This window comes from Aquarana catesbeiana, linkage group LG04 (assembly GCF_042186555.1).
Source record: "Aquarana catesbeiana isolate 2022-GZ linkage group LG04, ASM4218655v1, whole genome shotgun sequence".
Lineage (NCBI taxonomy): Eukaryota > Metazoa > Chordata > Amphibia > Anura > Ranidae > Aquarana > Aquarana catesbeiana.
In genome coordinates, this window is record NC_133327.1 from 112,674,306 (window position 1) to 112,746,394 (window position 72,089).

The window sequence follows — 72,089 nt, forward strand, 5'->3', positions numbered from 1 at the left end:
TTACATGCTCTATCCGGTGCCGCCTGCTTTCCCCGGTGCTCATGCAAATAAATGATTTTCAAAATTTTTTACAAATGTAGCGCTGGTAGATTTTTCAATCTACCGCTTATATGTAAATTTAATGGGTCATCTGTTCTGTACATAGTTCAGATTTAATCTATGGCTAAATTAGCTTCTGTTCCAACCTTGGTTGTGTTGCGTGCAGTTCCACTCCGTCGCCTGTAGATGTCGGTGTCACTACAGACCGGAGCTGGAAAGCAACAGACTGAGGTGTATTGAGTGCTTTTCTTTCTCAGAAGTAACTCGGCAGAGGTTGTCCCCTGCTGTGCATTCTGGGAGGGGGTATTTAAGGGACAGATGCCATATTTCTGGGTCTTTTCGTTCCACCTGCTGGCCCTCCTGGCCGACAGGTATGTGTTAGGAGTTCTACCTCGTGGTCCTCTGGCCCGGAGGACTGCGATGCTGCAGCGTGTGGGTGGGCCCAGAAGTCTGTTTGGGGCCTACTACAACTGTTGCGGAGATGGTCCTGTGCTGTCTGTCCTGCTGGAAGAAGCTAGACAATTGAGAAGAATCCAGGGAAGGACCCGTCATGGAAGGATCATGCGGAGCGCTGGTCTGGAGAGGGGCCTGGTGACTCAATTGGAGGACGCATCTTAAGTTAACCTACCACATAGTACTGCCGGGTCGGCTTAAAGGTTCTGGTACTGTGTTGCTGTTCACTGAAAACTACTACATCCTGTGGCAGAGGATCGTACAGTTTTGTTCTACTCAAGTCTGTGGCAGAGACTTTCTGTTCGTGCTGCGCATTGGCTGCTAGGTTAGGTGAGAGAGACCTATCCGGGCGGGCAAAGATTTAATCCTGAACCGAAGATACATTCATCCCTGAGATTTCAATTCCTTAGTGCTACACCAAGAAAAGGTATTTGAACTTCCCTGCAACTCTTCTTCTACCTCTTTCCTGCTACTTCTTCCAGTTATCTCCCATTAAAGCATTGGAAAAGTACTAAAGTGACTGGTGCCTACATTGTTAGATGGTAAGTTCAACATGGACTCTAAATCTGGTATTGGTGAAACTACAGGTAAAAAGGTGACGGAAACAGCCCGCTTTAAATCAGCAGCTCCACCGTGAGTTAGTGCTACACAAATAAATATGTGAAAAGTGTAGCGTGCATTTGTATTCAGCCCTCCTGAGTAGGGATGAGCCGAACACCCCCCGGTTCGGTTCGCACCAGAACCTGCGAACGGACCGAAAGTTCGCACGAACGTTAGAACCCCATTGACGTCTATGGGACTCGAACGTTCGAAATCAAAAGTGCTCATTTTAAAGGCTAATTTGCATGGTATTGTCCTAAAAAGGGTTTGGGGACCCGGGTCCTACCCCAGGGGACATGTATCAATGCAAAAAAAACTTTTAAAAACGGCCGTTTTTTCGGGAGCAGTGATTTTAATGATGCTTAAAGTAAAAAAAAAAAGTGAAATATTCCTTTAAATATCGTACCTGAGGGGTGTCTATAGTATGCCTGTAAAGTGATGCGTGTTTCCCGTGTTTAGAACAGTCCCTGCACCAAATGTCATTTTTAAAGGAAAAAATCTCATTTAAAACTGCTTGCGGGTTTAATGTAATGTCGGGTCCTGGCAATATGGATGAAAATCAGTGAGACAAACGGCATGGGTACCCCCCAGTCCATTACCAGGCCCTTTGGGTCTTGTATGGATATTAAGGGGAACCCCGCACCCAAATTAAAATAAGGAAAGGTGTGGGGCCACCAGGGCCTATATACTCTGAACAGCAGTATACAGGCTGTAGGTTTGTTGTTAAGTAGAATCTCTTTGTAATTTTGAACGGGTACATTTTTAACGTGTTTAGCTCCAGCCAAAAAATCTTTTCTAAGCTTTTTGGAAAACATAGGGAAGGGTTATCACCCCTGTGACATTTGTTTTGCTGTCGTTCCTCCTCTTCAGAAGATTTCACCTCACTTTTTGTCCCAATGGATTGGAAAGCATCAGTGGAAAGGAGAAATGTTTTTCCCATATTAACTCTTACAGGAGAGAATTTCCCTTCCTAGGGGTAGATTTATTCTCACTTCCTGTTGTCTCCTTCCGTTTGCAAGTAGGAGTCGTTTGTAAGTTAGTTGTTTGAAAGTAGGGTCCTGCCCTATATACTCAGCAGAAATTTGGGCCTTAGGTGTTGCTGTGGCCACAACACTGTAAGCCCTCACAGGGCTCTGCTGTGAAATATTAGATCAAGAATTGTAATTACATGCCCCTGTTGAACAGGAGCTGAAAAATTAGGCCTTAGGCACTGGTGCTGGTGCCACAACACTGCAACCCCTCACAGACACTCTAGTTGGAATGCAGGAACGAGCCCTGCTGCAAAGTATTGCATCAAAAATTGTAATTACACTCCCCTGTTAAACAAGGGCTGAAAAATTGGGCCTTAGGCACTGGTGCTGGTGCCACAACACTGCAACCCCTCACAGACACTCTAGTTGGAATGCAGGAACGAGCCCTGCTGCAAAGTATTACATCAAAAATCGTAATTACACGCCCCTGTTAGGGGCTGAAAAATTGTGCCTTAGGCACTGGTGGTGGCACCCAGAACCAAAAATGTTCTTACAAGCTATCAGCGTGATGATTGAGGAGGAAGAGGATAATTACTCAGGGATAGTCACTCAGCATCAGCATAGGCAGTCTTTGAAGGGATCTGAGATTTCAAAAAAAATTATTCGGTTACATCAGCATCAGGTGCTTGGTAGCTGGTGGTGATCCAAGACTCATTCATTTTTATGAAGGTCAGTCGATCGACCGAGTCAGTGGACAGACGCACCCTGTGATCGGTTACCACGCCTCCAGCAGCACTGAATGTGCGTTCCGAAAGAACGCTGGATGCAGGACAGGCCAGTAGCTCAATTGCATACTGTGCAAGCTCTGGCCAGTGATCCATCCTCAAGACCCAGTAACCCAGAGGATTTTCGGTGGGAAAGGTGTCCAAGTCTGATCTTGCCCCTAGGTATTCCTGCACCATGTAAAACAGACGCTGGCGATGGTTGCTGGAACCGATCATACCTTGGGGCTGCGGACCAAAAAATTGTCTGAACGCATCGGTCAGACGGCCAGCTTCTCCACCGCTCCTTCTTTGACTGACCGAAGCCTCAGCAACACGTTGTCCAGAAACAGGAGTTTGTAACCTCCCAGTCTCTGGGAACGCGTTGCACAGACCTTTCTGCAAGGCCTCCCGAAGATGTTTCATCCTCTGCTCCCTCTGCGATGGCAAGATAAGGTCCGCAACCTTACCCTTGTAACGTGGATCAAGGAGGGTTGCCAGCCAGTATTGGTCCTTCTCCTTGATACCACGAATACGAGGATCCTTACGCAGGCTTTGCAGGATCAGGGAGGCCATGCAGCATAGGTTTGCTGAGGCATTCGGTCCGGAGTCCTCTGGGTCACTAAGGACGACATGGTCCGCAGCCACCTCCTCCCAGCCACGTACAAGTCCATGTGTTTCTTGGGTCTGATCCCTTAAAGACTGCTGCTGATGCTGAGTGCCAGGCTCCACCTCCATACTGACACAATCTTCCTCCTCCTCCTCCTCCTCTTCCTCCTCGTCCTCTTCCTGTGTGATCGGCGGGCACGCAGGAACACTATCTGGATAAAGGGGGCCTTGAGAGCTAAGGAAGTCCTCCTCTTCTTGCCTCTGTTCTGCCTCAAGTGCCCTGTCCATTATTCCACGCAGCGTGTGCTCCAACAGGTGGACAAGGGGGACAGTGTCACTGATGCATGCACTGTCACTGCTCACCATCCTCGCGGCCTCCTCAAATGGTGACAGGACAGTGCATGCATCCCTGATCAAAAAAACCAAGCTCCCCTGACCCTGTCCTGGTGCCATAGTCGCACAGGTAATCATTGATGGCCCTCTGCTGCGTGTGCAGCCGCTGCAGCATGGCCAACGTTGAGTTCCACCTGGTGGGCATGTCACAGATTAGGCGGTTCTTGGGCAGGTTAAACTCCTTTTGGAGGTCCGTCAGCCGAGCACTGGCATTATATGACCGGCGGAAATGCACACAGACTTTCCTGGCCTGCCTCAGGACATCCTGTAAGCCTGGGTACCTGCCCAAGAACCGCTGCACCACCAAGTTAAGGACGTGAGCCAAACAGGGCACATGGGTCATTTGTCCCTGTCGGAGGGCAGAGAGGAGGTTGGTGTCATTGTCGCAAACCACCATTCCTGCCTTAAGTTGGCGTGGCGTCAACCACCTCTGAACCTGCCCCTGCAGAGCTGACAGAACCTCTGCCCCAGTGTGGCTCCTGTCCCCCAAGCACACCAGCTCAAGCACCGCATGGCATCTTTTGGCCTGCGTACTTGCGTAGCCCCTTGAACGACTACGGAGCACCGCTGGTTCCGAGAAAGAGGCCATGGAGGAAGAAGAAGAGGAGGGGGTGGAGGAGAGAGGTGTGTCACAATCATTAGCATTTTGGAGGCGTGGTGGCGGAACAACCTCCAACACTACTGCACCTTGTCCTGCATCCTTCCCAGCTGCCAGCAGAGTCACCCAATGCGCCGTGAAACTTAGGTAACGTCCCTGTCCATGCCTGCTGGACCATGAGTCAGCGGTAATATGCACCTTACCGCTGACCGCCCTGTCCAGCGAGGCATGGACATTGCCTTCCACATGCTGGTAGAGAGCCGGAATCGCCTTCCGTGAGAAAAAGTGGCGTTTGGGTACCTGCCACTGAGGAACCGCACATTCCACAAACTCACGGAAAGGGGGCAGAGTCTACCAACTGAAAAGGCAGCAGTTGAAGTGCTAGCAATTTTGCCAAGCTAGCATTCAACCGTTGGGCATGTGGATGGCTGGGAGCAAACTTCTTTCGGCGGTGCAGCAGCTGGGGCAGGGAAATTTGCCTGGTACAATCTGACGTCGGTGTACCAAAATCAGATTGCCCACAAGTACGTGGCTGTGACACACCTAATTCTACACCTTCATTCCTCTCAGTGCAGGTCTCAGAGAGGACTGAAGGTCTAGTGGGGTTGGAAATCTCAGCTGATGAGGAGCAAGCAGAGGTCCTCTTTGTTCTTTGGTGTGGGTCTTTTAGATACGCTTGCCAACGAACTGCATGGCAGGTCAACATATGTCTGGTCAAGCATGTGGTACCCAAGCGGGAGATGTTTTGGCCACGCGAGATACGCTTGAGACATATGTTGCAAATAGCAGCGGTGCGATCTGATGCACTCGTCTCAAAAAAGGCCCACACCAAAGAACTTTTTGAATAACGCGCAGAGACTGCAGCGCCCTGCACATGTGGAGCTTTGGGGTGTGATGCAGTCAATGTGCTGTCCTTAGGCTGGCCCCTGGAGGGCATCCTGCCTCGTTGGTGATGTGCCGCCTCCTCCTCCTCCTCCTCCTCCTCCTCTCTCCTATCAGGCACCCACGTTGAGTCAGTGACCTCATCATCCCCTCCCTCCTCATCACTGGAGCAAACCTGGCAGTATGCTGCAGCAGGGGGAGCATGACTGCCAGATTGCTGTCCTTCTTGGGCACCCCCTCTGTCCGTGCTCGTGTTACTGCCTTCATCGAGCTCAGTATCATCATCAGAGCCTTCCAAACGCTGGGCATCCTCCTGGAGCATGTACCCAACACTGTGGTCAAACAGTTCGAGGGACTCCTCAGGAGGACATGGTGGGGCTAGGGAAGGAGTCACTGATGACATTGAGCCGAGGGAAGAGGCCGCTGCTTTGCCAGACAAAGTACCCTGGGCATGGGTGAGAGAGGATGAGGAGGATGAGGACGACTTGGTCATCCACTCGACCAAGTCTTCCGCATGTTGCGGCTCAACATGGCCAGCTGCCGAAAAAAAGGCCAAGCGTGTCCCATGGCCACGTGCTGATGAGGATGCACCGTCTCCACGACCAGCACTAGACACAGAGCCTGCTTGCCCTCTCTTATTGGCTTGTGACTGTCTGCCTCTCCTTCTTGGCCTTCCAGACATACTAATGGCCTGTAGCTGCACTAAGCTGGGATATATATATATATATATATATATATATATATATATATATATATATATATGTACTGATACTGCAGCTAGCAAAATCAACTGCCTGCCTGTAGTATGAGAACACCACCAACCTTCTACAGGTAGCTTTAGCTGAACACTGTGAGGTGGACGCACCCCACTAACTTGTAGGTTTAGCAGAACACTGTGAGCAGGACGCACTGCACTAACTGTAAATAGTCTAGCTGCCTGACTGTGGTACTAATAGGATCAAAAGAACACCAGCAATTTTCTTCAGGTAGCTGTATTTACTGTAACAAGACAAGCCTGCCTGTCAGTAAGAAGATAACAGAAACGGATCTAGCTGAACACTGTGAGCAGGACGCACCCCACTAGCTTGTAGGTTTAGCTGAACACTGTGAGGTGGATGCACCCCACTAACTTGTAGGTTTAGCTGAACACTGTGAGCAGGACGCACTGCACTAACTGTAAATAGTCTAGCTGCCTGACTGTGGTACTAATAGGATCAAAAGAACACCAGTAATTTTCTTCAAAATACTGTAACAAGACAAGCCTGTCTGTCAGTAGGAATATAACAGGAACGGATCTAGCTGAACACTGTGAGCAGGACGCACTGCACTAAATGTAAATAGTCTAGAAGATAACAGGAACGGATCTAGCTAAACTGAATACAGTGTATATATATATATATATATATGCAACACCTGGGATGCATATATATACACAATACACTTTAAGTGCAGCTAACTGACTGACTGTCCTGCCTAATCTAGCTAACTCAAATGAAATGACACTGTCTCTCTCTCTCTCTAAGCACACCGGAACACACTGCACAGGGCCGCCGTGCAGGCGGCCTTATATAGTGTGGGGCGTGTACTAAATCCCCTGAGCCATAATTGGCCAAAGCCTCCTTGGCTTTGGCCAATTATGGCTCTCTGTTAAGGCGGCGCTGTGATTGGCCAAGCATGCGGGTCATAGTGCATGCTTGGCCAACCATCAGCAAGCAATGCACTGCGATGCCGCAGTGAATTATGGGCCGTGACGCGCCACACGAATTTGGCGCGAACGGCCCATATCGTTCGCAATTCGGCGAACGATCGAACAGCCGATGTTCGAGTCGAACATGGGTTCGACTCGAACACGAAGCTCATCCCTACTCCTGAGTCAAAACTTTGTAGAACCACCTTTCGCTGCAATTACAGTTGCAAGTCTTTTTGGATATGTCTCCACCAGATTTGCACATCTAGGGAGTGACATTTTTGCCCAAGTCTTGCCACAGATTCTCAATTGGATTTAGGTCTGGACTTTGACTAGGCCATTCTAACACATGAATATGCTTTGATCTAAACCATTTCATTGTAGCTCTGGCTGTATGTTTAGGGTCGTTGTCCTGCTGGAAGGTGAACCTCCGCTCCAGTCTCAAGTCTTTTGCAGACTCCAACAGGTTTTCTTCTAACATTGCCCTGTATTTCACTCCGTCCATCTTCCCGTTAACTCTGACCAACTTTCTTGTCCCTGCTAAGAAAAGCATACCCACAACATAATGCTGCTACCACCATGTTTTAATGGTGGGGATGCTGTGTTCACTTTCAATAGCCAATGATGTTTGGGCTGTTAAAAAAAATGGATTTTAACTAACACATAACTGGTTGATTGAAGTGAACACCCTTTCATCTTATTCACTAAGAACATTCACCTTGCAAAACTTGAGTAATTTGTATTTTGGTTGAAAAAATGAATTTAAATGAAATCCATTAACAGCCTTTTAGAACAACCTGAAAGACATGCATTAGTCAATCATTAACTTTCCCAGCTACATAATACAAAGAAGAGAAATCTATCTTCTACCTAAAAATGGAGTTAATGTATTCCGGCAAATAATCCATTCAGCTGCCGTAGTTTTGATGATTGACCTATATGTCATCAAGTAGGCGTAGATGACGTACAGGGAAAACACGTGGTGCATCAGCCCCACAAGGACCTTTTGTAGTATTCCATCTTTTCATCAGCAATTTTGATTTATCAAAGAAAGTTATGATCTAAAAAGGGAAGACCCAGGTTATGTTGTGTCGTATGTCTGTGCAAGTCTTATGGCTGCTTTTTATAATCTGCTAACCGCAATGGAACAAAACAAACCAAGTGCTTCCACGATCAGCACATAACGTACGTATTATACATCACCTTCACAAACCACTGTCACACAGTTAGAGTAAATAGTAAATTACTGATAAACTTCATTAACTCTTTATGTGCACAGAACAGGATGGGACTTATTCTATATATACAGTATCCCACAAAAGTGAGTACACCCCTCACATTTTTGTAAACATTTTATTATATATTTTCATGTGACAACACTGAAGAAATTACAATTTGCAACAATGTAAAGTAGTGAGTGTACAGCTTGTATAACAGTGTAAATTTGCTGTCCCCTCAAAATAATTCAGCACACAGCCATTAATGTCTAAACTGCTGGCAACAAAAGTGAGTACACCCCTAAGTGAAAATATCCAAATTGTGCCCAAAGTGTCAATATTTTGTGTGGCCACCATTATTTTCCAGCAGTGCCTTAACCCTCTTGGTCGACCATGGCGGGGCACCACTTTTTTTTTTTTTTTTTAGATTCTCAGAGTTCTTTGCCATGAGGTGCCATGTTAAACTTCCAGTGACCAGTATGAGAGAGTGAGAGCGATAAAACCAAATTTAACACACCTGCTCCCCATTCACACCTGAGACCTTGTAACACTAATGAGTCACATGACACCGGGGAGGGAAAATGGATAATTGGTCCCAATTTGGACATTTTCACTTAGGGGTGTACTCACTTTTGTTGCCAGCAGTTTAGACATTAATGGCTGTGTGTTATTTTGAGGGGACAGCAAATTTACACTGTTATACAAGCTGTACATTATTTTACATTGTAGCAAAGTGCAATTTCTTCAGTGTTGTCACATGAAAAGATAATAAAATATTTACAAAAATGTGAGGGGTGTACTCACTTTTGTGAGAGACTGTATGTCCCGCAATAAAACAAAGTTCACTGACTGCTTTATATCTCAGAGTGCCTGAGAGTGAATGCAGGGCTGGGCAGGGTGACAGACAAACCACAATTTTCAGCAGCCCCTGCGGGGGTAATGCTACATTTGGGTGCGTCGTCCGGGATTGTGTGTTCACTAAGGATGAGCTCCAGCGTGTTCACACAGCCCATGTACAGAGCCCGCAAGGAAGTCGGCACTGCGCTGCGCTAAGACAATGAGACATTTCCCGATCTCTGCAGCCGCGCATCGGGACAATGTCTCACTGCTTGTGATTAGTGCAGCGCAGTGCCGACTTCTTGGCGGGCTCTACACGTGGGCTGTGTGAAAACGCAGGAGCTCATCCTTGCTGTTCGCGTATCACCTGTCAGACATTGCCCCTTACAACTGAAGTTGATCGACCCGGGAAACTGCTTTGTTCCACCACTATTGAGGAATTACACTTGGGGAAGAACTTATGTGCTCTGCCTACTATTTAGTACCACAGTATCAAGTGTCATTGTCCGTAGCAACCACCGGGAGCTGCCTTCGAGTTCAACACTTATCGATTCCCGCTGACCCAGTTGCCCCAACCGCAGCTGAGACGGACACTTGCGCTAATTCTGCAATTCAGTAACTTTGTACTATGTGCTGTTACCCGTAGCAACCACGGACGAACGATCACACCCATGTGTCCAGCATTCTGCTACTGCTGGACATTCTGACCTTTTGCTCCAAATTCCTACTTGTTACAGTAACGTGTGCCTGGAACTGTCTACTGCTGCCCGGGGTGATCAGGGTAAGCCTGCGGACGGGACTGTGCTAAGAATGTTCCTCTCAGTGACATATGGGCCACAAACTTTATTTCCACAAACTTTAAACTCCTATTTCCCCTGCTATCTCAGTCCAGAAGGAGCCAGTGCTGGAGGGGGGTGCGCCCTCAGGTGAGCTGGATGGGGAGTGCGAGGGCAAGGCCATAGATCGAGGTTCTCCCAGACTGATTGCTAACTTCTCTAGGGACCCGAATTCAGCTGAGTGGTCATCTCCAAGTAGCTGCTTGGAAGAGGAATGGGAGACAAGAGGTTCCCAGGTCCTGGAGGCCCCGTCCGAGGGAGGGAAAGAGCCAGACTCTGCTAGGAGGCCTGAAGATGCTGCAGGAACCTCCATCAGTTACAGACAGATCTTCTTGAACAGACCATCCACCACCCAGACCAGAGCAGCTGAATACCGGCAGTGGGTGCAGAGGTCCCCTGATGCCCGTGTCCTGCCCGGGAAAGGAAAACCTAGGGAGCTGCCCAGATTTTTCCGGTTCCAGTGGGAAGTTCAGCATAGAGTTGCTCTGGAGTGGGGTCTGGACTATCCCTATGTCCCTCCCGCAACCATGGACATCGAGAGCTCATGGGGAAAGTGGGAGGATGACCTGGTCTGGGAATATCTACGCATCCCCAAGCCATTGCGGGTGCCAGAATGTGAGGAGAACTGGGCCTGCTTTGAGGACATTCGTAAGGAATGGCGACTGGGGAGGTTCATCTACAAGGACAGAGTAATGGTCGCCAGAGTGGGACGGCCTACAAAGAGTCACTCTGTCTCCATCAGGGAGGAAGGAAGTGACAGGAAGAGATTGCCCGACCCACACTTTTATGCTTGAAAGGACTGTTGGAGGTACAGTTATCATAATAGGGGTCACATGGACTGCTGGAGAGTTGCAGTGTGAATGTGCTCCTTCTTCCCTGACTTTGCAGGATCAGACCGGCCTGCCACCCTGTTGTGCTCAATGGATGAACCCTTTTCCTGTTGCAAGGACACTTAGGGTGAGGTCTGTTCCTTGAACTAACTCTTTAAGGAGCCTGTTTGTTTGGGGTCACCCATCAGGAACTCCAAAGAGAACTGTTGCTTCTTGTGCTGTTTTTTTCTCTTTAAAATTTCTGCCAGCAGGCTATAACCCCTCCTGACAGAATTATAGGTGAAAGTGCATTTTGAAGTAACCTGTGTGCTATTGACGTTGTTGATATTTCTGTCAGCAGGTTTATAACCCTCTCCTGACAGAAATTTTATAAAGTGTAGAGGTAGCTGGTAGGATAGGATACTGTTTGTTGTTTTACAGGACTCCTTCGGATAGGGCGGCTGTCTATCTATCTCCGACTGGAGTTATGGATCCTGCAGACAGAGGGTTTCCCTTGAGGGGGAGATGGTCTGGTCTATTGTATGTAAATAATTGCATAGTGGTAAGGACCTGTAGTTAGGAATGCAGTGTATATGCTGTAAATACTGAACCAAATAATCTTATATATTTTTGATATGTATTTATTTGTATATATTCCCCATCCAAGTTTATTCCCTTTTCCTATCCAAATTATGGGATGCCCTTGCTCCTGGGCCCAGGAGCTATATTTCAATTTCCCAGCTGAGGGACCGGCTGGATTTTGGTGGGGGTGAGTGTAGCACCCTCTAGTAGTGTGCTAGAGAGGATAGGTAAATGTAGGCAGGCCTGGCTGGTCGCTAGGCCTGTTTGTTTTCATTCTGGGTTGGGAGTGGCTCAGAGTAAGTGCTGGGTGACTCAAAGGTGGCATCACTAGGACTTCCTACTTCTTTATAGGATCTTCTAGTGCTTTTTGGAAAGAGGCTGGAGGAGAGGTGGAGCTTCCTGGGGTGTTCTGGGGAGCCCTGACAATCCCCAATTTGGATTGGCAGGGGGCAGGCCTCCTCAAATACCCAGGGTCAGCCCAGCTGGGGAGGAGTTGTTGGGTGGAAGAGCTGGAGTGAGAGAGTGCTGAGGCTGTTGGGGCCTTCAGGGGAGCTCCACAGTCTGGGGGGGTGACCTTGGGCCTGGGCTCGGATGCAGTCGGGACCACCTTCAGGAACACATGAAAAGTTCCTGGACCGGAGGCACAAGAGAGAGCAAGGAGAGGACTGCTAAGAAACTTAAGGGAGGACAACTGGTCGCAGCCAGGAGGGCTGGTGAGTGAGGCACAGTCAGGAGGACTGGGGAGGCATGCCTGAGAGGACTGGGAGCTTGCAGTCTAAGATGGGTGCAGAACCAGAAGTGTGGACTGTGGTGGAAAGGGCAGAGGAAAGAGGCAGCTGCAGCCAGGAGGGCTGGCAAGGCCTAAAGAGGGCTAACTGGGATTAGTAGCCATAGTTAGGGCAGCTAGCAGAAGGACTTTTCTGCTACACCATTGGGGACCACCATCCCAGCCTGCAAAGGGCATTTGCTGAGGCCTGGCTGAGTTAGTGTCAGGCCTAACCAACAAATAGTGCTAGCTGTTTCTGGGGAACCAAGTAATGAGCTGGAGGTGAAGTAACAGTATGCAGCAAGTTATGTGCTGGTGGAGTGAGGAGAGATGAGCTTCAAGCAAGTTTGTGCAGGAGGAAGCTGAAGGACGTGTGGCATCCCATATTCCCCATCCAAGTTATATCCCTCAATAAAACAAAAACAAAAAAAAGTTTACTTGACTGCTTTATGTCTCAGAGTGCCTGAGAGTGAACGCAGGGCTGGGCAGGGTGACAGACAAACCACAATTCTCAGCAGCCCCTGCTGGGGTGCCAACTCTTTTGTTGGTAATGACAGCTTCAAGACACCTCCTGTATGGAGAAACTAGTCGCATGCATTGCTCAGGTGTGATTTTGGCCCATTCTTCCACAGAGTCTTGAAGACTGCGTGGAAGAATGGGCCAATCTCTTCTATGAACTTTGATCTTTAGTTCTTTCCATAAATTTTCTTTTGGATTCAAGGCAGGTGATTAGCTGGGCTATTCTAGCAGTTTTATTTTCTTTCTTTGAAACCAATTGAGATTTTCCATGGCTTTGTGTTTAGGATCATTGTCTTGCTGAAATGTCCACCCTCGTTTCATCTTCATTATCCTGGTAGAGATGGCAGCAGATTTTTATTAAGAATGTTTTGGTACATTTTTCCATTCATCCTTCCTTCAGCGATATGAAGTTTGCCAGTACCTTTATGCTGACAAACAGCCCCACACCATGATGTTCTCACCTCCAAACTTCACTGTTGGTATGGTGTTTTGGGGTGATGTGCAGTCCCATTTGTCCTCCAAACATGGTATGTATTATGGCATACAAAAAGTTCAAATTTGGCCTCATCTGACCAAACTATATACTCCCGGTATTTCACAGGCTTGTCTTAGTGTTGTGCAGAAAACTTTAAACAAGCTTCAACATGCTTTTTCTTCAGCAATTGAGTCTTGCATAGTGAGCGTGCATACAGGCCATGGCAGTTGAGTGCATTACTTACTGTTTTACCTTGAAACAATTTTACCTCCTAATTCCAGGTCTTTTTGAAGCTCTCCACAAGTGGTCCTTGGCTCTTAGACAACTCTTCTGATAATTCTTTTCACTCCTGTGTCAGAAATCTTGCGAGGAGCACCTGGTCATAGCCACTTTATGGTGAAATTATGTTCATTCCACTTCTGGATTATGGCCCCAACTGTGCTCACTGGAACATTCAGAAGTTTAGATATCTTTCTGTAACCAATGTCAGCAGTATGTTCTGCAACAATAAGGTTACGAAGGTCTTAAGAGAGAGCCCTTTGCTTTTACCCATCATGAGATGTTTCTTGCGTGACAATTTGGTAATGGGACACCTATTTATAGGCCATCAGTTGAGACTGATCCAGCTGATATTAATTTGCACTGACAAGGGGCAGGATTGCTTTTTAATTACTGATAAATTTCAGATGGTGTCTTGGCTTTCCATACCTTTTTGCACCTATGTGTTCAATACTTTTTCCCTGTTTCATTCCATTTTATTACACATAACTTAATTTCTGAACTTATTTGTTTTGGTTTCTTTGTACGTGTGGAATGCATGGGTTGTCACCGACATGTGGTGAAAATGTCAGGTCAATAGCACGTTTAGAAATATATTTACCTAGAAAAATGGTGACGCGTTCAATACTTTTTACCCACTATATATATTTATTTTGTGGCATGGGAGATTGTTCAGCTCAGTGGTAGATGGGTTTTCATGTAGTGAGTCCACATCAGACAGGCGTTTATAGTCAAGGACCTGGTAGCCCACGTTTATTAAATGATAAAAGCTAAACAAAAGTTCACTCAGGAATCCCATGCAGGTTTAAACGTCATTCAGACACAATTGAAAATACAAGCCCACCTGGCTACTCTTCAAAAGCACTGCTGCTACAGGTACTGGTCCCTCAAACCACCAGCTCTTCCAGCAATCAAACAACAATAAACTTCTGCTCTACCAAGCCTTACTGCTTCCATAGACTGATCAGTCCTTGGTCTTGTAGTAAGCGTCCTTACAAACGCAAATCCTTTATATCCAACATCAGGGACGAGCAGCCATGCTCCTAGATGTCTCCTCACATGGAGACACACTCTCTCTCCCTAAGAGCTAGGACCAGCTGCCTTATTCAAGACTTGAAGAGAAAACCTTAAACTGGGGTCCACGGACTTGGAAGTCTGTCCCACGCGGATCTCTATCAGACTCCCGATAATACCAGCCCCGGAATAGACTTTACCAATACAGGCTAAAGAACTATCCTTCTTTACCCTAAAGTCTTTGCTGGAATTATCTTAGATTGCAAATCTAAGAATCCGTGGAGGAACATATATCCCCATCAATCACAATATGTAATTTTAACCTGTTTTACAGGCACCCCGCTGCAATATATATATATATATATATATATATATTCATTACATACACAGTCTGGGACCCCCAAGATAAATTGTTATGCAGAAAGTACCTAACACTACAGTATGTAGCAGTTTCTGTAATACATTGTTAAAGCTATGCACATTACAAGAGGTTGAATGTGACAAGTAGCAGAAAGTATTGGGAATAATTCACTGAGTAGGCTGGGTGAGTTAGACAAGCACAAGACGATATAGGGAAATGTATAGTGTTTAGATGTTCTGGAGGAGACAGCGGACATGAATTTGGTGAAATAGGACAAGACAGAATGGGAAAGGTCATTAGATGGGAGGTCATTGTCTGACCAATCCTGTATGTACTGAAAAGAAAAAAACACATTGACCTGTACTGTAAAGGATGAAAGACGTTGTTTGAGATATTGTTCTTTCTGCAAAGTGTCTCACTCCTAGAATTCACTGCGTGAAGGACATAAAGGCCCTAATTACAAAAGAACAAAAGTGAACTATTACCAGGAAATTACAAAGCACTTTCACAAAGATTCTAACAGGTTAAGGAGCAGTGACTATCCCCTATGCAACCTGGAATAACACATGCAAAACTACAATTGTCAGCCATACTGGATAGCTATAAAAGCCCATATATTGCCTAATGATCTTTAAATTGGTTTGTTTAACCTACTGAATACTAGCATGTGTACCCCCCTTCATTGCCAGGCTATTTGTCCGTTTCCAGTGCTGTGATAGTTTGACTCAATGGGGGTGATGTCATCGCGGCTCGGCCATTCATACCGCCAAAGCCTGCAAACAAGGAAGGAAGACTGGGTGAAGGTGGAAATGCCTACATCGGTAACAGTGCGCCGCTGGAGGACTTCATTTTCAGGTAAGTCTGTCATAATGTGCTAGCATGTGGTGCATTATGACTTAACCACTTGGTCTCCGGAAGATTTCCCCCCTTCATGACCAGGCCATTTTTTGCGATAGGGCACTGAGTTACTTTAACTGACAATTGCGCGGTTGTGCGACACTGTACCCAAATAAAATGTATGTCCTTTTCCCCCAAAAATAGAGCTTTCTTTTGGTGGTATTTGATCACCTCTGCGTTTTTTTATTTTTTGTGCTGTAAACAAAAAACAACCCACAAGTTTGAAGACAAAATCCATTTACTTTCTGCTATAAAACATATCCAATAAAAAATTTAAAAACCCAATCTAATTTCTTCATAAATTTGAGTCAATATGTATTCTGCTACATATTTCTGGTAAAAAAAAAAGTATATTGATTAGTTTGCGCAAAAGTTATAGCGTCTACAAACTATGGGATATATTTTTTTTATTTCTTTTCTTTTTTTACTAGTAATGGCAGCGATCAGTGACTTATAGCCGGACTGCAATATTGGGACAGACATTCTGACAATAATTAATACTGACACTTTTTGGGGACGACACTAATACAGTGATCAGTGCTAAAAATATGCACTGTCACTTTGATCATCAGGGGTGATCAAAGGGTTAACTGTGTGCCTAGCCAGTGTTTTACTATACTGTGTGAGGATGCTTTTACTAGGGGAAGAGATTGAATTTATTTCCGGTTTTGTAGGGAAACTAATTCCATCCTTTTCTCTCCTGTCAGAATGGTGATCTACCTTTTTTACATAGGCAGATTGCCATTCTGGCTTTTTGCCTAATGATCGGCTGGTGCCAGAGGACATCGGGTACCGTGCACCCGCTAATCAGCTTCCGCTGTGTGTAATCACAGTGGAAGTGAGCTGCCGGCAGCACGCATGTGCCTCCCTTTCCCAGAACGTATATATATGTGATCCGGCACACAGTAAAACTGCTATAGGGTGGACCTAAAGTGGTTAATAGGAGCTCTGTCATTTGTAAGGTTGTAAGGTTGCCAGTAAAAAATGTGCTCTGTTAGTAAATCTACATGTTTTGTCAGTAAAAAATGCTGTGGGAGTTTGGTAACCCTGTTGGTCACCAGTCCCTGTCCCAGCGTGGTGCCACCCTCCCTGCTAGAGTGACACTCACGCAAAGGCATACAAATTTATATCCATCTGGAGCCAATACTGGTTACCTCTCTGGGAGCAAGCAGTGAAAGATGTGAGCATCCCTACTTGAATAGCACACTGCTTGGAGCTGTGTTGTGTTTCTTTCCCACGCTCTACAGAAGGCAAACCAGTTAGTTACTAGCTCCTCATAGTAGTTCCAGCATGTACCAAATACTCTGCTTATTCAAAAGGGGGCTTCTGACATCTACCAGCGACCATTATCACTCTGATGTCAGCAACCATAGCAAGAGGTGTCCAAGTTTTGCATTCTTTGTTTTGTTTTTTTTGCTGTGTTGCCACCTTAAAGCTGTTCTCAGATGTGAGATAATCATGACATAATCTTGTTGATTTTGGCAGGGTTGGATGATGATGATGTTATGTCTATAGTAGTGGAAGACATGCCCTGGGTGACCATTCTCTAACTGCACATCATTGTATACTTTCTCCAGTTCTGCCCTCTATGATGTACCACCTCTGATTGCTGGTTGCTCTCTCCTCCCATCTTCTCTCTGTATTCATTTAAACTCAGGTGAGCCAAGTGCATGTATAGTGGATAACTAACTGATAAACATGACCAGTGGCTGCTGGATTGTGTATACATGACCAGTCACCTTGACCCTATTCATCTGAGCAATTGAAGCAGAGAACAGCAAGATTGCCAAGACAGCAAGATTCCCATCATATTTAATAGTGCCAACGCCTGAGCAGCGTGTCACTTAAAGCCTGCTGCTCAGAATACAAAGGTAGCACCTGAGCTTCTTTGGAACAGAGATGGCTGTTTTTAGCCCTATAGACTTAAATAGGAGCACCTGAAAACACGCACAATGCTAATTTTTTTCACGTGATTTCTTGCCTTACCTCCTAGTAACTGTTTTTGCATTAGCCATTGGAAAACGAATCCAGCCTGAACAAGCTTGAAAATTGCAGTGCCTAGAAAAAGTATTCAAACCCCTTGAAATTTTACACATTTTGTCATGTTACAACCAAAAACCTAAATGTATTTTATTGGGATTTTATGTGATAGACCAACACAAAGTGGTAATTGCGTGTGAAAGGTGGTTCTATAAAGTATTGACTCGGGGGGCTGAATACAAATGCACGCCACACTTTTCACATATTTATTTGTAAAAAATTTTGAAAACCATTTATCATTTTCCTTCCCCTTCACAATTATGTGCCACTTTGTGTTGGGCTATCACATAAAATCCCAATAAAATACATTTACAATTTTGGCTGTAACAAGGTGTATGAATACTTTTTCAAAGCACTGTCGGTACAAACAAACAGCAAAATTCCTTCAAAATCAGCTAAAAATGCTCACGGTCAAGTGTGTGTAAGTGAATGTAGCGCAATCATTTTTAGTCCCAAGATATTGGTGCTCTTACATTTTACTGTGTGACTGATTGAAAGTTCTGGTAAGTATCCACTTTTGCACCAGCAATGTACCCATACGTCACTGGACTTCGGGTGGTTACTGGGATATTGTCTGCAGCTGCAGGCATCACCCTGGTACAGTTCTTTAGAGCCGGTGGACAGCTCTTGTTAAAGCAATCCCAGCAGCTAACTAGCCACTGGATTGCTTTTACAAGCAGTGGGAGGGGATCTTGCTGTTTTGAATACTTTTAAGGGCAGAGGAGGGACCTGGGGTCTTATAGCCCCCAGATCTCTCCATAAAGAGTACCTGTCACATGTCTATAACTGTAACAAGGATGTTTACATTACTTGTGACAGCAATAAAAGTGATTAAAAGAAAATGTAAGCAACAATGTAAAAATAAATTTTAAAAAATGAAACATTTAAAAAAAATGTAAGTGCCCCTGTCCCCTTGTGCTTGCGAACACACGCATTGTTCCCGAGCACACGCAAATAAAGATCATCCCACACTTGTGACGTATCAGATCATGGGCAGCAATTCTAGCACTAGACCTCCTCTGTACATTTAAACTGGTAACCTGCAAAGGCTTTTAAATCATCGCCTATGGATAGTAGCATTTACGTTATTTGTCACCATTGCATAAGGCAAGCACAATTTTAAAGCATGGCATGTCTGGTCTATTTACTCAGTGTAACATCATCTTTTATATTGGTTTATGTATTGTGTGTGTCTGCATTAAAATGTGGTTCCCAAAAAATTGTGTTTGAAAAAACTCTTCGCAAATAGCATGTGACATAAAAAAAATTCCAAGGACCGCTATTTTATTCTCTAGGGCAGGGATCTCCAAACTACGGCCCTCCAGCTGTTGCGGAACTACACGTCCCATGAAGCATTGTAAAACGCTGACATTCACAGACATGATGGGAATTGTAGTTCCTGAACATCTGGAGGGCCATAGTTTGGAGACCTCTGCTCTAGGGCCTTTGCTTTAAGACCCCTTTCACACTGAAGGTGTTTTTCAGGCACTAAAGGGCTAAAAAAATAGCGCCTGTAAAGCGCCTGAAAAACGCCTCCTCTGCAGCCCCAGTGTGAGAGCCTGAGTGCTTTCACACTGGAACGGTGCGATTGCAGGAAAAAAAAGTCCTAGAAGCAGCATCTTTGGAGAAGTTTAGGAGCGGTGTATACACTGCTCCTCTACCGCCCCTGCTGATTGAAGTGAATGGGCACCGCTGGCGAAGTGCCTGTAAAGTGCTTCGGGCAGCGGAGCTTTTAAAAACACCCCGCTTTAAAAGGTTTAAAAGTGCCCCGCTAGCGGCTGAAAAGTGCCCCTAAAACGATAGTAAAGCCCTATTAAAACTAGTGACGCTTTGCCGCCCGCTGGCAGTGGGAAGGGGCTCTAAAAAATATTTGTAATGTTTGGGGGTTATAAGTAATTTTCCAGCAAAAAATGCTGATTCTTACAAGTAAACAAAAAGTGCCAGAAAAGGCCTGGTCTGGAGGTGGGTATACTTGTATAGGGGTAAATGGTTAGGTTCAGTTAGTGTTATACCCTGTACACAAGGTTGGATTTTCCGACGGAAAATGTGTGATAGGACCTTGTTGTCGGAAATTCCGACCGTGTGTGGGCTCCATCACACATTTTCCATCGGAATTTCCGACACACAAAGTTTGAGAGCTTGCTATGAAATTTTCCGACAACAAAATCTGTTGTCAGAAATTCTGATCGTGTGTACACAAATCCGACGCACAAAGTGCTTCGCATGCTCTGAATAAATTAAGCGACGAAAGCTATTGGCTACTGCCCCATTTATAGTCCCAACGTACGTGTTTTACGTCACCGCGTTCAGAACGATCGGATTTTCCAACAACTTTCTGTGACCGTGTGTATGCAAGACAAGTTTGAGCCAACATCCGTTGGAAAAAATCCATGGATTTTGTTGTCGGAATGTCCGACCGTGTGTACAGGGCATTAGTGTTAAATATGGCTGAGCTCAAGCGTGTTCGCAACCCGCACGTGCAGAGCCCGCCAGGAAGTCGGCACTGCACAGCGCTAATCGCAGGCAGTGAGACATTTTTCAATCTCTACAGCCGTGGAACGGGAAAATGTCTCCCTGCCTGCGAACATGCCTGAGCTCATCCTTAGTGTTAAAGCGTTAAACTCCAGCCATTTTTTTTTTTTAAGGTCTTGAGTGGTCTGGAATCAAAATTTCAATCTGTGACCACCATTATGGAGATTTCCAAGGATGCAAGAAATGGGGGTTGCAATTATCACAGGGACAGGAAGGCACAGACAGCAATAAAAACATTGTCAAACATTCCAACCCATCCTCGGTCTAATAAAATGTTTTTTTGCCTGGGGCAGAACAGAGAAAATCGAATTCCTCTACCTGTGCTATACAACATGGATGGACAAATCTCCCACTGTGGCTATTGTATTTTGACAGGCAGCCAGCTGGAAATCAGAATAAACGGACAGCGACTGCACGCGATTTTATGAAGCCAAGTTCAGCAGACAATTTTGTGTCTGGCTCCTTAGATATTTTTAATCAAAGGATGTCTGGTGGGAAGGTGCCCACACAGCCAAGATCTGATCAGGAACTGGCCAAAATATGTACAGTGTATGGCCAGGTTTAGGGTGAGGGACGCTTATTGAAGACTTGATTATGGCACCTAAAGCCCTGCTCAGAGAACCGCTGTGCCACCAAAACCTCCTGCTTTCACTCTGTCCTAAGAGTCACAAAAGCTGCTCACCTTACCTTGCTAAAGATATCACAAAATGACTGGAATATTTTTCCAGATTCTTTTGCTCCCACTTACAAAGCATTATTCTTCGTGCTCGTCTGTCAGTAAAAAGTATTTGTGTCTGACGTTTGTTTGTCAAGTTTCTCCTTTCACAAATTTTGTACGAAATTGGCACTTGCTGCGGCAAATTGTGCTTGACATATGTTAAATACAAAGGAAGAGGTGCAAGGCTTGCCCATGTGTTTGCTGTTTGTCTTGCTAAAGGTCAGCGCTCCGTGTACAATTAAACCTGACAGCAAACTGTGGCATTTGTTAATCCTGCTGATCTCTGTGCTGAAACTGTGCATGGGAAAAGTCTACACCCTTCAAAGAAGCTTTTGGTGGATGAAATTACTGGAGATCACAAAAAAAACGGATAAAGCGTTAGGTTGGACTAAAACATTTTATTAAATTATACGAAAATTATTAACAATATTTATACAGACTTTCTTCCCAACATAAGGAACCTTATTACTGGCTAAATCTTAATAAAACAAGCTGGACGATTGAACTCAGTTTCCCATATAATGGTTCTGTGGAATTGGATATTTTGTTGCTGAATTTACTTTAGCTAGATACACCTTTTGATTAAATTAACTTATAATTAAAGTAATTTTAATTTAATTAAATAAGCTGTAAAGCTGGCTATATATGATACATTCAAATCGTGTGATGGATCGATCAATCAGCTTGGGCACAACCAGCCTGCTGGATTTTACATGCGATTATTGCTAGCGGTTGTTCTCCTGCTGGGAGAACACAATGGCTTTGCGGAAAAGATTCACCTGTCAACGCTGTCTTTGTTGATGGGGAATCGAGCTAATTTTTTTCCTGCAAACATGGGAAATTTGCTCTATGGCCAGCCTAATTGTTCTAGCATTCTGATTGGCTACTTATCATCTAGACCAGGGCACTCCAAACTATGGCCCTCCAGTTGTTCAGGAACTACAATTACCATGATGCTTAGTCATGTCTGTGAATGACAGAGTTTTACAATGCCTCATGGGTTGTGTAGTTCAGCAACAGCTGGAAGGCCGTAGTTTGGAGATCCCTGATCTAAACCAACTGTTAACCACTTAAGGACTGCCTCATGTACATATACTGTGGCAGGGCAGCCCTTAAGTGCAAAATCATGTACCTGTACATGATTTCTTGCATCGGCTCTGGGACACAACGGGAGCCAATCAGCGCGTCCGGCAGCTGCGATGGCCACTGTCCACCCGCGATCGTTCGCTGGAGAGACAGATTGGCATTCTGTCAGACAGGAAGAGAGAGATCTGTGATTCCTGCTAATCAGGAACACAGATGTGTCTGTTCCTCGAGTCAGTCCATCCCCCACACATTAAGAAAGCACACCCAGGAAACACAGGTAACCCTTTGATTGCCCCCTGGTGTTAACCCCTTCCCTGCCAGTGCGATTTATACCATGCCAGTGCATTATTTAGCACTGATCACTGTATTGGTGTCTCTGGTCCCCTAAAAGTGTCACTTATGCCGCGTACACACGAGCGGACTTTACGGCAGACTTTGTCCGGCGGACTTTTCAACGGACTTTCCGACAGACTTTCCGAATGAACAGACTTGCCTACACACGATCAACCAAAGTCCGACGGATTCGTACGTGATGACGTACGACTGTACTAAAACAAGGAAGTTCATAGCCAGTAGCCAATAGCTGCCCTAGCGTCGGTTTTTGTCCGTCGGACTAGCATACAGATGAGCAGACTTTTTAACCGGACTCGAGTCCGTTGGAAAGATTTTAAACATGTTTCATTTCTAGGTCCGTCGAACTTTTTGGGGAAAAAAACTCCGCTGGAGCCCACACACGGTCGAATTGTCCGACGGACTCTGGTCCACCGGACCAAGTATGCCATAAAGTCCGGTCGTGTGTACGTGGCATTAGTTTACACACGCTTATGCTGCGTACACACGAGCGGACTTTACGGCAGACTTTGTCTGGCGGACTTTTCAACGGACTTTACGATGGACTTTCCGAATGAACTGACTTGCCTACACACGATCAACCAAAGTCCGACGGATTCGTATGTGATGACGTACGACCGGACTAAAACAAGGACGTTCATAGCCAGTAGCCAATATCTGCTCTAGCGTAGTTTTTTGTCCATCGGACTAGCATACAGACGAGCGGACTTTTCGACCGGACTCAAGTCTGTCGGAAAGATTTGAAACATGTTTCATTTCTAGGTCCATCGAACTTTTGGGGAAAAAAAGTCCGCTGGAGCCCACACACGATCGAATTGTTCGCCGGACCAAGTATGCCGTAAAGTCGTGTGTAAGCGGCATTACAGGCCTATAGCATTTTTTCTGCCAAAACACAGTGCTCCAGGACATGTTGGCAGTGGGGATTTTTTCTGCCTCTAGACGCCCCTGACTCCAAACTCCCCTAAACGCCTATGTGCGCAGGGACACATAGGCTAACATGCAGGGGCGTTTAGAGGCAGAAAATAAATGCCAGATGTCCCTAGGAGCAGCGTTAAGAACGCCCAGCATGCATGAGGCCTAAATCTGCCTTCATTCATAAAACAGCAAAGACAAGAAGAGACATGCCATCCTATCATAATACCACGAGAGTGATTAAATTAACACTTTTCACCCCTCATTATTCTTATTCCCTGGTGGAATTTCACCTCTGTGAGAGCGCATTAAATCTTATGAACACAGCTCCTTACAGACATAATCAGCTGTCATTAGCACAAGTAAAGATGAGCTTTAACATTCTAAAATGTACTTAAACGCACCAGAATTTACATTTCAAAAAGCATTGCCCATATACAGTTCAATGTACACAGCACTGTAAATACAGGCTAAAATGTCCCACCCAAGTGACTGACAATAGTCGTTTTTGCTAAGCTATTTTTTTAAGCTATTGCAAATCTCTGCATATTACTCATAAGATGAAAATATGTGCTACACATATTTATGTCATAAGGCACTGCAAATAGGCATGATGCAAAGGTATAATAACCCCATACCAACCAATCAGCTGTCTCATCACATCAGAGCAATCAGTAAAATTGTGATTGGGCACTGGGGATTAATGCACTTTACACATTGCTTTGCTAAATTATGTAAGATATCTATATACTGTATATTACATATATACTGCACATGTGTGTGTGTATATATATATATATATATATATATATATATATATATATATATATATATATATATATCTGTGTGTGTCTGTGTGTGCAGCTCATAAAATTAGAATATCATCAAAAAGTTCATTTATTTTGGTAAATCAATTCAAAAAGTGAAACTCCTATATTTTATATAGATGTGTTACACACAGAGGGATATATTTCAAGCATTTCTTCCTTTTAAGCTTGATGATTATGGCTTACAGCTAGTGAAAAGCCGAAATTCTGTATCTCAGAAAATTAGAATATTACGTAAGACCAATAAAAAAAAGTATTTTTAATATAGAAATGTTGACTTACTGAAAAGTATGTCCATGTACAGTATAGTATGCACTCAATACTTGGTCGGGGCTCCTTTTGCATCAATGACTGCATCAATGCGGCGTGGCATGGAGGCGATCAGCCTGTGGCACTGCTGAGGTGTTAAGGAAGCCCAGGTTGCTTTGATAGCGGCCTTCAGCTTGTTGACATTGTTGGGTCTGGTGTCTCTCATCTTCCTCTTGACAATACCCCACAGATTCTCTATGGGGTTTAGGTCAGACGAGTTTGCTGGCCAATCAAGCACAGTGATCAATAAACCAGGTATTGGTACTTTGGGCAGTGTGGGCAGGTGCCAAGTCCTGCTGGAAAATAAAATCACCATCTCCATAAAGCTGATCAGCAGAGGGAAGCATGAAGTGCTCTAGAATTTCCTGGTAGAGGTCTGTTCTGACTTTGGACTTGATAAAACACAGTGGACTAACACCAGCAAATGACACGGCTCCCCAAATCATCACGGACTGTGGAAATTCTGCATTTCATTTGGAGATCAAAGTCCCGGAGTCTGGAGGAAGAGTGGAGAGGCACAGAATTCAAGTTGGATGAGGTCCAGTGTGAAGTTTTAACATTCAGTGATTATTTGGGGAGCCATGTCATCTGCTGGTGTTGGTCCACTGTGTTTTCTCAAGTCCAAAGTCAGCTCACCCCTTACCAGGACTTTACACTGATGTGTGACACTTTAAGTTTTTTAGTGATTCCCATCTTGGTCCCATCAGTGAGGCCATTAATAATGCCCATTGGAAAACATTTGTACACTCTTCCGTGGAGCATTTACAGTATTTAATGTACCACCTACGTCTACAGTGGGAATGAACACAATGGCAACATTTTGTTCATGTTCCCCACCCACAAGAACGTGAACCTAGACTTAGGCCTCATTCACACTTGTGTGACTTGTCATGCGACTTTGGACACATAAACACAGTCCATATTCCCATCGAACACACTCCTGGAATAAGTTCTCAAGGTACCGGGTGCTGCAGCGACCACCAACTGCATACTGGAACATACACGACAGAGTGTAAATAATCGCCACTACACAAATGATCTTCAACGTCCAAATATTTTTTTATTGAAGAAAGAACACATCACCGTGTAGTGCAACGTTTCGGAGTCACACAGGACCCCTTTGTCAGGCATGTGATGTGATCTTTCTTCAATAAAAAAATGTTTGGGCGTAGTTGAAGATTCTTGGTTTGCTGGCGAATATTTACACTCTTTGGACACATAAAGTCGCAGCCCATTGTATTTCAATGAAAGCCGTTCAAATCTATGCAACTTAAAGTCGAGGTTAGCACTTTTGCCTAGCATCAAAAGGGTTGCTGGTTGAAATCCCAACCATGACACTACCTGCCTGGAGTTTGCATGTTCTCCCTGTGCCTGTGTGGGTTTCCTCCGGGTCCTCCAGTTTCCTCCCACACTCCAAAGACATGCTGGTAGGTTAATTGGCTCCTGTCTAAAAAAAAATAGAAAAAAAATAAAATAAAAATTGTCCCTAGTATGTGTATGTATGAATGCGAGTTAGGGACCTTAGATTGTAAGCTCCTTTAGGGCAGGGACTGATGTGAAAGTACAATGTGTATGTAAAGCGCTGCATAAATTGACGGTGCTGTATAAAGTTGTGCTCAAAAGTTTGCATACCCTGGCAGAAATTGTGAAATTTTGGCATTAATATTGACTGATATATGACTGATCATGCGCCAAAAAACTGCCTTTTATTTAAGGATAGCAATCATATGAAGCCATTTATTATCACATAGTTTTTTGGATCCCTTTTAAATCATAATGATAACAGCAATCACCCAAATGGCCCTGATAAAAAGTTTACATACCCTGGAATTTACAGATCTCTCTTTAACTTATGACATGTCAATCATGTGCTGATGATCAGTGGTGGCTGGTGCTAAACTTTTTTGGGGGGGGCAGCAAACAAACCCCCCCCCCCCCCAGGTCCGCACTCGCCTCTCCAGATTCACAGCGCCACGGCTTGCCCAGCTTCTCCTCCCGGCTAACCCTGACTTCTTTAGATCTGCCTCCTGTCCTGATTGGCCTGGGAGAAGCCGGAAACTGATAGTAAATATTGATATGCTAGTGTCACAAGTGGGTGGGTTCTGCGCTCCGAGCCCAACCTTTTTCAAGCCAATTAGAGCCTCGGGCTCTAGTCACATGCTTGAAAAAAAAAAAAAACCTCATAGAAAGCTATGAGTCCAGCGCCCCGCATGCAAACCAGGGGGGCAGCGCCCCTGAGCCCCTTATGGACCGGCCGCTCCTGCTGCTGATAATAATAACCCAGCAGTGATTGACAAGCATTTGACACTTAGGGGTGGATTTACTAAAAGCAAATAGACTGAGCACTCCAGAGCTTAAAGAGGAAGTAAACGCTGCCTCTTTTTTTTTTCTTTTACCGACCTGCAAAGTAAAGGCATAATGTGCTAGTATGCATCGCATACTAGCACATTATGTGAAACTTACCTGCAAACGAAGCCCTTGTTGTCACCACTGGAGGCCCCCCCCCCCCGGTTGGTTGGCAGCAATGTCCCCCCCACCCCCGCACTTACCCCATCTAGGAAGCAGTCAGGCAGCGTGTTCTCCTGTGGATCATGGCGGCTTCCGCTGTGCATTTCCCTCCTCCTAGGCGTCCAATAGAATCGCCTATCCTTTCACCCAGCTGGGAAACGGGTATCAGACCCGTGCTTCCTGACTGGCAGAGAGGCAATTCAGTGTTAGAAAAGTGGATATTCATTTGCTTTTCTAACACACCTGGGTGGACTCCGAGCGCAATGCTCTGAGCCCCGAGCCCACCCTATTTTGAAACCTATTAGCGCCTCTGGCTCTAATCAGGTGCTTAAAAAAAAAACACCCCACTGCTGTAATTCATGATGCCTGGCATCCTGAAAGAGGTTGGACGCATGAATAGGGGGTGACAGCGGCGATGGATAGGGGAGACGGCACCCGTGTGCCCTTAATAGACGGGCCGCCCCTGTTCGCCTGTCTTCCTTCCGGGTCCGCAGACTCTGGCTGTGTGACTGGCCGGAGCCGCGTAAAGTCACACCCACGCATGCGTGGGAGCCATTGGCACAGGCCACCGTTCCTTCAGAGCGCATGCGCCATTGACATCATCGCCGGCATATACAGTAAGTATCTCCTAAACGGTGCAAGTTTAGGAGATATTTACAGTACCTATAGGTAAGCCTTATTATAGACTTACCTATAGGTACAAACAATACAAGGAAGTTTACTTCCTCTTTAAACACTTGACGACCACCGCACGCTGATGTACGGCGCACAATGGCAGGGGTGGGCAAATGGGCATACCTGGACGTCCCCTTTGAGAGCCGGGGCTAGCAGGCACGCGAGCGCCGCCGCGTACAGCGTGACCGTGCCTGCGGGACTGGCGGACACGGTCGTGTCACGGAGCCTCAGAACGGGGAAGTGCCTATGTAAACAAGGCATTTCCCTGTTCTCCCTGTCATCGGGAGCAGTGATCGCTGTCCTGTGTGTTGAAGCCCATCCGCCCCACAGTTAGAATCACTCCCTAGGACACACGTAACCCCTTCATCACCCCCTAGTGGTTAACCCCTTCACTGCCAGTGTCATTTACACAGTAATCAGTGCATTTTTATAGCACTGATCGCTGTATAAATAACAATGGTCCCAAAATAGTGTCAAAAATGTCCGATGTGTCCGCCATAATGTCGCAGTCAGGATAAAAATCACAGATCACCGCCATTACTAAAAAAAAAAAATTGGATAATAAAAAAGCCATAAAACTATCCCTTATTTTGTAGATGCTATAACTTTTGCGCAAACAAATCAATATACGCTTATTGCGATTTTTTTTTACCAAAAATATTTAGAAGAATACATATCGGCCTAAACTGAGGAAAAAAAATGTTTTTATATATTTTTGGGGGATATTTATTATAGCAAAAAGTAAAAAATATTGCTTTTTTTTTTCAAAATTGTTGCTGATTTTTTTGTTTATAGCGCAAAAAATAAAACCCGCAGAAGTGATCAAATACCACCAAAAGAAAGCTCTATTTTTGGGAAAAAAAGGACGTCAATTTTATTTTGGTGTAACGTTGCACAACCGCGCAATTGTCAGTTAAAGCGACGCAGTGCCGAATCCCAAAAAGTGCTCTGGACAGGAAGGGGGTAAAATGCTCCGGGGCTGAAGCGGTTAATAAATCAGATAAAGCTTCACTTTGCAAGTACCCAATCACAAGCGAGGAAAAATGTAAAAAAAAAAAATGCATTTTGTTTGCACATGATTGGATGATGGTAGTTAGCAGAGCTTTTTCTCATTTACTACACTCTGGAGCAAATGGACATTTGTAAAACGCACAGTCTATTTGCCTTTAGTAAATCAAGTCAATAATAATCTGGCTGTCCTCTTCATCTGCACAAACACACACCCCTCTGCCGATCACAGGTGTCATGTGTGCGATGAGGACAGCGCCCTCTAGAGATGAAGGTGACACTTGACAACTCCTGGCTGCAGGGGAGAAAGTGTGCCGCCTAGCCACGCCCTCGCCCAGGCTAAGGCTGTGATTGGCGGAGACGCGTCCGATGAGTAGAGTGTAGAAGGAGTGCAGAGCGGTGCTCGGTGACATATACAGAGCGCTCTACCTGGGAGCTCCATCCATCCTTCTCCTTGTAGCGATCAGTACGGTGTGTGCAGCCCCGCTATGCCCACTGACATCATGAACGCAGTGAGGATGCAGCCCATCTCCCAGCTGCAGCACCATAGCCCGGTGCTGCCCATCAGACTGCTGACCCGGGGCCCCGAGTACCTCCGGCGGCAGATAGAGAACGGCACGCCGCGCTCCAGCCTGAGTGCGGTGGAGAGACTGGCCGCCGACAAGGCCAAGTACGTGAAGAGCCCGGCACAGCAGCAGGTGGTGGCCGGCGGGGGCAGCTCGTTATCGGAGAGCAGCGGCGGCGGCAGTACTAGCAGCTCCGGGGGAAGCAGCAGCAGAAAGAGCCGCCGGGAGGAGGTACCGGCCGGCCCCGATCAGCCCGTCAGACGCGGCAGCAGCAAGAGGCTCCTCCGGCCGGACTCTCTACTCATCTACCGGCAGAAGAACCGGGCGGACGGGCCCGCGGAGGAGGCGAGAACGGGGCTTGTACGGAGGCTCTTCCTGGGCGGGGTGAAGGAGAAACCCCCGGCCCCAGCGGCGCCCCCTGCTGATGAGCACCGCTCCAGGACCAGTGGACTGCACCGCTCCCAGTCGGACATCAGCTCCCGCTATTCCCGCTCCTTCTCTGACTTCGACACCTTCTTCAAGTACTGCGGCCTGGAGCCGGAGGTGGTGGACGAGCTGGGCAGGGACAGGTTTGTGGCCGCCCCCGAGGAGGCGCTGGATGGGCAGTACCGGATCCGCAGCGCCAGTGTGGCCACCTCGGACAGTGGTTTTAGCCGGAGGAGCGGGGAGGGCAGTGCCGGGGGCATTCAGGAGGACGAGCCACTAAGCGGGCAGATCCCTGGGGTGGGCACCGCCGCCAACACGTCCGTCATCGAACGCAACGCCAGGATCATCAAATGGCTTTACAGCTGTAAGAGGGCCAAGGAGAGCAGAGGGGCATCCCCGGACCTACCCTGAAACAAGGAAATTCACATGCTGGGACTTGTAGTGGCACCCTGCCCTGACCCGCCATAGACATGCATCAAAAGACTTGGCACCTTGGGCACTGGGATCACACATAGGGAGCTGTCCAGTGGGTGCTTGGTATGCTGGGACTTGAAGTGGCACCCTGCCCTGATTTGCTATACATGCATTCCAAGACTTGACCACAGAGAACACACTCCATAGGTGATGGTCCAGATGGATGCTTGGTACGCTGGGACTTGTAGTGGCACCATACCCTACCCTGACCTGCCATAGACATGCATCACATGACTTTGCACCCTGGCCATAGGGCTCTCCAGATGGGTGTTTGATATTCTGAGACTTGTAGTGGCACCCTAACCCAACCGCCTATTCATGCATTACAAGACTTGGCACCCTGACCGTTGGTAACATACATGGGGACTGCCCAGTGGGTGCTTGGCATGCTGGGACTTGTAATGGCACCCTGTCTAGATCTGCTATACATGCATCACAAGACTTGGCACCTTCACCCAACTGGCCATACACGCATTATAAGACTTGGCACCTTCACCCAATACATGCGTCATAAGACTTGGCACCCTGGCCCCACAGAACAAACTCAATAGGCAGCTGCCCAGATATGTGCTTGGCATGCTGGGACTTGCAGTGGCACAGCCGCTAGGCAGTTCCTTCCAACCAGGCATGTCACCCTGTGCCATGAAAAGGGGATTGGTGGGCAGATGTGATGGTTTATTATTATAGAGCTGCTGGACAGCGAGTGATGACAGATATTTATATATGACATAGAGGAGATACATGGGGGTCTATTTATAAAAAAATACAAAACTCAATGAGGATATTTACTTTTTCTGTTTTGCAACATTGTTTCTGTTTAGTAAATGTGACATGAGCACTAGTTTCTGGGATTATATTTCACAAAGGCTTCTGTGGCTCATCTGTATCTACATGTGATTGTGGTGTTATTACAATGGACTGGACTCTTCCTAATATACTAGTGCTCATTTCAGCTATAAACAATTGATGTGATTTATATGTCTAATGCCAGAAAGGAGAAAAGCTCCCTAGCAGTGTAAGGGTTCAGTACTTGTTTAGGTGTAGGGGGCTGCAAAGAGCACTATTACTTGGTCGATCCTCTAAATTCCAATCCCTCAGTGTACTCTCCTCCAATGTAAGGCTATGGTCTCTGCTTTGGGCTTGATGACTACCAGAACATAGGGGAGAATAGACTGTGGAGACCGGTCTTATAGCCTGGGGGGGGAGCGGAGGATCGGGTAAGCAGAACTGTTTTTTGAGGCCCCCTAGACCTAAACAAGAATTTATCCCTGGCAGCCCCACTGCAAAGGGAACTTTTTTCTTTCCTCGCAGATGTGTTTTAAGAATGTTCGAACCAGAAAAGATAATACCCTAAATACATTCGATTTTGGCCCATTCTCTCAACAGTTGGCTAACTTGGGACAGAATGAATGTACATGCTGTTTTGCTGGACGAATAGCTCTTTTGATTTTTTTTTTATAAATAGACCCCATAGAGTCATTGCCAGGTTCCCTGTGCTCTCAGCTACACACCAAGGTCCCATATTTCAGACTGCCAATGTCTTGCTGAGAGGACAGGGAACATGGGATCTTACACTGGGATGGACATTATCTGGTAAATGAACGGTTCGCTCCTTTGGGGATCGTTGCATGCAGTCCGGTTCCATCTTTATTGTATTCTATCCTATGCACAGTGTTGTCTGCAATGTACAAATATTTATGGTGCGGCCTGTCTAGCTGCACATTTTTTCAATGCTCTGTTAATTAAAAGCTTTAACGAGAAAGAAAAGTATATATATATTCTTTATCTTTTGCAATCCGTGCTCCAGACTCCATGATGACAAGGTGTATTGTGTTATGCACAGCAGCTGCCTGGGAATAGATTTCTAGAACTGTCTAGGCTATGGTGGTACAAATGAGATTGTTGTTTTATGAGCTCTACTGAACATCACATAGCCTGCTCTTCCAGCCTCCAATCCTAATCTGACAGCCAGGCATGTGAATATGCTTATTGCTTTGTTTACCAGTATGAACGGATGGGCCTCAGCAAAGAAATCGGGTTTATGCTAGTAGTGAATTGATTCTATGCACTACCGAGATTTCTTTTTATTGATAGCTTGAGCAGAATTGTTGAGACACCAAATGAACATATGTCTGATCTTTTCTGTGATAGAAGGCAGGGGAGGCCCCATTATAGCCTGTTGTATCTGTGCCTAAGGCCTCATTAACACGAGCAGCACGTATCTGTGTTCATGTGCAAGGTACTAAAATAAATATAATGTTAACAAATGGGTACATATAGATGATTTACCGTAAAATGAATAGAAATACAGCTTACACATGAGATGCAAAATATCTATTGAAGATATAAAAAATACATCCAGGTAGAGTACAATGGATTTATATATACATAAAACAAGTTATCCTGGTAAATCTTAGATAGCAAAGTGGCATACATAGAACTGAAGTCATGCAAGGATATACAATAGAACTGAATCCATGCAAGGATATACAATAGCCAGTTATAAAGGATACCAAATAGTAGAAGAATGGTGTGACAGTGAGACCCAAAACCAATGTTTCAGGGCATTACACCCCTTTATCAGAGTGAACTTACCATTTAGTATGCTGGTTTACTGTATGTTCATATACTTTACTATTTTATATCCTTGCATGGATTCAATTAAATGTATGTCACCTTGTTCCCTAGGAGAGTCATCTCAACTAGGCTTTCTCCAGGGGTTGTTAGGCCTTCCTTGAGCTGTGGCGGATTGACCTCTGATCTGTTGGTGCCTACATAGTTTGCTGGCTCTGCCAATGGGCATTGGACCATGAGCTATATAAGCACCATCAGATTGGAGGTCAATCCGCCACAGCTCAACAACTTCTGGAGGAACAATGTCACTTGGCAGAGCCAACAGCATGATTCCAGAGAACTTTTTTAGCTGTAATGGTGGCCATAGATGGTTAGAATCTCGGCAGGCTGATTGTACCCAAGTCCATCCATTGATCAACTTAGGAACCACCAGCATGCCCGATGTCTAGCATGTGATTATTGCTGGTGGCTTTAACTGCTAAGAATAATCATTGTGTTCTTCGTGCAGGGACGGCTGCCCGCAACGCCCCCTCCCCCTCAGTATGAGGGATTCCACCATCAACGTTGACTGTGTTGATGGGGGGCTCATGCAATTTATGGCCTGCCTGATCATCACTTGAAGGGGGACATCCTTTTCACTGGCTACCAATGTGAAGGGCATTTTTTCAGTGACTTCTGTTGAATTCATTTTAGCAGGGGTCCCCCTAGACCAGAATATTATCTTTCTGTATTAGAAAGGTTTAGAAAAATCTGCTCTAGGATATGCCAGACTAACTAGTTGTATGTATCTATGAATCCATTGTATTCTACTTCGACAGACTTTTTATATCTTCAGCGTAATCTATTTTTGCATCACATGTGTGTATGTGTGCTATCCATATATACACATTTTTACTACTGACTCTATGTGAGGTGAGGTGGGATGTGATGAGCACAACAAGACATTATCCATTCTAGCTATTAAAGGTATGCAGGTTGCAGTTTCTAAAGGGCTAGTCACATGGTTAGCTTTATGCTTCTATGTGCCATGCATTTTATCTACAAAAAATCTAGTATGTGTTGTTTTGGTCAGTTTATGGTGTGGGAAATGGGTTAACTGATATAAACGGTATGTGTATATACATGTAAAGAAGCATATAAACTGACATAGAATAGCCCATAAAAAGAGCAAAACACACCTTCTGTCAACATGCTTCTACATGCTGCTAATGTTAATGAAGCCAAAAAGAATTAGCCACGCTTCCTCTCTATTAACCTCTGAAACGATTACAAAATGCATAGTGCTGTTGTGATCAGAAAAAAGTGCATGGCTGGACACTGATTTACTAAGACTGGAACGTGCAAAATCTGGTGCAGCTCTGCATAGTAAACAATCAGCTTCCAAGTTTTATTATCAAAGCTTAATTGAACAAGCTGAAATTAGAAGCTGATTGGCTACCATGCACAGCTGCACCAGATCCTGAGTTTTAGTAAATCTACCCCTCAGTGACTGTTAAGCTGGCCATACACCTGTAAATTATCTGCAGATTTTCTATGGTTAGATGGAAAAAGTGGGAGATTCCTCCACCCACACAGTTTAGCGAACATGGAGAAATCTGTTGCACTTTTTCCATCTAACCACAGAAAATCTGCAGATAATCTATAGGTGTATGGCCAGCTTTAGCTTTTCTGTCTTCAGACATCATTTGTTACATATTTTTGAAAAGTGGGGTATACGTCGGGATTACTTCAAATCTTATTTTTGCAAGGCTATTTATCACATTCCAGAAATACATGGGAAGGATGGGGTAAAATTGAGAACTAGGAGCTTATTCAATGAGAGTGCATGGAGCAAGGGATTGTGCAAAGTGCAGAGACCTGGAGTGATCAGAGTTCATTGAAAGATCTGTTTCTCCAGTTAAGCCCAGGTTCACACTGAGCTGCGGGAATGATTTCACTCCCGCATGTCAGTCCCTATTTCGGGCCGTGTTGTCAGAGACATCTGTGCAGGTTTCTGCACAGATGTCAATGTAAATTGCAGCCCGAAATCACAAAAAGTAGTACAGAAACTACTTTTTGAAATCGGTGCAGCGCCGTAGATGCGGCGTCGCACCGATTAGGACGGTGCCATTGACTGCAATTGCCGCCGATCTGGCATGCGCTTGGACATGTCAAATCGCATGTTAAAACGCTCCAGTGTGGACCAGGGCTAATGCACTTTTTACATGTACTTCTGTTTGCCTTCTTTCATATAACAATCAAGAAAAACAGTAACAAAAAGGAAATAGTTTTTTTCTTTTTATTCACCATTGGCATTTCATAGGTAAAGCCCAATTTCAGAAATTACAAAAAACTACCCTTGTAGTTGCAAGGGTAAAATTCTCATTAAATCTAGGGGATGAGGAATAAGGTGTAGAATAGTTACTTTATTTCTCACTGTGGCAGGCTTCCTCTATCTGTGCATTCCCCAGATTCCTCTACTATAATACGCTCCAGGCTGCGGTCATTTGATGATGTTATAAAGTACAATGCAGGGGTATTAGCCTTTCATTGTACATGAGGGACTGGCCACAAGCTGGAGCGGAGGAGAGCACCAGAGTAAGACTTAAGGCAAGTATTATACCTTATTCCTCATTTAACCCTTGTGGGGTGGGGAGAGCGACTGCAAGGGTGCTTCCTTTGGCGTGCATAGGGCACTCTATTCAAGTGATTGGGCTGCCCTATGTGTGTGGAATGGAAATGCTATGCAACTTGCAGGTCTGAATGGGACCATAATGATCAGTCACTATCTTGTGTGCATGAGCACCAGATCTAGACCAGACATAGAAATTTTAAGAAGCTGCAGTTTTAATACAGTGACTTTCAGTTGGGGAATGTTGCTAGCCAATGGCTGCCTGTTCTAAATGATACAATTATTTGCACCCTGGTCATGAACTTCACTGATGACTAATTATTCATTCCATATATCTATCCTTGCACCAAGCCTGCCCTCCGGATCTAGGCAGAAAGCAGCACCTGGTACAGAACATTTCCCAGCTTTGTCTAGAGACCTGCTGTTGTGTTATCTTTATTTCTGGGTCATGTTTTCATGTTGCAGACTGATTAATGCAGCCCACGTGTGCGAGTGTTAGGATGGCTCTGAACTTTAGATTTCTGATTCTAGTTTCCTGGCTATTGCATGGAATGCAGATTTCAGCCTGCATGTAGCCCGGGGCTCCACCATTTGGCTCCCAGGTGGGGAGTGCCCTTTATTGTTAGACACGAGTCATGTAAACACAAGGGCTACAGCTCTAATGTGACCCGGACAGTTTCCTGCTTGATGGATCACTTAGTCCTTTCCAGCCAAGTACTGATTTAACCCTTCACTTCATTTTTATCCTGGTTATTCATTTGGATATTGTTGACTAAGGCAGGCCATACACGGTACAAATTTCTTTACTACAACAACGGGTTGCATCAACACAGACAGTGCTGACAGGGGAATCCCTCCTGCCAAGCAATTGTCTTTCCGAGATCGGGCAGGGGAAGATGTCCCCACCGGCAGAAGACAGTGATTATCACTAGTGGCTATAGCAGTCCCTAGCGATAATCGTAAGAAAATCCGGCAGGCTGGTTGTACCCAAGTAGAAGCTGCTGAGATTCAGGCCTAATTCCAGAGTAGATAGAACCATTGAGTTCCTGCTGCAGAAGAGCTTACATTCTAGTGTCCATACCACGGTCATACACACATCCTAGGGTGACAGTTGGTAAACCTACCTGTGTAAGGATGCCCAAATTCAATACAGAACCTTTGATGGGTATTAAACTCAGAAGCTCAGTGCTGTAAGACAAGCGTGCTTACCACTATTCTGTGATCCAACAGATGCTAAACCGCAGCATTCAAAATCATTTTAGCAGTGACATCTGTCATATGGTTCATTGAGAGTGACCTGCAGTGCGTATCAGTCATGTCAGGCTTTTGTATATAGAAGTGCTCACGGCACCATTTTCCTTTGAGGATGCGTAATTACATTTTGTCATGTTTCACTTGCAAGTCTTTGTCTTCTTTTGGTTTGATATACAATGTGTATGTAAAACAAACCAGTATGTGGGCACTTTATTATGCATAACTCAGTAGAAGACAAGTCAGTGTTTCTCAGGCTTGCATTCCTGTGTAATTTAGCTTAATGCACTGAATCAGTAATGGATCAAGATGGCACCCTGCCAAGGAGAATCAATATTGTTGCTATCCTGGTGATGTCCATTTTGTAGAGCAGTCTACACTGGATACTGGTGTATCCTCAGACAAAAGCACACAACCTTACCCTGCCATCCAGACCATGTTATATTAGTGAATTTCTAGCCAAAGCTTCCTTTTTTTAGCTTGGACAGAGTAAAGAATAGTTAGGACTTCTTTCGATTTTTGTTTTTGGTTCCTGAGGCCTTGTTCTGGAGATACATTGTGACAGGAAGTGAGGTAAAGTTTCTTAAACAGGACATGGTGTTTTATACACTTTGTATTAGTAGAACGGGGGAAGGCCAGATCTTTAGCTTTTTAGTGTCTGTGACTCCATCCTGGAGATTTTCTCCTCACTTCCTGAGGTGAGGTGAGGTGCATATCCAACCAGAACACGACAACAAAACAGAAAATTATATCAAATACTTACCGTAATTTTCCTTTCCTGACTCCAATGCATGGCAGCATACAAATGGTAGTATGCTGCTTTGTTGGCGTCAGGAAAAACAGAACATTGTATCAAATACGTACCGTAATTTTCCTTTCCTAGTGCCAATCCATGGCAGCATACTACCACATGTTTGCTGTTATGTTGGTGCCAGGAAAATACATTTGTATTAGTAAAATAGAGGAAGGCCGGATCCTCAGTTAAAGCCAGCCATAGACGGTTGTGTGGGAAGTTAATCGATTGATCAACTTGTGTACAACCAGTATGTCGGATTTTTCTTGTGATTATTGCTAGCGGCATTAGCTGCTAGCAGTAATCACTGTGTGTTCTCCCGGCTGGGATTCCCCCACCAGCACAGCCAGTTTGAGCAATTTTCTTTTCTGCAACCCATGCAGGAAAGAAAATTGTACCATCTATGGCTGGCTTAATTTTTTAGGCCTCATGTACACTGGCAGCAACGTTTTGGCCATAAAAATGTCTGAAGCTTGTAAAAGTGTGTACCGTGTTTACATAATACCCAAAGCGTTTGGGTGTTAATTCATTTATTTCATTGGGCACAATAAATAATTTATTCTGGACATTGAAATAAATTAAAACTCAATGCCCCAAGCGATTAGGTGCATTTAGCAGCTTGAAACGTTTTTTTTTTCTGACAAAACACTGCTGCTCCAGGACGCACTGGCAGTGGGGTTTTTTCCTGCCACCAAACTCTCCTGCCTGAAAATGCTGCTAAAAGCCTATGTGTGCATGGACACATAGGATAACATGCAGGAGAGTTTAGAGGCAGTAAAAAGAAAACGCCTGATGCCCCTAGCAGTAGCTTTAAAAACTCCCAGTGTGCATGAGGCCTTATTGTTGTCTATGACTCCATTCTGGAGATTTTCTCCTCACTTCCTGTCCCATGTCCATGTCTTAATCAGGTCAGAAGGTGAGGTGACATCTGTTACACAGAACAACGACAACTAAAACACTTGGCACTAGTAAAATTGAGAGAATGGTTTTTGTTGTTTGTGGCTCGGGACAGGTGAAGTGAGGTGAACAGTCCTTAAGCCCTCGTTCACACTGAATGTGATTTCAAACCCGCATTTCAGTGCGAGTTCAGGGACGATTTGAAGGACATCTGTGTGGGTTCATGCACCGATGTCTATTGAAATTGCCCCCCAAAGTCGCCAAAAGTAGTGCAGCGCCGTAAACTCGACGTCGCATTGATTGGGACGGTGCTGTTGCCGGAAATAGGCTGTGATTTGGCATGCCAAATCGCACCGATGTGAGCACAACTCCAAAGTCGTGCGACTTTGGAATCCGACTTTGATGTGAGTTTTTACTTTCTGTGGCATTGAAGACGTATCAAAGTCGGACCAAAAGTAGTGCAGGAACCTTTTCTAAAGTCAGACAGACTTGTGTAGTATCAGTTAAGACAGCTCTCATAGGGAAACATGTCATCCAACTTGGGGTCTCACAAATCAGATCCCATTTCGCATCAGTGTGAACCGAGCCTGTCAGGAAAACAACAGTGGGGAATTTGCTAAGACTAGAGCAGACATAATCTGGGGCAGCTGGGTATGGCAACCAATCCGCTTCTAGCTTTCATTTTGAATTCTTAATTGAACAAGCTTAGCTAAGGATAAACGCTAAGCGTTTACTACCACTTTAATAGCTCTGGCAATACGACTCTCGCATGACAAAGTACCCAATAGCGGTCCAAACCATCCAAATACATAAAGGAGCGCCAGACCAACAAAACAAATGATAGTAGAAGATAAATAACTGTTGGTATATAGATCATATAAGAACATCCATGTGTTTGGGGGGCCAAACTACTTCCCTTTAACAGTGTAATAGGCTATTGCCACTCAGGAAATACTATAATATTAATCCAAAAGGAGAGTTTAACTTTTTATGATAGTTATTTTATTATTATTATACAGGATCTGTTTTTTTGGTCTGGCACTGCTTTCTGTATTTTTCTACAGTTAAAAAAGCTGTCAGGAAAAAATAAAAAATAAAAAAAAAACAGCAAGCAGCATAATGGTTCTAACTGTTCCTTTCACTATGCAAAGCTAAAAGAAAATTTTATCTAAAGATGCACATGATGTAGAATAGTGAAAGTGCTTATTTTTCTATTAAACCATACATTTACGGAGTCTACCTATGATTTTCTATCATTCTATAGAAATGTCTGGATCCATGATGGCAGATGGAGGGTGCTGTGTGTGGACACGGAGCCTGCTTTCTTGTCATTACGTTCAGCCATCAGGCTGCTTGCTTAGTTACCTTTTGACAAATGAGCACCATTCATGAGCCCGATGTCCTCAATGAGTACTTGATTTATACACAGTTGAGACAAGAGTCTATTTTTCGGTACATTAGCATCTTAGAACAAAAAGGTAGTCATTTATTAATAAAAGTGTGGGGCGAGGAGAAAGGATTATAGCTGCTTAATTGTCCCAGGCTTTGGGATGCTAATGTCGTCTACTCCTTGTGACCCGAGGCCACCATCTCTGGCTCCTGCTGCCCCAGGTGCTTTGAATTAGATTGCAAATTGCAGAGTGGTGGTGTGTATATACAGCCTTACAAAGAGCAGAGCACTTCATAAGGCATTTAAGTGTTTGGCCAGGCTAGTTCTTTTGAAGCCTTGTTCAGTGTAGGTGCTTACAGGCATTAGAGGATGGTCAGCTATTTTGACTGCTTAGGCTTGGATCAGAGAACATTTGTGTGTCTGTAGGACGATTTATTTTTCTGATGCCCAAGTCTGCTGGAATGGATTTTTGTGGACCATCAGTCGTTTCTCCCATTACAGGCGGGTGCCTCGCCATAGACCTAAGTTCACCTGATGTAAATGCGTATGTTTGTACATTTCTAACTGCAGGGAGCGGTGTTGATAAGCAGATTAGTCCATTTTAACCAATCAAGTTGCAGTACACTCTTTGGTGAAAGATGATTTAAAAAAAAAATCTAAATTAACCCCTTCCCACCCAACCCCAGCCCCTTTAATACAGTCTGTACACCCAGGGGGTGGGAAGGATCAACGATCATGTGACCACTCTTATTGGCTGTCGCAGTGGTCACATGATTGGGAGCCGGTCCCAGCGATCATTAGCACGGACCGAGAGCTATCTTTGACAGCATACCCCCTGTGCAGGTAACTCGCAGTGAGCGTGCTCTCAGTACAGAAACCTCAGCCACCCATTGACGCATCTGTGACACATTTGTGCATCAGGTGTTTTGGCGCTGCCCATACATGCATTTACTGTTGTTAAAAATCAGGGGGGTGCCATATAGCTACCTGGCAGGGCCCCCCTTCCCATCTAAAAGTGACTGAGGACATAGATTTATCAGTCCCTTTCTTTGCAGCCTCAGCAGCATAGATTAATGAATGGGAAACGCTCCTAAGCTTCCTGCTCATTCACAAACTGAAGAATGGTAAACACAGTTTACCATGATTCAGGGATGAATGGACACAGGAGTGATTGGTACTGATTGCTTACTGTGTTCTTTTAGGAAAGGAAGGGACCAGTAAATTACATATTTACCAATCCCTTCCCCCACCCTCTATCCTGAAACCTCCCCCCTTGTGGCCGCAGTAGCTGCTGGCGGGAAAGGAGGGAAGCCAGAAGTGCTTTAGGGAAAAGGGGCAAACGGGGGGCCCAAACAGCAAATGGAAGGGGCGCATGTGCTAGGACCTATCCCCCTGCAGTGCAGTCGGAAAGAGGAAAAGAAGCTCACAATGCTGCAGGGGGATGCAGAAGAGGATCGTGGCTGCAATAATATAGTACAGCCTGCCAATCTACTCAGCAGGTGCCTGGGCTCCCCTTTTGAACTGAGGGTTTCCGGGCCTAGTACAGGAAGGTTGGCTGTACTGCCTTATTAGCTGCCCTGCATATGTGTAAAGCAGGTGGCAAGAGGGTAGACATTCAAGGCTAGATTCCTCTTGTTCAGCGAGCACTAAAGGTGTGGATAGAGGAGACTCCACCACCAGCTATTGTATTCAGACAGCCACAACACCTGCAGTAATGGTCCGGCCAATAATTTGCCATCCAGCTCAGTTGATTTTTTTTTTTTTATTTACTTTTGTCAAGCTGCGTGGTGCTGCCAGAGCCCCCGTGGCTTAAATGTTTGCTGATTTCAGCAGGCTTCATCTAAAATTAGGGCCATCTATGGCCTGCTTTATTTTGTTTTCCACATTAGTCATTTTTGGTTTAATAAATAAGCATGCATATTTAAACTATGCAGAAATCTGTTACTCTATATTACATTTTAAAATATGTATTGCAAATTATGTACTGCTAGGGCTTGATTTCTTGCAGGGGCAAACTTTACTTTACATCTGGACAGCTTGCCTAGGAACACGAGTGGAGGCAGCATTGTTTGATCTGGTTTAATGGGGTTGATTGATTTACTAAGGCCGGCCACACATTTAGCAGGAACCGCCTGAGATTCGAACCATTGATGGGCATGCTGAAAGTACCAAGTTGATCGATCGACTTGGCTACAACCAGCCTGTCGGACTCTCCCATGATCATCTCCCAGTGAGGACGGCGATCTCCCTCCCTGCCGGGAGCAGATAATTGCTCGGCGGGAGGGATTCCCCTGTCAGCACTATCCATGTTGATGGGGTATTCGTGACAATTTCTTTTCTGCAACCCGTGGCCGACTTAAAGGAGTAGAATGTTCACTTATTAATGAGAATTTTCTGTAAATAAGGTGAAGCTATGTGAACTTAAATTATGTGCAAAGGGCCTTTTTGGAGGAAGAAAAAAAAAACTAGATTTTGTTCTTGTGCGTGATTTGATCATTGAAGTGAACACACCTTCACTTTTTTCATTAAGCTAAGTAAACATTCACTTTGCAAGGTGACATAATGTTGTGATTTGCTAGGATGTGCTCTCCGATATATTGCTTCACCCTGTTGTGTGAACAAAACCAATTGGATGTGTCTCCTGTTGCAGTGGAATAGTTGCACTTCCTGTAGGGGCACATTCCTGTGATATTAATAATGGCAGTATGCTTTGCTTACCTCTTGCCTTGGCATCTTGTCTTCTAGCCAAACAGGTCATTTTAGGGGAGAGTTCTTGCAAGAAGAAATTTGTTAGCTATGCAATGATGTCCCAGATTTCCAGCAAATACATGATGCATTCTATGAAATATTGACCCTATGATACAAATTGAAATCCTTAAAGTGTTACTAAACCCACAACAGTAAAATCAATCTGTATATGCAGTAAATGCATAAATGTATATGCAATAAAGCATGATTGCTATACTCACGGTGGAACCTAAGGGGTTAATCCCGTGCTGTGTGTAAAAAAAAAAAAAAAAAAAAAAAAAAAAAAAAAGCAGTTTGATCCTGTCTTCTCTGATCCTCCTCTTCTTCTGCTGTCCCCAATCTATCTGCTGATAGAATGGCACCTTGGAGGCACATGCTCAGATTGGTGTGCATTGCTAGAGAGTTGTTTTTTCTTTTTCTTGGGTGGGTGCATGTGATCAGCACAGGGCCAATCAGCATTGTCCAGACAGAGAGTCAGGAGTCATGCATCTTCATAGAACAGTCAGAGGAGAATGAAAACTCCTCCTACAAGCTTTAACCAGTGCTCAGCCAGACACTGATAGAAGTCACAAGACTGCTGATGAGAAAATGTATTTAGCATTTTATATTTACTAAAATAATTGCATTTCTGTGTACTGTGAGAGACCAGAATGCAGGGTCCTGGGTTTAGTAACACTTTAACATAGTCATGTCAGTTGTGAAGTGGTAGAATGCAGCCTGTTCAGGGAATAGCCACGTACTGCTATGCTTACCTCATTTGTGCCAATAGAACTGTCTGTGTTGCCTTTAGCAGCATTCCCTTTTTTCTGCCTATTGTACAGCAGACAAATGGTGGCCATACATATAGTCGACAACCCATTCGATCAATATGCCACACACGGTGAAATTGATTTCAATCGGTAGTTAGGATATGATCGTAACTTAAGATCATAAGTCATCAATCGCATCTGTTTCCACCATGTCATTTCAAAATCTGATAGATCAAAGTATATCAGTGCTGCCGATCGATGCAAAATGATCCATAACTTTCTGTCCTGGCAGATCGACTCAACTTGATCTAATGTCATCAAAATTGAGTCTAAATCGGAAGGGGGGTTATAGTTATTCCTTTTTATTGCAGATTCCATCATTTTGATCAAATTGCAGATCAACTGTCGAAAAAAGTGTATGGCCCCCATAAAAAGGTAGAAAGATTGGCTGCTATCTACAGTAAAAAGATAAGGCGCCTTTCACACGGACGGCAGTTCTGCTGCAGTTAAAAGCATATAGTATGTCTGTGAAATTCAAGACTCTAGGCACTGCGATCAGCTGCATTTGTACAGTGAGATTACCTGCGTTTACATGCGGCTGCGTTTAGCTGCATTTAGAACATTCTTGCCATTACTGATGTGCTTCCTGTTGCTTTTCTTTCCTTGTTCCCGCTGCTATCCGCAGGAGAAATAGTACACTGCGATTACCTGCATAGCTACGCTAAATCGCTCCTGGACGCAGTCAATTTTATTTTTTCTATCCGCACCAAACCGCATGTAACTAAATCGCAGCTAAACGCAGTGTGTGAATGGGGCCATAGGAAAGCATTGTGTGCTTTTAGCTGCGGTAGAAAAATAGAAAATCCGCAGCTAAAAGCACCATTCTATCCGTCTGTGTGAAAGGGGTCTAAGAGGCCCTTTTACAAGCTAAATTGTAGTGACCAGTTCATAGTTTATATTGCTTTTAAAACTTTGGTACAACCATGTCTAGAACAATTCTAATATCTTCCATGGATGTCTAGTTAACCTCAGAAAATAGGCCCGTTGACTGTTAAATCTACATTTTCGAACAATGTGCCAAGAGATACGATTACCGACATGCAATTTAAGTTTTTCAGGATATAAAATGATATGCACGACATTTGTAAAAATATACTTTTTTTTTTTTGGAGGAATAAAATCTTTTTTTAGAAAAATTGTATTTGTCTTAAAGTAGAACTATGGGCAAAACCAAATATATATTTTTTTCATGTTGGATATAGTAAGGGTGAGTTAGAAACCCTGTCAGATTTTTCGCCATCTGTGTCCCATTGCGGAGATTTATCTTCACTTCCTGTCCCATAGCCAAACAGGAACTCACTGAAAATTTTGGGAATTCCTTGGGGACCCCCAGGTTACCGGAACTAGTGGAAGTTTTCCCCTCTATTACTTTTCTGGGGACAACTCAAAATTTGGAATTTTCTTTTACTTTCACTTTCAGTGATAATGGTAAACAGGACAAATAGAGAGAGGGGGGGGGATTTCTGTAACGGACATAGTAATAAAAACTGATAGGTGTCCTAATACCTCTCCAATCCATTCAAAACTAAAAAAAAAAGTTTTGCCTTTAGTTATACTTTAACACTCCAAAACTTCTGTATTGGTGCTGCTACTATTCGATTCCTTCATAGACTCTGATAGCAGCAGTATTGCCATAGCAGACTTCTGCAGTGCGTGTGTGAATGATTTTCTTTTCAATGCTCGTCTATGTGGAGAACGTGTAACAAGTGACACAAGGAAGTGGAATTTAAGCTATGTATATAAATATCAATTTTTGAAATTCTCCTTTGCTGCTTTGAGATAATCTTTACTCCTGGGGCTGTTATATGTTAACAAGCATCTCTGAAATGACCAAAGTTAATGTGTAGCTTCACTTGTGGACAGTGTGACTGTACGCCAAATGTTCGATGTTTTATTGTAGAACATGCACAGAGAGCAAGGTACTTTTGTATATTTCAAACAAGCTTTGTGCAATATGTTTATGGGTTGTACAGTATTTTCCTTCTGTAAATAGCAGTGTACAGGATTGTATTTCTATGTTATAGATCTTTATGTGTTCAGATTGCTCTATGTGCAAAAAGGTATCTATATATGACAATAAAATTGTTGCAATATCTATTTGTACTGTTTGTATTGTTACAATATATACAGCAACAGTATAATTACTAATATATTAAATATATTTTTTATTAACAAGCAGTCCTCAAAAGGATAAATAAACCTAAGAACAAAAATACAATATACCGTATTTATCAGCGTATAACACGCACCCCAAGTTTAGGAGGGAAGTTTAAGGGAAAAAAAAAAATTTACATTTTAAATGCCCATCAATGCAGCCTTGCCCAGCGTCCATCTGCAGCCTTGCCCAAAATTGCAGCACGATGGGTTTTTAAATTTAGCGCCGCTGAGATACACAGAGCCGGATGTCCTGTGTATTCGGCTCATCTCGCAGTCCCCCCCCTTGGCCCGGCTCCTATGATAGACACAACACCGGTCCAATGGTGGGGTGTAAAGGCTAGGAGGTGGGACTGGGCGTGACTGTGAGCGGAGCCAAGCCTAGCCAAGTACACAGTACGCTCGGCTCGGTCTATGTCGGCGGCACGCCTCTTGCCCTCAGAGACAGCGGGGATCGACGTATAACAACATGCACCCACGATTTCCCCCTGATTTTAAAGGGGAAAAAAGTGCGTGTTATACGCCGATAAATACGGTATTTCAAACAACTATAATCATTGAGATGTCAGCGCACACGCCCTTAAGGATCGCTACAATCGCTGCACCGATGCCCTATTCCCACATGCACATACACAGAACAATTGTAGTTTTAGCAATCACCCCTCCTTCAAATGCAGCATCATTGACACTTCTGTGAGCTGCACCAAAGAAACTCTTCCTTCCTAGTAGAGCTGCACGATTCTGGCCAAAATGAGAATCACGATTTTTTTGATTGGAATAAAAAGATCACGATTCTCACGGTGTAAAATCTTTCGCATTATACAAGGAAAAAAAAATTGGGCTAACTTTACTGTTTTTGCATTGCATTTGCGGCTTGCAGGACTTTTTTTACCGTCCTGCAAGTGCACCCCTCCAGGGCTTTCACACTGGAGACACAGGAGAGACTCTATGCAGGTGCTATTTTTAGCGCTGTAGCACCTGTAAAGTGCCTCAGTGTGAAAGTGCTCTTAAGGACACATTGTTACAATGTTTATACTTAAGGTCCACTGCTAAAGAATGTTGTGATTCTTGGCAGAATCTCAATGCTACACCAGGAGGTGTGAAAAAAATGGACTTTGTAGGCACCAATCATAAAATTAAATACAAATACTTTATTTACACAAGAAATACAAAAAATCAAGCGACATACATATTGTTAAAACATTGCAGTGTATTGCAGAACAATGACTAATACTCTCTCTCATATACATCAGAGCATAAAGAGGGGTACCCCTTGAAACAAAGGGGAAAATAGAGGTTACCACCCTTTATTAGGCATAAGAGACATCAAACTAGTGTAACTCTCTACATGTTTCGCAATTGAATGCTTCTTCAGGAGCCTGTTTGAGCCATCTGTAAAAGGAGAGGAGAGAGAACAAACACCAAAGTATATACAATTACTATACGTTTGAAATCGCATTAGTAAAGCGTCTCAGTCAGTATTCGTGAACATCAGTAGGGAGCCAGCCAACGAACCCAGCAGCCGGCCAGTATAAGGTGACAAATAATCACATGCGGGGACGTTTCTGGTAGCAAGATAGTAACAACAATAGCTCACAATAAGATGATAAAATGGAGAATCCCGACTGCACGGAAAGGGTTAAGTAATACCACGTGAACCTAAACAGGTGGTAAAATTAAGGACAAATTCACTGTGTAAAGCAGAGAATAGGAAAAGAAGAAGGGAGGGAAAAAAGAAAGGGGAGCAGAGCAAGGACCGAGGGGGTAGGGCTGGGGGATAGGAAGAGGGGAGAGGGGAGAGGGAGGGGGGGGGGGGGGAAAGGGGGGGGGAGCAGGGAAGGACAAAGAGGGGGAGGGGGGGGAAGAAAAAACTAAAAAGGGAGGGGGGGGGGGAAGAAGAAAGGGGAAGGGGAAAAAAGGAAGAGAATGGAAGGGGAGGAGAAAAGGGGGGGGAGGAGAAAAGGGGGGGGGAGGGGAGGAAGGGAAAGAGGAAAAGAGAGGTTCAAGACGAAGAGGTATAGAAGCATTAAAAGGAGTGTAGAAACTAGTAATACTAAGTGAATCTGTCCATTTAAGCATACCTCAAAACGAACTAGAGGTCGCAGATAAATAGAAAGCATATGCGATCACACTCGGCTTTAGACGAGCCAAGTTGCATTGAGTAGTCAGTGGTCTCAATTCTAGGGGATACAAACAGTATAAGTTACAGTACAGTTTAACGTATCCATATAAATCCATCTCGAATAGAATCACTGCAGAAAACTGCAGCATCAAAAGCGATGACATTCAACAGCTGTTTAGGCAACTTGTTGATATAGCCCTGTACATATATATGCAACCTGAGTCTCACCTTATAAAACAATGCTGGCTAAGCAGAGCCTGTGGGCAGCGGTCACAGATTATTTCCTTATTTCAAACTAGCAGGCAGGATAAGACTGGGATTGTATAACTGTCCACCCAAGCAACAGCGGTAAAGCACAAACCATCTACAGGGGCAAACACAGAACTGAGTGTGGCCGGTCATAAGATTATAAAAAAGCTATAGATAGAGCCAGGAAACACAGGCAGAGGGATCTTACCAGATAGCTTGTCATGTTGTAGTTAGTAGCCAGGCATCAGGACGCCCTGAGCCGGGGTGACGTGATAAAAGGCCAAACTATTAGCCTTAAATACACGCCCCAATCAGGTGTGCATCAGATTCAACACCTGACTCGGCCGAGTAGGGCTGCGCGCACGTCCATCACGCTCCGCTCATGCGCAGTAGCCATCTGGCCGGCTGCCATAGACGCGGACGTGCGGGAGGAGCACAGTCCTAAGAGGTAGCAGAGCTGGAAGCTCCCCCTAGTGGTGCCTCCAAGGTGGCAGCGTGTTACGCTGAAGGGGATAGGTAAATCTATCCCACAGTTGTCAAAGCCCACACCCAGAAGGTCATAACAGCCAGGGGGAAAAGCCATAGTCTGAACCTAACGCCCCAAAATCCAGCCCTTGGGCGGGGCGGACTGTGGCTACCCGGGCGCACATATGATCAAGTACACCTACAGGCCAGCGGGGTCCACGAACTGACACATCCCCAGGTGCTCATTATAGGCCCGAAACGCAGGGCCAAATAGACACACATACGAAGTAAAAGTAACCATGAACGGGGATAACGCCCCTTCATGGTACGCAAATATTACTTTTATGAAACAACAAAAAAATTAATAATATGTAATAGATCTACAGACAATCTATGACAGACAGAGTGACTACAACTAGGAATTCAGGACGTTGCAGGCCAAATGAACATCAAATGACAATCGGACATTCGAGATAATCTCGATTAGTGCATATTTAACAGTGCCTACCACATATGAGCCACAAGGGTAGGGGGCAGAGGCAGGAGGACAGTCCAGCTGTAAAGGAGAGCAAAGTGGGCCAATGGTGTGTCTCCCTATTGGGGATTCAATATAATGATATAAGGATTTAAATTGTGTAAGAATCTCCCCCAAGGACGATAGGAAATCGTCATTAAAGGAAGGATTTATAGGATTGTACTTCATTGATCCCTGGCCAACATGTGGCATTCAAACGTTCAATCCACTTTGCCTCATGTTGGAGTATCCTCCTATCCCAGTCCCCACCCCTAGGGTCCTGCGGAATCACTGCCAAAGCGATAAAAGTCGCAACAGAGGTGTCAAATCTATGACATAGATCAAGGTGTCTACTAATGGGGCTGAGCATCTTGCCATTAGTCGGATAATAGACATCATCTCGTATCCTTTGCCAGAAATGGCGGATAGTCTTGCCCACATAAAAAACCCCACATTTGCAGGTCATCAAATATACTATTCCCTGAGTGTTACAGTCAGCCCAAAAGTGTGGGCGGAACATCTCGCCATTCGGTAGTTGGAATTTCTGACCTGTAGACACCCAAGGACAGAAGGAGCACTGGCCACATATGTACATGCCTATTTGATTAGTCGTATGGTCCTGTGAAGGGACAAAGTCACTTCTAGTTAGCTTATCACGTAGGGAGGAGGCCCTTTTGAACACAATCTCAGGATGGTCACTGACATATTTACCCACAATAGGGTCATCATATAAAATATGCCAGTGTTGTTGTAATAGGTTACGTAGTTGGTACGAATATTGTGTAATAAATTTAACCGTCGAGTACTCTTCTCCTTTATTTTTATTTTTATTTTTGTAAAGTAGTGTATTTCGAGATTGGTCACAGGCTTTTTTAAAAGCCTTCCGAAGAAGTGATTTGGAATACCCCCGTTGAAGGAGTCGCTTCCTAAGTAAGTCCGCATGATGTTTGAAGTCACTGTCAACAGTACAGTTTCTTCTAAGGCGGATATACTGTGCGTAGGGAATGCTCCGTACCAGTGTGGAGGGGTGCGCACTAGAAGCGTGCAAAATCCTATTCCCCGCCGTTTCCTTGCGGTAGAGTGTAGTGGCCAGACAGTTGTTGGAATCCTTGTAGATTACCAAGTCAAGAAAATACATTTTTTGTGTATCACTACTGACAATAAGCTTCAAGTTGAAAGTATTATTGTTCAGGTGGTTAACAAAGGAAGAAAGTGCCTGTTGGGAACCTACCCAAATAATAAAAATATCGTCAATATATCTTAACCACAACAGTACTTCACTTGTGTAGTTGCTGAGTTGTTCATTTGAGAAAATCTCTTGTTCCCACCCCCCCAGGTACAGGTTGGCGTAGGCCGGGGCACAACAGGTGCCCATGGCCACGCCCTGCACCTGGAGGTAGTGGGAACCTGTGAAATGTAAAACAGTTGTGTGTCAAAATAAAAAACAACAGTTTCAATAAGAATTCATTAAAGGGCCATTCATGGTGGTCTTCCTCCATGAGAAAGGAGCGGACCGTCCCGATGCCCCGCTCGTGAGGGATGCTGGAGTACAAAGCCTCAACATCCAGAGTCACGAGCAGGGCATCGGGAGGGACCGCAACCCCCTCAATGTGTTTAAGGAGGTCTAGGGTATCCCGTACGTAAGAGTGTAAGCGTAAAATGTGAGGGGTTAAGAAGAAAATCAACAAATCTACTTGCGTTTTCAGTCAGTGAGCCTATTGCAGAGATGATCGGCCGGCCCGGAGGGGACTCTAGGTTCTTGTGAACTTTTGGTAACGCATAGAATGTAGCCATGCGAGGAAATTTGTTGTCTAGATCAGTGTTTCTCAACTCCAGTCCTCAAGACGCACCAACAGGTCATGTTTTCAGGATTTCCCTCAGATGAAACAGCTGTGGTAATTACTAAGGCAGTAATACTGATGAAATCACCTGTGCAAAATAGTGGAAATCCTGAAAACATGACCTGTTGGTGTGCCCTGAGGACTGGAGTTGAGAAACACTGGTCTAGATATGCATGTGTGTCTTGGTCAATCAGGTCTAACAAGTAGGCCTCTCCTATAAGTGATTTGTATTCATTGAATACAACTCACTCTGGCCCACGCAAAAGAGGTTTGATAGGAAACCAACCATATACCCCGCATCCTAAAAAACGACCTGATGAGACCAGTAAACACCACCCACCTACACCTAAAACACACCCCCAAGGTGCTACCTCGGGTTTGAATGTGAGTAATACAGGGGGCAATTACACAACCACACATTTGGGTCATGTGGCTACACAGGCACTTGCTATACTGCAAAATACACCAGGACCCAATGCTAATCCCACTTCGAACACTAGCTCCACCCTTTCAAGTGCCACGACATGGCCAGCTATAAACACGACACTCCTCTCACCGAGCTCAATAGCACCGACACCACTTCCCACGAAACAGAGCACTTTGGATGCCCATATAACTTCTTTGATACCACCTTCCACAAATTTTCCCTCACCCCTGACCCTGACCCTGCCCCTCCCAATCTCACTCCTCATGCCTTTTCTCAAGTAGACTTTGACCTCTTGAGATATGGATTGAGTTTCTGCCCTACACCACAGATGGATAAATATGACACGATTAAAGATCTTTATCTTTTCTGTAGAAAGCTAACTTACAAATATCTTTTTGATGACCAACGTATACGTTCTAAACGTGATAAAGAACTCTCTGAAAGTATCAAACACTTCACTATGGAGGAATTCAGGGCTTTCAGAGATCTTATTCTCCTGTTAGAGGAGAGTGAGACGGCTGAGTCCTCAATGCCTACCACAGACATTGCACACACACATCTACTTCTCCACCACCTAAATCTGGTAAAAAATTCAAACCCAAGTCTAATAAAATTCCCGGATCTTGCAAGTAACCCTCACATTTGGGCCTTCCTGACAGCTACTATTGGAGATTTGCGGCGACTTAAATTAGATCCCATGCCAAGTAATTTACGACCTGATCAATTACAATCTCTAACTAAACTACAAAGCCACCCTGATCTGGTCATAAAACAATCAGACAAAGGGGGCAACATTGTACTAATGACTAACCAACAATACATAATAATGTGCATGAACATCCTCAACAACAGGTCCTGGTACTGTAAAATTGCAGAGAGTGTTGCCCATCGCTTTGCCAATGAATACAAATCACTTATAGGAGAGGCCTACTTGTTAGACCTGATTGACCAAGACACACATGTGTATATGGACAACAAATTTCCTCGCATGGCTACATTCTATGCGTTACCAAAAGTTCACAAGAACCTAGAGGCCCCTCCGGGCTGGCCGATCATTTCTGCAATAGGCTCACTGACTGAAAACGCAAGTAGATTTGTTGATTTCTTCTTAACCCCTCACATTTTACGCTTACCCTCTTACGTACGGGATACCCTAGACCTCCTTAAACACATTGAGGGGGTTGCGGTCCCTCCCGATGCCCTGCTCATGACTCTGGATGTTGAGGCTTTGTACTCCAGCATCCCTCACGAGCGGGGCGTCGGGACGGTCCGCTCCTTTCTCATGGAGGAAGACCACCATGAATGGCCCTTTAATGAATTCTTATTGAAATTGTTGTTTTTTATTTTGACACACAACTGTTTTACATTTCACGGTTCCCACTACCTCCAGGTGCAGGGCGTGGCCATGGGCACCTGTTGTGCCCCAGCCTACGCCAACCTGTACCTGGGGGGGTGGGAACATGAGATTTTCTCAAATGAACAACTCAGCAACTACACAAGTGAAGTACTGTTGTGGTTAAGATATATTGACGATATTTTTATTATTTGGGTCGGTTCCCAACAGGCACTTTCTTCCTTTGTTAACCACTTGAACAATAATACTTTCAACTTGAAGCTTACTGTCAGTAGTGATACACAAAAAATTTATTTTCTTGACTTGGTAATCTACAAGGATTCCAACAACTGTCTGGCCACTACACTCTACCGCAAGGAAACGGCGGGGAATAGGATTTTGCACGCTTCTAGTGCGCACCCCTCCACACTGGTATGGAGCATTCCCTACGCACAGTATATCCGCCTTAGAAGAAACTGTACTGTTGACAGTGACTTCAAACATCATGCGGACTTACTTAGGAAGCGACTCCTTCAACGGGGGTATTCCAAATCACTTCTTCGGAAGGCTTTTAACAAAGCCTGTGACCAATCTCGAAATACACTACTTTACAAAAATAAAAATAAAGGAGAAGAGTACTCGATGGTTAAATTTATTACACAATATTCGTACAAAAGTACCAACTACGAAACCTATTACAACAACACTGGCATATTTTATATGATGACCCTATTGTGGGTAAATATGTCAGTGACCATCCTGAGATTGTGTTCAAAAGGGCCTCCTCCCAACGTGATAAGCTAACTAGAAGTCACTTTGTCCCTTCACAGGACCATATGACTAATCAAATAGGCATGTACATATGTGGCCAGTGCTCCTTCTGTCCTTGGGTGTCTACAGGTCAGAAATTCCAACTACCGAATGGAGAGATGTTCCGCCCACACTTTTGAGCTGACTGTAACACTCAAGGAATAGTATATTTGATGACCTGCAAATGTGGGGTTTTTTATGTGGGCAAGACTATCCGCCATTTCTGGCAAAGGATACAAGATGATGTCTATTATTCGACTAATGGCAAGATGCTCAGCCCCATTAGTAGACACCTTGATCTATGTCATAGATTTGACACCTCTGTTGCGACTTTTATCGCTTTGGCAGTGATTCCGCAGGACCCTAGGGGTGGGGACTGGGATAGGAGGATACTCCAACATGAGGCAAAGTGGATTGAACGTTTGAATGCCACATGTTAGCCAGGGATCAATGAAGTACAATCCTATAAATCCTTCCTTTAACGACGATTTCCTATCGTCCTTGGGGGAGATTCTTACACAATTTAAATCCTTATATCATTATATTGAATCCCCATCTCCTTTACAGCTGGACTGTCCTCCTGCCTCTGCCCCCTACCCTTGTGGCTCATATGTGGTAGGCACTGTTAAATATGCACTAATCGAGATTATCTCAAATGTCCGATTGTCATTTGATATTCATTTTGCCTGCAACGTCCTGAATTCCTAGTTGTAGTCACTCTGTCTGTCATAGATTGTCTGTAGATCTATTACATATTATTAATGTCTTTGTTGTTTCATAAAAGTAATATTTGTGTACCATGAAGGGGCGTTATCCCCGTTCATGGTTACTTTTACTTCGTATGTGTGTCTATTTGGCCCTGCGTTTCGGGCCTATAATGAGCACCTGGGGATGTGTCAGTTCGTGGACCCCGCTGGCCTGTAGGTGTACTTGATCATATGTGCGGCCGGGTAGCCGCAGTCCGCCCCGCCCAAGGGCTGGATTTTGGGGCGTTAGGTTCAGACTATGGCTTTTCCCCCTGGCTGTTATGACCTTCTGGGTGTGGGCTTTGACAACTGTGGGATAGATTTACCTATCCCCTTCAGCGTAACACGCTGCCACCTTGGAGGCACCACTAGGGGGAGCTTCCAGCTCTGCTACCTCTTAGGACTGCGCTCCTCCCGCACGTCCGCGTCTATGGCAGCCGGCCAGATGGCTACTGCGCATGCGCGGAGCGTGATGGATGCGCGCGTAGCCCTACTCGGCCGAGTCAGGTGTTGCATCTGATGCACACCTGATTGGGGCGTGTATTTAAGGCCAATAGTTTGGCCTTTTATCACGTCACCCCCGCTCAGGGCATCCTGATGCCTGGCTACTAACTACAACATGACAAGCTATCTGGTAAGATCCCTCTGCCTGTGTTTCCTGGCTCTATCTATAGCTTTTTTATAATCTTATGACCGGCCACACTCAGTTCTGTGTTTGCCCCTGTAGATGGTTTGTGCTTTACCGCTGTTGCTTGGGTGGACAGTTATACAATCCCAGTCTTATCCTGCCTGCTAGTTTGAAATAAGGAAATAATCTGTGACCGCTGCCCACAGGCTCTGCTTAGCCAGCATTGTTTTATAAGGTGAGACTCAGGTTGCATATATATGTACGGGGCTATATCAACAAGTTGCCTAAACAGCTGTTGAATGTCATCGCTTTTGATGCTGCAGTTTTCTGCAGTGATTCTATCCGAGATGGATTTATATGGATACGTTAAACTGTACTGTAACTTATACTGTTTGTATCCCCTAGAATTGAGACCACTGACTACTCAATGCAACTTGGCTCGTCTAAAGCCGAGTGTGATCGCATATGCTTTCTATTTATCTGCGACCTCTAGTTCGTTTTGAGGTATGCTTTGATAGGGTTGAAATAATGACTTAGAGTTCCACTTTAATTGTTTCTGTTTTTTCTTACCTGTGTACGTATCAATTGTTCTATTTATCTGTATCTAGATGGAATTTGGAACTGCTGAATAATCATTACATGTTCGCTGATGAGAAACTCTTTGTACCTTAACCTCATTTGGTAATGCCGATAAGATTACTGCTTTTGGAACTGCCTATAAAAGAAGTAAAGGGAGCAGTCCTTTTTCGGGATGCTCAGAACTTTGATACAGACATACCTGACTCTGTGTCTTAATTCCTATATGAAGCAATAATTAGACAAAGCAATATAAACTATAAGCAACTTATTTAAAAGTTGAAACTAACATTTTGGCGCCCGAAACAGGGACTCACCGATGATACTACAAGAGGTGGACGAACGCGGCTGACGGAACAAAAAGACAGGCATTCCGGGAACCACAGATCAAAAAAAAAAAACCTGCGCAGGTAAGAAAAAGCTTTATTTTTCTTACATTCTGTGCTCCCCTGATTTGTGCCTATCTGTTCTGTCAGTTACGGTTCTCCTGGTTTTAAAACACCAGCCTCTGTAGTGGTGAGTCTAGAATTACTGGATATTTTAGTTTATATTGCTGGAATTATTTGTTTGTTTTGTCTGTCTTGTCTGTCTTGTTGAGAAAGTGAATGAGCCTTGTCAAGGATGGTATGAGTTAGAAGGGGATTGCCGAACTAAGCAACGGAATGCGCCTTACCTCACACGATTGGGAACCTGAGGGCTTGTGAGCTTGGGGGTCTGACGCTTATGCTTAACCTCACATCTAACTCATAAACCATAGACGGGTTGAGAGTATAAGCCCTGTCTGCTCCATAAAGCAGGGATAAGAGTGTATGAGAGGGATTCCCAGATACAGGGAGGGAATAAGGTCTCAACAAAGTCCCGAGATCTAGTCGGATACCTGGCCACTTAAAGGAATGCTTGTATATGTTGTAGCCGCATTTTTGTATATGTTGTAGCCGCATTCTGGTTTGTTATTGGGCTAGCATATAAAGTAATTATTTATTTTTGGGCTAGCATATAAAGTAATTCGGTTTCAGAAATCTCATTCCGGAGAGGTTTCTAGAATTCTAGCACCCTAGGAGGAAGGCAACGAGGAACTAGTGTAACTTAGCTGGTTTGCTATTGGACTAGCATATAAAGTAATTATTCATTCTTGTATATGTTATAGCCGCATTATATTGTACACTAAGTGTCCCACACGCTACCTAGGCAGGACTGTTAGAATGGGCCAGAGGAACACAAAACCCCGTCAGGGAATTGTGGCGCACTATACGGTGCCACAGATAATTAAGAACATTTATGGGAAAACCGAAGCACAGGACTTAAAGGATGTCCTTCGTAAATTTAAGGTGAAAGGAGCAGCGGGCTTAGACCCGGATGTATGGAGTGAAATAAAAAGGGACAGACAAGGAGAGGTGTTAGAGAAGCAATGGATGCGTCAGGTTCAATGCTTAATTAAGGTCTCAAATAGAGCGAAAGAAGAGGGGTGGAAGTATAATCCAGATTGTGATGGTTGGGATATGAAAGATAGAAGAACAAAAAATGTCGAGGCTCCCAGCTCAGCCATCCCACCCCCATACACTGACGTAGAACGCAAACCACACAAGATATATCCGGTACTTGAGGGGAGAGGATGGGTTTGTCAGGATTGTGGAGCACAAAACCCAGAATGGGCAGTAGAATGTGTGCATTGTGGGGCACAAAAACCTCATCCAGAAACTGTAGCTCCCGTACGCACTGATACACGCATTGTTCAGGTAAACAATCCAGAATTTGGACAAGCAGCCCATCCAAATGCCCTGCCTACTGTCACTCGTAGAATGCAAATAAGGACTTGGGCACCATGGTCGGCAGACACCCTTATGGCATTAATACAGAGCGCCCCAGACCCGGTAGCAAAGCCAGCTGCTTTTTGTAGATTTGTGACACAGTTAATGAATACACATGAAGCAACCTGGCAGGATGGGGAGGATCTATGCAGACACAAAATGACTCTGACCCTGTTTAACCAGTTTATGACAGAAATAGGTCCACACAGACCTGCAGGACAAGTTGATGGGGATGGCAATTTAGAGACAGGACATGTCAGACATATAGACTCAAGGGCCCCTTTTATTGCTAGATTAGAAGCTTTTTGTCAGGCAAAACAACAGGAGAGGGGGTCCATATCACCCATGAAGCAAATGCTAGGACAGACTGTAGCGGAATTTTACTTATCTATGGAAAGTATGATGGCAGATGAGGGATTGGACTTGGCCCTGCCAGTCACAATCCGAGTCTTCAATAGACAATTTATGGAGGGATTAATTCCACAGATAAGTGAGAGACTGAAAGCCTGCACACCAGAGTGGAGGGCAACTAGAGATAGAGGGACGTTGTTACAAAAAGCGCAAGGCATAGAGGCGGACTTAGCAGAAACCAAAGGGAGGAAATCTCATGCTATCAACGCACTCGGGGGTTTCCAAGAGCAAGGTAGAGGTTCCTTTCGCAAACCCCTTACCTGTCACTACTGTAACAAGATTGGTCACATCAGACGCAACTGTAGGAAAAGAATAAGGGATGAAGGAGAGGAAGGTGTTGATTCTCCAGTTAATCAGAGAAGGAACCAGCCCAGGGACAACAAAAATAGTCATATCAGGCAGCAGGGAGATGGTCCACGAGCATGACTCGCCCCGGTTTTAGAAAAATCCAAAACAACAATGCTTAAGACAAATATAACGGTTGGTAATAAGAAAATCTCTTGTTTAGTCGATACAGGAGCTTCACGCTCGTTACTTTCTGACTCCGAACTACTCCCTGGCCAAAAATCACCTGACACTTTACTAATAACTGGATATGATGGCATTTTAGCCGACGCCCCGCTTACAAAACCTCTGAAAGTTAAAGTAGGAAACCACATGTTCCTTTCACGCTTTCTGGTATCCAGAGGAGCCCCCACTAATTTGTTAGGAGCTGACATTTTGCAGAAAATAGGAGCTAACATTACCTATCACCCAGATGGCACTGTCACCTTAGCTATAGGGGATAATCAAGAACACATGGAGATGTGTAACCTGATACAATACCTAGAGGAGGAATCGGAATTGTCCGGCCCACCTCCTTCAGACTTAGATCAGATTTTGTCGTCCCTTCCAGGAGAACTATGGGAGAAACATCCAGCTGATGTTGGACTTTTGCCCATACCTCCGGTTACCCTACAGCTGATTCCAGGAGCAGTGCTTCCCCAACAAAAGCAGTATCCACTTAGTGCACCCCAAGAGACGGCCATAGAAATGCAGGTCCAATCCTTCTTAAAAAGTGGAGTTCTAAAAGAGGTAAAATCACCGGCAAACACTCCCTTGTACCCGGTTAAAAAGAAATCAGTAGCCGGTAGTCCGGTTAAGTATAGAATGGTCCAAGACCTTAGAGCGGTCAACAAAATACTAGCCCCGATGACACCTTTAGTACCCAATCCACATACATTACTGTCACAAATACCATCAACCAGTATGTACTTTACGGTTATAGATTTAGCGAATGCTTTCTTTTCCGTCCCGCTTGCTGAAGAATGCCAACTTTGGTTCGCATTTTCAATAAAAAAATCGGCAACTAACCTGGACACGCCTACCTCAGGGTATGGCGCATTCACCTACCTTGTATTCGCAAGCATTGCAAACGGTGTTGGGAGAATGGGTACCACCAGATTCCTGTGTATTGTTACAATATGTGGATGATTTATTGTTATGCTGCCCTGACAAAGAAACTTGTTTGGCCACCACCCTTAATTTGTTGCGATTTTTGGCAGAAAAAGGTTGCAAGGTTAATAAGAAAAAGTTACAAGTGTGTCAGGAAAAAGTTATCTTTTTGGGACATTGTATATCACAGGGTACGAGACATCTCACTGAGGAGAGGGTTCAAGTGATAAAGGGAATGTTACCCCCACGGAATTTCAAACAATTGCGTATGTTTTTAGGTATCGTGTCATATTGTAGACAGTGGATACCACATGCTAGCGCTTTGATGCAGCCATTATACGATTGTTTGAAAATTGTACCGTATGTGCTTACAGAAGTAGCTTATGAGTCGTTTATCACTTTGAAAAAGTTGTTGATTTCTGCCCCGGCTATTGGTATACCAGATTACACCAAGATATTTAATCTGTACATTGCTGAGATCACTGGACACGCCACAGGTGTTCTGACACAGGCACATGTAAAACAAAGACCAGTCGCTTACTTTTCAGCAGCATTAGATCCAGTATCTAGAGGTTCACCGTCTTGTGTACGGGCGGTAGCTGCAGTGTCAATTATCATAGATAAGTCATCAGAGATTGTTCTAGACAATCCAGTCGTAGTGCATACCACACATGACATACATGCAATCTTGTCTCAGGTACAGCCCAAACACATTTCAATGGCTAGGCAATTAAGATTACAGTGTACTTTACTCTTACCTCCAAATGTTACTTTTCAGCGCTGTACAACCTTAAAATTGGCCACCTTTTTGCCTCTTCAGTCACCAGATTTGGCAAGGGGGAATGATAGTACTAATAGTACTAGTGAGAAAAGAAATGAGGACACTGACACTCTTTTGTTTAAAGAAGTAGATCAGCACGATTGTTTTCAGCTCATGGAACAGGAGACAATGGGATTTCCACATGTTACAGATACACCGATTTTAAATGCTGAGCACACTTTGTACATAGATGGCAGTAGGTTTGCTGATGACAAGGGTAAATATCACACAGGGTATGCCGTAGTGACTGATACACAGGTGATTTAAGCATAGCCCTTACCAGCCCACATGTCAGCACAGGAAGCAGAATTAAAAGCTTTAGAACAAGCCCTAGAATACTTAAAAGGACGAGAAGGGAATATTTACACTGACTCTGCCTATGCTTATGGTGTAGCGCACGATTATGGCCACATATGGAGGGCTAGAGGTTATCTGACAGCAGCAGGTACACCTGTAAAACATGGAGAAGGGATTAAGAGAGTCCTGAACAATCTTCAAAAGGTTAAACGAGTAGCCATTATGAAGATAGCGGCACACACAAGCGCAAAAACAATTGAGGCAAAAGGAAATGCATTTGCAGATTTGACTGCAAAACAGGCAGCTCTAGGGGAAGGAAGCCCTGAGACCTTAGCAGCGGTAGAGGTGAGTATCCCAGAACCAACATGGCAGCAGCTGAGTAAATTACAGGAGCAAGCAGGGGAGAGCGAGAAAGATAAGTGGGTCAGGATGGGAGCAGCACCAGACCTTGACAATGTATGGAGGGAAGGAGGCAAAATATGCGTGCCTCCCTCTCTGTACCCAGAAATGGCAGCGGCAGTTCACCTACCCACACACGTCAGTTCCAATTCCATGTATAGGATTGTGAACCAAGGATGGCTCGCCCCTGGATTCAGTAGCACTGCAAGAAACTACTGTGCAGCCTGCCAAATCTGTCTCCTGAATAACCCAGGACAGAGAGTAAAAACCCCACGAAAACACCAGGTCCGGGCCCAATACCCCTTCCAGAGACTGCAAATTGATTACATACAAATGCCTAAGAGCGGCCCTTTTGAATTTGTCCTCGTGTGTATCGATTTATTCTCAGGTTGGCCCGAAAGTTATCCAGTAAAATCGGCTACAGCTAAAGCCACAGCTAAGAAACTGATCACTGAGTTAATACCTAGGTTTGGTCTTCCTGAAACCATAGAATCAGATAGGGGGACACACTTTACAGGAGAAATCATGCAGAATGTGATGACCATGTTAGGGGTTCAACAAAGTTTTCACACCCCTTACTACCCACAGAGTTCAGGATCAGTGGAGAGAGTAAATGGGACAATAAAGTTAAAAATACAAAAAGCCATGCAAGAGTTAAACAAGCCTTGGCCAGAATGCCTGCCTTTGGCTTTGTTCTCTATAAGGTACACTCCAACAGGAAAGACAGGATTATCCCCATATGAGATACTTTTTGGGAATGCACCTAGATTGGGTTTATACTTTCCACAGAGTATGCAATTGCAATGTGATAGTTTGACTGCATATGTGATACAATTACAACAACGTCTAACTAAGATCCACAAAAGTGTGTATTCTTCTCTTCCAGACCCTAATTCAATAACAGGTACACATACTCTGCTACCAGGGGATTATGTATATGTGAAGAAACACACCAGAAAGACATTGGAACCCAGGTTTGAAGGTCCTTACCAAGTACTCTTGACCACAGCCACCTCAGTAAAGCTGGAAGGAAAACCTACCTGGATACACGCATCACATTGCAAGAAACAACCCGAGAAAACAACATGATGAAATATCTACTTACAGATTTTTTGTTGAAGATTGTTGTTTTACAAATATATGCATGGACTCCTGGTATTAATGTACTTGAAGTAGAGGAAACAACAACTTTCGAATGGGCTATAGATGATCCTAAAGTAGCAAATTATTATTGACAAAGGTAGACTAGTACATCTTTCCTCACAGATACAACAGGATACTGCACCACATTGGTGGGATATATTTAGTGGAATGTCTTCTACAGCAACCAATACCTTTCACTGGTTGTTAAGTCCAATGGTAATTATTATTCTAATATTAATATCACTTACAATCACGAATATATGTGTATACAGGAAAATAAATAGGAAAATTAGGAGAATAGACAGGGTATACTGATAAGTGTGTATTGACATCACCCTACTCCTATAAAACTCCTCTTCTTGAATTTTAAGATGTTGGTAATACCTAGGGGGATGGGTTCTACCCCTCTGACAACTCGCGGTCAGGGAAAGGACTCTGGGGAAAAACTGACTAGAACTTATTCATGAGGACCCAGGGGGAAGGAGAGGATGATGTCAAAGGGGGAAATTGATAGGGTTGAAATAATGACTTAGAGTTCCACTTTAATTGTTTCTGTTTTTTCTTACCTGTGTACGTATCAATTGTTCTATTTATCTGTATCTAGATGGAATTTGGAACTGCTGAATAATCATTACATGTTCGCTGATGAGAAACTCTTTGTACCTTAACCTCATTTGGTAATGCCGATAAGATTACTGCTTTTGGAACTGCCTATAAAAGAAGTAAAGGGAGCAGTCCTTTTTCGGGATGCTCAGAACTTTGATACAGACATACCTGACTCTGTGTCTTAATTCCTATATGAAGCAATAATTAGACAAAGCAATATAAACTATAAGCAACTTATTTAAAAGTTGAAACTAACAGCTTAAATGGACAGATTCACTTAGTATTACTAGTTTCTACACTCCTTTTAATGCTTCTATACCTCTTTGTCTTGAACCTCTCTTTTCCTCTTTCCCTTCCTCCCCTCCCCCCCCTTTTCTCCTCCCCTTCCATTCTCTTCCTTTTTTCCCCTTCCCCTTTCTTCTTCCCCCCCCCCTTTCCGTCTTCCCCCCCTCCTTCCCCCCCCCTTTTTAGTTTTTTCTTTCCCCCCCTCCCCCACTTTGTCCTTCCCTGCTCCCCCCCCCCTTTTCCTCCCTCTCCCCTCTCCCCTCTTCCCATCCCCCAGCCCTACCCCCTCGGTCCTTGCTCTGCTCCCCTTTCTTTTTTCCCTCCCTTCTTCTTTTCCTATTCTCTGCTTTACACAGTGAATTTGTCCTTAATTTTACCACCTGTTTAGGTTCACGTGGTATTACTTAACCCTTTCCGGGCAGTCGGGATTCTCCATTCTATCATCTTATTGTGAGCTATTATTACTATCTTGCTACCAGAAACGTCCCCGCATGTGATTATTTGTCACCTTATACTGGCCGGCTGCTGGGTTCATTGGCTGGCTCCCTACTGGTGTTCATGAATACTGACTGAGACGCTTTACTAATGCGATTTCAAACGTATAGTAATTGTATATACTTTGGTGTTTGTTCTCTCTCCTCTCCTTTTACAGATGGCTCAAACAGGCTCCTGAAGAAGCATTCAATTGCGAAACATGTAGAGAGTTACACTAGTTTGATGTCTCTTATGCCTAATAAAGGGTGGTAACCTCTATTTCCCCCTTTGTTTCAAGGGGTACCCCTCTTTATGCTCTGATGTATATGTGAGAGAGTATTAGTCATTGTTCTGCAATACACTGCAATGTTTTAACAATATGTATGTCGCTTGATTTTTTGTATTTCTTGTGTAAATAAAGTATTTGTATTTAATTTTATGATTGGTGCCTACAAAGTCCATTTTTTTCACACCTCCTGGTGTAGCATTGAGAATCTGTAGACTTAGGACGTTGGCACTGCTCTATCCATTAAGTCTCCACAGACCATCCTGTGATGAGATTTGGCATCCCGTTTTAAATTCTATTCTTGGCAGAATGCCTGGTTTTTGTTTTTTTCCCTTTCTTTTGATGGCTGTGGGCTTCAGCAGAGCAGAGAGAATTCTCTGCATAGAAAGAATCGGCAAATACTTTGTCAAGATCGCAAGGGGGGGGGGGAATTGCGATAAGGATTCTTAGCGATTAATCGTGCAGCTCTACTTTCTAGCTATCTTCTGTAAACTACCAATTGCCCTGCCCACCCTGTAATGGAGATGAAGTGATATGGACAGAATTGTAGTTTGTATCAAGAGAGAAGCCTAGGGTGACAACCATGGCTCCCTCCATAGATGGAGGAGTGACATAGCCAACCAGGAACAGGAAGTGTGTTATTTTCAAGATCACCAGGTGAAAATAAAGCAAAAAAGCTTGCAAAAACAAAACACATGCAGCCACCACACCAAGGACTAATAAGCTCCAGACTATTACATTTTTGGTTTTACGTACACTTTAATCACCTGTGAAATGACTTTCCCTATGGCATAAGTCTGCTTCAGGCCAAAGGAAACATTTGCTCAGTCCAGGGTTCCTTCAGAGGTTGGTAGGGTCCCCTTGGCTAACCACTATAGTAAGAAACAACATCAAGGGCATTCTTCCTCCAAATGTCTACTAATCTTCGAAGCCCTTGACCCACTGACCATTTATGCATGGGGAGTCTTCTCCACTAAAATGGGTCATCATACCACATCTCCAATAGTTATTTACGAAAGGAACATATACATTATGGGCACTGGGACTTTTCAGGTGCTACTATGATAAATAGGACATGCGCACAAAGTACTATAAACTGTTTCTTTTATTATCATAAAAGATCATAAAAACACATATAAAACCAACTATAGTGCTGAACCATGTAGAAAACTTGCGAACATCTTTGTCTCAGTCCCCAGGACACTGTCAACCCTGCCAGACGGCACCACATATATTACGCCTTCTTTACAGGTGATCCCTCTGAGATTTCACCCACTCTCTGGTAAAGCAGGAATCACCTTCTTGTGGCCGCTATCCTCTCAGTAATACCCTTTTTTTGAGTTACTGAACATGCTTAGTAACTCAAATAAGGGTGATGCTGTGATCTCGGGATATAGCCCCAGGACACATGATTGGGACAGAGCACATAGATACAGGACTGTCCAAGCAAATTCATGATAGTTGGTATCTTTGCATAGTTAACAGTGAATTAAACATTAGCTACTCCCCACATGTATAACACCCTCACCAGTCAGCCTTCTGTGACTATAGCACAAAAGGAAGTTGTTTCATGTTATAATACTCTGATTTATCTGATGGGGTAGTGCTCTACACACTTCACACAAGGAGCTTCTTCAGGAAAGGTAGAGAGCGTATCTGAAGAAGCTCATACAAGAAAACATCCAAGTGCACAATAATATTATTACAAAGTCAACATTACTTTCAATATCCTTATATGATAGATCTTAACTCACACATATGTTGAAGTGTGCATCATATAGATAAGCGCCCAAGCTTGACTGTCATCCCTAGTGGAGCAAGAGAGGACGTAGAAAAAGGCTTTGCAGGCCAGCAAACCAAATATACATCCATTAAAAAAGGTCTAAAATATACTGTAAATAATATAGCTAAGTACACTTATGCTATACACTTAAATATAAGGGTACGTGCTAATGTTTGATTCACTGTTAACTAAACGGATAAGCGTTGGTTTTATGTGTTTTATGATTTTTGTATGTATAAAAAAAAAAAAAGGAAAATCGATTTAGGCTCGGTAAAATACAGAAAACAAATGTTGATTTTGAAGCGTCTGTAACACATACTGTCCATTTGAAGTTACTGTAGCACCACTTGGGAGCTGAACAATATTTCCCGCTTCATCTTTTAAAGCAGCTTGGGCTGGAGTCAAAACTTCCCATCTATTTGGACCCCCTGATAACTGCACAGATGATAAATCTTCGGTCGGGACAAGAACCTGTGCAAATCCAGTGCAGGTTCCCGCATCACATACAACTCGCAGGCAGTTCACACTGCCATATGCGAACCACAGCGGGTGTCAATACAAAGTTAATGACACCCCCAGATCGGTTCTCATACCACAGTGCGTTCTGTCAATTCGGACAGGATTCAGATCGCATGGGTGTGAACACCCCTATGATCAGATTCTGGTGCGAACCAAAAAAGGGTCCTGCACAACTTTGTGTGTGTTTGTCCAATCTATCATAGTGGCACCAGAAAAGTCCCAGTGCCCATACTGTATATGTGCTTATAACTTCACCCAATAGTGTAAGTTTCGCTTGTTTGCATCTCCATCCCCCCCCCCTCTCCCCCTCACATCATAGGTCCCAGAAGACTGCGGGACCATTCAGAAAGCGTAGCAAGGCTTCACTGCAGGTTTCCCCTAGTTAAGATTCTGGTGCCTGCACCTGAAGCCAATTCAAGAATCAGCTCAGGTGAGGACATCACTGGATCCCTGGATAGGTAAGTGTCCTTATATTAAAAGTTAGCAGCTACAGTATTTTTAGCTGCTGACTTAATTTTTTTTTTGGGGGGGGGGACTGGACTCTTTAACCACTTGACGACCGCCTCACGCCGATGTACGTCGGCAAGGCGGCACGGACAGGCAAAATCACGTACAGGGTACGTGATTTGCCTTCCGCGGGTGGGGGGTCCAATCGGACCCCCCCCCGCCGCCCGAGGCGGTCCCGTTCTGTCCCCCGGCGATCAGAGACGAGGGGGAGGCCATCCGTTCGTGGCCCCCCCCTCGCGATCGCCGCCGGCCAATGGGAACACTCCTTTGCTGCTGTATGCTAAACAGCAGCAAAGGAAGTGATGTAATCTCCCCTCGGGTCGGTAGTTTCCGTTCCGGCCCGAGGAGAGAAGACATGTGAGTGAGTGCACCAACACACACACACACAGTAGAACATGCCAGGCACACATTACACCCCGATCCCCCCCCCCCGATCGCCCCCCGATCCCCCCCCAATCACCCCCCCCGTCACAAACTGACACCAGCAGGTTTTTTTTTTTTTTCTGATTACTGCTGTGTCAGTTTGTGACAGTTACTGTGTTAGCACAGTTACTGTTACCCCCCTGTAGGTCTAGGGTACCCCCCTAACCCCCCCTAATAAAGTTTTAACCCCTTGATCACCCCCTGTCACCAATGTCGCTAAGCGATCATTTTTCTGATCGCTGTATTAGTGTCACTGGTGACGCTAGTTAGTGAGGTAATTATTTAGGTTCGCCGTCAGCGTTTTATAGCGTCAGGGACCCCCATATACTACCTAATAAATGTTTTAACCCCTTGATTGCCCCCTAGTTAACCCTTTCACCACTGATCACTGTATAACCGTTACGGTTGACGCTGGTTAGTTTTTTTTTTTTTTATAGTGTCAGGGCACCCGCCGTTTATTACCGAATAAAGGTTTAGCCCCCCGATCGCCCGGCGGTGATATGCGTCGCCCCAGGCAGCGTCAGATTAGCGCCAGTACCGCTAACACCCACGCACACAGCATGCGCCTCCCTTAGTGGTATAGTATCTGATCGGATCAATATCTGATCCGATCAGATCTATACTAGCGTCCCCAGCAGTTTAGGGTTCCCAAAAACGCAGTGTTAGCGGGATCAGCCCAGATACCTGCTAGCACCTGCGTTTTGCCCCTCCGCCCAGCCCACCCAAGTGCAGTATCGATCGATCACTGTCACTTACAAGGCACTAAACGCATAACTGCAGCGTTCGCAGAGTCAGGCCTGATCCCTGCGATTGCTAACAGTTTTTTTGGTAGCATTTTGGTGAACTGGCAAGCACCAGCCCCAGGCAGCGTCAGGTTAGCGCCAGTACCGCTAACACCCACGCACGCACCGTACACCTCCCTTAGTGGTATAGTATCTGAACGGATCAATATCTGATCCGATCAGATCTATACTAGCGTCACCAGCAGTTTAGGGTTCCCAAAAACGCAGTGTTAGCGGGATCAGCCCAGATACCTGCTAGCACCTGCGTTTTGCCCCTCCGCCCGGCCCAGCCCACCCAAGTGCAGTATCGATTGATCACTGTCACTTACAAAACACTAAACGCATAACTGCAGCGTTCGCAGAGTCAGGCCTGATCCCTGCGATCGCTAACAGTTTTTTTGGTAGCGTTTTGGGGAACTGGCAAGCGCCAGCGACCTAGTACACCCCGGTCGTAGTCAAACCAGCACTGCAGTAACACGTGGTGACGTGGCGAGTCCCATAAGTGCAGTTCAAGCTGGTGAGGTGGCAAGCACAAGTAGTGTCCCGCTGCCACCAAAAAGACAAACACAGGCCCGTCGTGCCCATAATGCCCTTCCTGCTGCATTCGCCAATCCTAATTGGGAACCCACCACTTCTGCAGCGCCCATACTTCCCCCATTCACATCCCCAACCAAATGCAGTCGGCTGCATGAGAGGCATTTTCTTTATGTCCTCCCGAGTACCCCTACCCAACGAACCCCCCAAAAAAGATGTTGTGTCTGCAGCAAGCGCCGATATAGGCGTGACACCCGCTATTATTGTCCCTCCTGTCCTGACAATCCTGGTCTTTGCATTGGTGAATGTTTTGAACGCTACCATACACTAGTTGAGTATTAGCGTAGAGTACAGCATTGCACAGACTAGGCACACTTTCACAGGGTCTCCCAAGATGCCATCGCATTTTGAGAGACCCGAACCTGGAACCGGTTACAGTTATAAAAGTTAGTTACAAAAAAAGTGTAAAAAAAAAAAAAAATATGAAATAAAAAAAAAAATAGTTGTCGTTTTATTGTTCTCTCTCTCTCTCTATTCTCTCTCTCTATTGTTCTGCTCTTTTTTACTGTATTCTATTCTGCAATGTTTTATTGTTATTGTTATTGTTATTATGTTTTATCATGTTTGTTTTTCAGGTGTGTAATTATTTATACTTTACTGTTTACTGTGCTTTATTGTTAACCATTGTTAACCATTTTTTTGTCTTCAGGTACGCCATTCACGACTTTGAGTGGTTATACCAGAATGATGCTTGCAGGTTTAGGTATCATCTTGGTATCATTCTTTTCAGCCAGCGGTCGGCTTTCATGTAAAAGCAATCCTAGCGGCTAATTAGCCTCTAGACTGCCTTTACAAGCCGTGGGAGGGAATGCCCCCCCCCACCCCCACCGTCTTCCGTGTTTTTCTCTGGCTCTCCTGTCTCAACAGGGAACCTGAGAATGCAGCCGGTGATTCAGCCAGCTGACCATAGAGCTGATCAGAGACCAGAGTGGCTCCAAACATCTCTATGGCCTAAGAAACCGGAAGCTACGAGTATTTCATGACTTAGATTTCGCCGGATGTAAATAGCGCCATTGGGAAATTGGGGAAGCATTTTATCACACCGATCTTGGTGTGGTCAGATGCTTTGAGGGCAGAGGAGAGATCTAGGGTCTAATAGACCACAATTTTTTCAAAAAAGAGTACCTGTCACTACCTATTGCTATCATAGGGGATATTTACATTCCCCGAGATAACAATAAAAATGATTAAAAAAAAAAATATGAAAGGAACAGTTTAAAAGTAAGATTAAAAAAGCAAAAAAATAATAAAGAAAAAAAAAAAAAAAAAAAAAAAGCACCCCTGTCGCCCCCTGCTCTCGCGCTAAGGCGAACGCAAGCGGCGGTCTGGCGTCATATGTAAACAGCAATTGCACCATGCATGTGAGGTATCACCGCGAAGGCCAGATCGAGTGCAGTAATTTTTCCAGTAGACCTCCTCTGTAAATCTAAAGTGGTAACCTGTAAAGGCTTTTGAAGGCTTTTAAACATGTATTTATTTTGTTGCCACTGCACGTTTGTGCGCAATTTTAAAGCATGTCATGTTTGGTATCCATGTACTCGGCCTAAGATCATCTTTTTTATTTCATCAAACATTTGGGCAATATAGTGTGTTTTAGTGCATTAAAATTTAAAAAAGTGTGTTTTTTCCCCAAAAAATGCGTTTGAAAAATCGCTGCGCAATTACTGTGTGAAAAAAAAAAATGAAACACCCACCATTTTAATCTGTAGGGCATTTGCTTTAAAAAAATATATAATGTTTGGGGGTTCAAAGTAATTTTTTTGCAAAAAAAAAAAACTTTTTCATGTAAACAATAAGTGTCAGAAAGGGCTTTGTCTTCAAGTGGTTAGAAGAGTGAGTGATGTGTGACATAAGCTTCTAAATGTTGTGCATAAAATGCCAGGACAGTTCAAAACCCCCCCATTTTGGAAAGTAGACACCCCAAGCTATTTGCTGAGAGGCATGTCGAGTCCATGGAATATTTTATATTGCGACACAAGTTGCGGGAAAGAGACAAATTTTTTTTTTTTTTTTTTTTGCACAAAGTTGTCACTAAATGATATATTGCTCAAACATGCCATGGGAATATGTGAAATTACACCCCAAAATACATTCTGCTGCTTCTCCTGAGTACGGGGATACCACATGTGTGAGACTTTTTGGGAGCCTAGCCGCGTACGGGACCCCGAAAACCAAGCACCGCCTTCAGGCTTTCTAAGGGCGTGAATTTTTGATTTCACTCTTCACTGCCTATCACAGTTTCGGAGGCCATGGAATGCCCAGGTGGCACAAAACCCCCCCAAATGACCCCATTTTGGAAAGTAGACACCCCAAGCTATTTGCTGAGAGGTATAGTGAGTATTTTGCAGACCTCACTTTTTGTCACAAAGTTTTGAAAATTGAAAAAAGAAAAAAAAAAATGTTTTTTCTTGTCTTTCTTCATTTTCAAAAACAAATGAGAGCTGCAAAATACTCACCATGCCTCTCAGCAAATAGCTTGGGGTGTCTACTTTCCAAAATGGGGTCATTTGGGGGGGTTTTATGCCACCTGGGCATTCCATGGCCTCCGAAACTGTGATAGGCAGTAAAGAGTGAAATCAAAAATTTTCACCCTTAGAAATCCTGAAGGCAGTGATTGGTTTTCGGGGTCCCGTACGCGGCTAGGCTCCCAAAAAGTCCCACACATGTGGTATCCCCATACTCAGGAGAAGCAGCTAAATGTATTTTGGGGTGCAATTCCACATATGCCCATGGCCTGTGTGAGCAATATATCATTTAGTGACAACTTTATGAAAAAAAAAAAAAAAAGTGTCACTTTCCCGCAACTTGTGTCAAAATATAAAATATTCCATGGACTCAATATGCCTCTCAGCAAATAGCTTGGGGTGTCTACTTTCCAAAATGGGGTCATTTTGGGGGGTTTTGTGCCACCTGGGCATTCCATGGCCTCCGAAACTGTGATAGGCAGTGAAGAGTGAAAGCAAAAATTTACACCCTTAGAAATCCTGAAGGCGGTGATTGGTTTTCGGGGCCCCGTACGCGGCTAGGCTCCCAAAAAGTCCCACACATGTGGTATCCCCGTACTCAGGAGAAGCAGCTGAATGTATTTTGGGGTGCAATTCCACATAGGCCCATGGCCTGTGTGAGCAATATATCATTTAGTGACAACTTTTTGTAAATATTTTTTTTTTTTTTTGTCATTTTTCAATCACTTGGGACAAAAAAAATAAATATTCAATGGGTTCAACATGCCTCTTAGCAATTTCCTTGGGGTGTCTACTTTCCAAAATGGGGTCATTTGTGGGGGTTTTGTACTGCCCTGCCATTTTAGCACCTCAAGAAATGACATAGGCAGTCATAAACTAAAAGCTGTGTAAATTCCAGAAAATGTACCGTAGTTTGTAGACGCTATAACTTTTGCGCAAACCAATAAATATACGCTTATTGACATTTTTTTTACCAAAGACATGTGGCCGAATACATTTTGGCCTAAATGTATGACTAAAATTTAGTTTATTGGATTTTTTTTATAACAAAAAGTAGAAAATATCATTTTTTTTCAAAATTTTCGGTCTTTTTCCGTTTATAGCGCAAAAAATAAAAACCGCAGAGGTGATCAAATACCATCAAAAGAAAGCTCTATTTGTGGGAAGAAAAGGACGCAAATTTCGTTTGGGTACAGCATTGCATGACCGCGCAATTAGCAGTTAAAGCGACGCAGTGCCAAATTGGAAAAAGACCTCTGGTCCTTAGGCAGCATAATGGTCCGGGGCTCAAGTGGTTAAGCTCTAAGGCCCCATTCACACCTGAGCGTTTTGTAGCTTGAAGCCTGAAGCTACAAAACGCTGTAGGGGAGAAAATCCATTATTCTCTATGGAGATGGTTCACATGTCCACTCCAATTCACCTGAAGCCCTATGCCTGAAGCTCAAACAAGTTCTGGACCCTTTTTCGTCACTCGAATCGGGCAGATTTGGGCGTTTTTGGAGCAGGAAGCAGATGACAACATAGCAACAAATGATGAAACAGATGATCATTTTTCCTATTGGCTAATAAAAAAAAAACACCAAAGCTCAAAAACACCGGAAAACGCTGCATGGAAACGCGCAAATACGCGCGACAAAACGCCGGAAAAAGCTCAAAAACGCCACACTCAGGTGTGAATGGGGCCTTAGTGTATCCTTTACTCAAAGTGTTGGAGTCGGGGGTAGAAAAAGAACTGGAAAGGCTAAAAGTATAAGAGATGAAACATCAGTCTGCAAGATAAGAGATAGTGAGGTAATAGTTCCAGCATAGAATTGTGGATGACACAATGAACCACAATAGGATTAGACAGCTGTCTCCAACCCAGATGAATCAATATACGTATTTGAACCACGTTGGTTTCAAAACATTTGTTCATCTCCAGCTACAGATTAAAAGAGGAGGAAATGAGTAGCCAAATCATAAATTGGGAAATCTGAATTCTCACATTGTCGACAGATGCAATATTACATCATAATTTTGTTTTTAATTGACTGAAATTTACTGAAACCTTTTCGTTCAACCCAACAGTGTTGAACGGAAAAAAGCTGACAGCTCAGAA

General features: G+C 44.3%; 1 protein-coding gene across 1 annotated transcript; it reads left to right on the forward strand.

Moving 5' to 3' along the window:
* The first annotated feature begins 28,904 nt into the window (after nt 1-28,904).
* FAM110C (family with sequence similarity 110 member C) lies at nt 28,905-45,185 on the forward strand. Its single transcript, XM_073625465.1, has one exon. The coding sequence runs from the start codon at nt 29,040-29,042 to the stop codon at nt 29,952-29,954; it is 915 nt and encodes a 304-aa protein (XP_073481566.1). The 5' UTR covers nt 28,905-29,039; the 3' UTR covers nt 29,955-45,185.
* Nucleotides 45,186-72,089: the final 26,904 nt, after the last annotated feature.

What these genes read in the sequence shown, in the direction of transcription:
- FAM110C (XM_073625465.1), top strand. Translation starts at nt 29,040, where the DNA reads ATGCCCACTGACATCATGAACGCAGTGAGGATGCAGCCCATCTCCCAG.